Source organism: Xyrauchen texanus, chromosome 30 (genome assembly GCF_025860055.1).
Source record: "Xyrauchen texanus isolate HMW12.3.18 chromosome 30, RBS_HiC_50CHRs, whole genome shotgun sequence".
Taxonomy (NCBI): Eukaryota; Metazoa; Chordata; class Actinopteri; order Cypriniformes; family Catostomidae; genus Xyrauchen; species Xyrauchen texanus.
This window is the reverse complement of record NC_068305.1, coordinates 31225471-31297559: the sequence shown is the minus strand read 5'-3', so window position 1 is coordinate 31297559 and position 72089 is coordinate 31225471. Positions and strand designations below refer to the sequence as shown.

The window sequence follows — 72089 nt, the reverse complement described above, 5'->3', positions numbered from 1 at the left end:
TCAACACTGCACATGTTAAAATAATGTGTGTGATGAAATCACTTATTAAGAACATAATTCCATTAAATCCTTGTGACAGGTCTCTAGCTTTCTCTCTCATGGAGGAGGGGACTGGATAAATATCCAATGAAACTTTCATTGACAACACTTTTCAGTTTAACATCATATAGATTTTCTTTTCAGCTTCACTACACATACTGGCTACTACACACAGTCAGCTTCGTTTGTCTCTCTCGCCCCGTCTTCCGCTGTCACCTTAAATACTCCCACTGCTGGGGCGCGAGACTGGTGTGGTGCACAGGTGGACTTCGCTCACCACTTATGTCTCTGGCCTTGCTCTGCACATGTCCTGCTCGCCACATACCCTTATTGACAAACTCAGGCCGGGGTGTCATCCAGCCAGTGACTTACTGGCTTCTGGGAATAAGAACAGGACAAAGGGAAGGAGAGGGGGAGGGATGAGAGGGAGAAAGAGAGAGGGGAGAGAGAGGAGAGAGAGAGACGGGCTCGCTGGACCCCAAACACGCTGCCAAACGATCTTTAGCCAGCTGCACTGCATTTTTCCGTGACGTCAGGCGATGTTACTGGACCCCCTCAGCAGTTTACTGGATTGTGGATGCCATTGCTTTGGCATCCCCATTTGAGGTATTTTCCACAGAACGGTTTCCCTGACAGTAAACCTGTGTCTTTCCTTGGGCTGAGTTCTACTCTGCCACCAGTCGCTGCGCTTTGTAAAGCTCCTCCCTTCCAGGTAGGACCTACCGCAGGAACTCAATTCCATATGTGGCAGTTCCCGGTTGGTAAGTCCATTTGATTTATTCTCCACATGTTTACCTTCCCTTTGGGCAGGATGTGTTCTCCACGGCGTCTTTTCTCTGTGGGGGGAAAGAACACCTTCCCCAGCATGAATGTATCATGGTCCCAGCTAAGTGAATTTCCCATTTTTTTTAAAACAAAGAGAAAAGGTCAAAACAGCTGGTGCAGCCTATTCTCATTGTAATAATGGCTGTGAAATGATCTGTGTCTTCTGACTGAGAGACATAAGATCCTCCCATGCCCCATCATATTGCAGAATCAGTCTGTTAAAGAATTATAAAAATCCCCTGTAATGAAATACATTCCTTATCTCAAGGGCAAAAGATCGTTTTGATGGGGCCCAACATCCTTATCAGAAGGAGATTACATGGAAACTGTTTCCTATTGGAGTCTTCCCTCAGACAATCCCCTAATTAAAAATCACAAGAAAGGGCGAACTCAATATGGCTTACACATTGAATTAAAGCCCAAAATGGACTAAACAGTGCATAAAACTCTATGAATAAGTGCTATGTCTGCCAAATTAATGGTGAGGTACTGAATGACTCTGTTCATCCATGTAATATATGTTCCCCTTCTGTCGCTCTCTCCACGTTGTGTCAGAGAAGCGACACTAGGGGTCTCTCTTGAGCGCCGATATTCACCTCTGGACTATTCAAAAAGGCCAATGAGAGTTGGCAACCAGTATTTGCATGTCCCGCCCCCGGACATACGGGTATTTAAGCGCCGCAAATACGGGAGTTCATTCAGAAAATGTCTTCGGAGCCGATGGTCGTGCATGAACTCTGCTGTGAGTTACACACCAAGTTCCTGGTTAATCCTCTGACGCTCTGCATGCTGTTGGATCTGACAGCGCATAACAGCGGCTTTCTCCTTCGTGCACGGCTGTGCATTCTTGCCCCTGGGCGCTTCGACAGCGCAGACAACTCGAAAGAGTTATTCTAAAATAGTAATTTCGCTCTAAAGAGCAAAACACAGCGGCATTGAACGTCCTTCTCAGGACGCGTCTTTTTAAAGACGATATTTCCGCCCCTGTGTAGTTTCTGGATGTGGTTGATGTCTCCCCACCTCTGACATAAAAACTGCCTTGCATTCCTGGGTTGCGATCACACGCAGGCAGCGTTTTTATGAATGGTCTATGTTTTCAGTGCGAGAACATAGCCATGACAACGTTGCGGTCGTAGGCTTTCTCTTGTAGTGAGAGAAAGCCGCTTCAGCCGCCCCCCGCGCCTCGCCTCCTTCCCACGGGATTGGGGCAGGCGCCGCGGGCGATGAAAACGATCTGGGGACAATGACGGGCTCCGTTTCGCCGGGTGAACCCCCCCGAAAACCTCCCACCTCCCCGGCACGCTTGCCTGCTTCCCTCGAGCTCGGGATTAGTGCGGTCCGCTTAACGGCCTACCGTCCGGTCCCTCGAGCTCCCCAGCATTGGATGATGACATCAACGCTGCATCGGAGAGCGTAACAGCGGCATCGGATGCGGATAACTCGCCTGGGCCGCCACCTTCGGGTCTCTGCCCAGTCTGAGCCTGACGCAAGAAGGTCCGCTATGCTTCCCCGGGCTTAATTGGTTCCGCGGGCATGTGCGCCACTCACAGCCGCGCCCCCCCCCTGGATTCCTTCCCGAAGTGCATGACGAGCTGAGCAAGCCCAGCTTCCTCGCTCCTCCGCTCTCGCTACCCTCGGTGGTAGAACGGTCCCAGACCGCTCCCCCCTGCACGCCATGGCCCCCTCCTGCAAGTCCACCGGGCCAGGGCACTTCAAAATCTGCACTTGGGTAGTCCTGTTCTTGACGTGCTGCAGGAACTGCACTCGAACAGGCGATGGCCACTCCGTGGTCCAGAAACGCAACGATGGACAGGCAGTACGGGAGGCAGACAAAGCACGCTTTCTCAAACTCGTCCCCTTGGTGCCCCTAGCGCGGAGCTTAGAGGTGTGGCTTTTACTGCCCAACCCGTCACGCTGGCTGCACCGGACCATTCGACTCGGTTACACAATTCAGTTTGCCAGGTCTCCGCCCCCCTTCGTGGGCGTACATTTTTCCGCAGTACACGGCCAACATGCCCATTCCCTGCACGAACAAATTGCCTCCCTTCTATTAAAGGACGCGATAGAGCCTGTCCCTCCAACCGAAACGAAGAAGGGTGTCTACAGCCCTTACTTTGTTGTACCCAAGAAAGGCGGCGGCTTACTGACCGATCTTGGACCTGCGAAGTTTTCAATCGGACCTTGTCCAAACTCCCGCTCAAAATGCTCACCCAGAAACAAATTCTATCTGGCATCCGGCATCTAGATTGGTTCGCAGCGGTAGACCTGAAAGACGCGTACTTCCACGTCTCAATTTGCCCTCGACATCGACCCTTCCTACGGTTCGCGTTCGACGGCCAGGCGTATCAGTACAAAGTCCTCCCCTTCGGCCTGTCTCTGTCCCCTCGCGTCTTCACGAAAGTCGCAGAGGCAGCTCTTGCCCCGCTCCGAGTAGCCAGCATACGCATACTCAATTACCTCGACGACTGGCTCATACTGGCTCACTCTTGAGAGTTACTATGCGCACACAGAGACCAGGTGCTCAGGCACCTCAGCCGTTTGGGAAAAGAGCAAGCTGTCCCCGGTCCAGAGCATCTCTTTTCTCGGTCTGGAGTTAGACTCAGTCTCAATGACAGCACGTCTCTCCAACGAGCGTGCTCAGTCAGTGCTGAAATGCCTCGCTTCCTTCAAGCCAGGCGCCGTGGTCCCGCTAAAACGTTTCCAACAGCTCCTGGGGCATATGCATCCTCCGCGGCGGCTGCACCGCTGGGGTTGATGCATATGAGACCACTTCAGCACTGGCTTCGGACTAGAGTCCCGAGACGAGCATGGCGCTGCGGCACGCACAACGTAAAAGTTACTTCTGCCTGCCGCTAAACCTTCAAACCCTGGACAGACCTCTGCTTTCTAAGGGCAGGTGTACCCTTGCAGCAGGTGTCTCGATGCGTTCTGGTCACAACTGACGCTTCCAAATTGGGTTGGGGCGCCGTGTGCAACGGGCGCGCAGCCACAGGCCGGTGGAACCGAGGTCGCTGGCGCTGGCACATCAACTGCCTAGAGCTGCTGGCTGTTTTTCTGGCCCTGCAGAAGTTTCTCCTGTTAACTCGAACAAACACGCCCTAGTCAGGACAGACAGCACCACGGTCGTAGCCTACATAAACCGCCAAGGCGGAGTACGCTCCCCACATGTCACAGCTCAGCCCATCGTCTCCTCCTTTGGAGTCAGCAGCGACTGGAGTCACTGCACGCCACTCACATCCCCGGCAACCTCAATGTGATAGCGGACACCGGTCAAGACAAAGCTTGCCTGGCGGGAGTGGAGGCTCCACCCCAGTCGGTCCAGCTGATTTGGGACCGGTTCGGCAAGGCTCAGGTAGACCTGTTTGCCTCCCAAGAAACCTCCCACTGCCCGCTCTGGTATGCCCGGACAGAGGCTCCCTCGGGCAGATGCGCTGGCACACAGCTGGCCCACGGGCGGCGCAAGCACGCATTTCCCCAGTGAGCCTTCTTGCACATGTGCTATGCAAGGTCAGGGAGGACGAGGAGCAAGTCATTCTGGTAGCCCCCTATTGGCCTACTCGACTTGGTTTTCGGACCTCACGCTCCTCACGACAGCCCTTCCTGGCTGAATTCCCCTGAGGAAGGACCTTCTTTCTCAGGGACGGGCACGCTCTGGCACCCGCACTCAGACCTCTGGAACCTCCACGTCTGGCCCCTGGACGGGATGCGGAAGATCTAGCCGGTCTACTATCTACCGTTGTAGATACAATCAGCCAAGCCAGAGCCCCCTCTACCAGGCATCTTTACACCCTAAAGTGTAAACTTTCGCGGACTGGTGTTCTTCCCGAGCCGAAGACCCACAGAAGTGCGCAGTTAGGTCAGTGCTCGTGTTTCTTCAGGAGAGGCTGGAGAGGAGGCTGTCCCCCTCCACCCTCAAGGTGTATGTCGCCGCTAACGCGGCCCACCATGACACGGTAGACGGAAAGTATCTTGGTAAGCACGACTTAATCGTCAGGTTCCTAAAAGGTGCCCGGAGGATAGCTCCCTCCCGGCCTAACCTGTTCCCCTCCTGGGATCTCTCGGTCGTCCTTACAGGACTCCAGAGACCCCCCCCTTCGAGCCGCTTGACTCAGTTGGACTCAGGGCCCTCTCTCTCAAGCCCGTCCTGCTGATCGCGCCGCTTCCATCAAGAGGGTCGGGACCTGCATGCTCTCTGTTAGCGACGCTTGCCTGGAGTTCGGTCCGCAGACACTTTCGTGATCCTAAGACCGCTGATCGGGCTATGTGCCCAAGGTTCCTACCACACCCTTCAGGGATCAGGTAGTGAACCTGCAAGCGCTGCCCCGGAGGAGGTAGATCCAGCCCTTTCACTGCTGTGTCCAGTACATGCCTTACGTATCTACCTGGACCGCACACAGAGCACTAGACGCTCTGAGCAGCTCTTCGCCTGCTTTGGGGACAGCAGAAAGGGAATGCTGTCTCCAAGCAGAGACTCGCCCACTGGGTTGTCGACGCCATTTCCTGGCTTATCACACCCAGGCCGTGCCCCCCTTTGCGGGTCCGAGCCCACTCCACCAGGAGTGTTAGGCCCTCATGGGCACTGGCTAGGGGCACTGCCCTAGCAGACATTTGTAGAGCAGCTGGCTGGGCAACACCTAACACTTTCACGAGATTCTACAATCTCCGAAGTTGGGTCAGTATCGTCCCGTGTTCTCTCAGGTACCGAGCCCGTGAGAACTCGGTGGCATGCTCACGATCTGACCGGGTGAATCGCTTGCACCTAGCCCTTCCCCTAACCAGGGGAAACAGTGCCTTCATTCCCAGGAGATCTCAGGTTTGGGACACTGGTTGATTCCTCCCTAGCCCTCATGGGTCGCAGTTCAGCGGAGGAACTCACCGACCCAAGCCACTGCGGGTACCGCAAGCTACCCTGCACTGGTGTAGGTGCTCCACAGGTAAGGCCTCCTTCGGACTCCCCTGTGTGTAACGCCACGGTTCTGTCCCTCTGGCGAGCGGACTCCGTGCTTCCCTTAGGCAGTCACGGCTGCCTCGGTTGCCGTGCTGTATGTTCCCCCTCTATAGGCTGGATCCACCACTCGCACCGACTTTTCCACATAGGCCCTAAGTCAGGCCTCTGATGGTTTTGCCACTTAAACTTGCCTCCCCTCTCAGGTAGGCGTGGCCTCCGCAGGGTCTTCTCCGCCCTGAATAAGGGCTAAGACCCCTTCCCTCAATCGCGTAAGGGCCCCGGCCTAAGTTGCTCTATGCGAGAAACATAGAGAGAAAAGAGGCCCGGCCAGGCTTGGCCCGCTCCCAGGTTGGCAGCCAGCACCTTGTTCCCCTTCCGGGTAACGATAAGGAATCCTGATGGCTTAAATGGGGCATTGGGGAAGGGTACGTGCAGCCTGATACAGTTGGTCGCCCTGCACGTAAGAATACCTGCTCGCTCCTGTATCAGCAGTTCACGTGACACGGCTCAGCGCGTGGCGCTTTTATAAGTGGACCCCTAGTGTCGCTTCTCTGACACAACGTGGAGAGAGCGACAGAAGGGGAACGTCTAGGTTACGTATGTAACTTCCGCTCCCGATGGAGGAACGAGACATTGTGTCTCCCCTGCCACGTCGCTGAGCCGAGCCACTGTTGTGGCCGGACCGTTTCCGGCTCCTCAGAAAAATCCTGAATGAACTCCCGTATTTGCGCCGCTTAAATACCCGTATGTCCAGGGGCGGGACATGCAAATACTGGTTGCCAACTCTCATTGGCCTTTTTTCATAGTCCAGAGGTGAATATCGGCACTCAAGAGAGACCCCTAGTGTCGCTTCTCTGACACAACGTCTCGTTCCCTCCATCGGGGAACGGAGGTTACATACGTAACCTAGACGGTATCTGTGTATTAAAGAAAATTTATTAATTATTCTACATGCTTTAGAAATTATGACCCATCATTTCACACTCTTTACAAAGAATGTGTAAATGGAATGTATGGAGAACTTAGTCAGGCCAGCACATTTTAAACACCCCAATCATAACTATGAGATATTCTGGCGACAAGGTAAAGCTGTGTATTTAAACTTATTGGACAGTTCGATCCAGTGGGAATAGAGGAAGAGGCTCAGATATCCTTAATGGTAGCCAGCATGAATTGCAGCATGTTGACTCATCCTTATCAATATGCATGACATCATTTTTGGCCTTGTAAATGTGCTGATTTAGGTGGGCTAAATCTATCTAAATCAAAGTATTGCTTTATTGCTGGGGGCTCCCTCAGTTGTCTTTAATGGACTGTTTTGTTATTCCAATATTATTTATGGACTTTTGCTTTATTCGTGTTAGTCCAACTGCAGTTCATTATAACATACAACTTCTGGAAAAGAAAATAGTGGATTTTTAGTAGGAACAGCTATGCAAGGGATTTTGTGTTAAAATGCAAATGTGCACATGCACGATACAATATACACTACACAGTACAAAGTACCATAAAGACAAAGTACACTATAAAATAAAGTACAAAATACAATACCCAACAGTACATAGGGCAGACAAATTGAAAATATAGATTATAGCTTTGAAAATACAGAACATTTGATTATTTGATCAAGTATTTGATGAGTATTTGGTAAGCATTTTTTTTTATTTTGTAAATTAAACAATTACCATGAAAGGTTGGCTCTTTGCAGTGTCATATAACAGTGCAAAAAGCTCCATGTAATGGATTTAATGAGCATTTGAGGCTCAAGCGCATTTTTGTGCCTCTTTTAATGGTCAGGCTCCCTTCCACCAGCTAATGACATTCACCTGCAACAGTCAGCTAGTTGTGCTGCTACTTTAATGTACAACAAAGTGCTTGTGCCCTTCTTAAACACAAAAAATGTAATTCATTGCAGCAGTCACCAGCTCAGTTTTCAACATTCAATGCTATGCCATGCTCATTAAACTTTGAAAATTACTGGATATTAAACTTAATCTCCAAGGTAGAGAGTGTTATGATGAATAAAATAATTGGCATGAGGCATTTGAAAATGCAAAACCTGTCCAATACCATAATTTACAGCCACTTTCAGTTAACCAGGAGAAAACAAATTCTCCTAGACATAAATCTAACATTCACTTTGCAGGATAAATTGAGGAGACAAGTAACATGATCTATCATATAACTGAACGGTTAACTCACACACTGATGCCATCGGGAGCCCTGTGCAAATGTGTGTGTTTATCAGTGGTATGTATATAGGTGGTGCTGCAGTTGAAAAGTGAATTATGGAAACAAACAAATAATTTTTGCTGTGTTTTAAATCTGCTGCAAGGCCTGATTTTTGTAAAAGAAATATCATTATATCTTAATTCCCTACATTCATCTGGTTGCTAATAAAATTTGTTTTCCATAGCATCAATTTTGAACATCTAAAGAAGCTAGAATGATTAACTGTTAGGTGGTGCTGAATTGTGAAGAAGGCACTTTCCATGAATAATGTACAAACTAATTTTAATGAGCAAAAACGTGATATTTAGCTGTGTCCCACTTTGTGCATCATCCTTTTACCTGTTACTGCAAACTCTTAAAACACAACCACTGTGTTGTATGGATTTATTTTTTTATGCTGCCTTATGTGCTTTTTGGACCTTCTGAGTTTTGCATTGGAGGGACATACAGAGCTGAGATCTTCTTCTAAAAAGCATTGTTTATGTTCTGCAGAAGAAAAAAGTCATACACATCTGGGATGGCATGAGGGTGGGTAAATTACGAGATAATTTCATTTTAGGGTGAATCATCCCTTTCACTGATCATTCATCCATCCTATCACGGTCATGTCACTCTGTCAATCTGGGTTTTTGTCTGACAGGACCGTGGCATTATCGTCACATGTCTATATTGTTTCATGTCTGTGTTTGTGTGAGCGCACTGTTTTGGTTGTGTTCCCTGCCATGCGCTCTTCGGTCTGTTTTGTTTCATGTCGGGAGCACAGTGTCTGGATCCTGACTTCCTGTGTGGTTTGGTTTCGGTCTGTGTTGGGATCAGGACACTTGTGCTCCATGTCTGTCTGTTATTGACGTGGGTGCTTCTCGCTTATGTCATCTTGGCAGCATGCACTTGTATCAATAGTTTGTCTGTCTCTTGCGTCTCGCAAGCTGTTTTCATGTTGTGCTGAGGTTCGGTCTTTTTTGGTCGAAGGTGTCAGGTGTGTGTGTGTGGCCGAACTCTCACACAGCTGTCTTGTTTTGTTTTTTTCGCCTGTTGTGTGCATCGTGTGGTGTTTGCCTCACAATGTACAGTTTCGTGTGAGAATGCATGGCATCATTTTGTTTGGTGTTGCTACTTTTTTTCCCATCTTGTTTGTCGGTTGGCATGGGCATATATTGCCTCATTGTTTGGCGATGTGTGCTCGGTCGGTTTCCTCCTATCCTGGTCCCCATAGCCCAGTCTGGTCGGTCCTGTTCCCTTTTTCCCCTGCCTGGATTATTTACTTTGTGTTTTTTGGGGTAGTTTATGTTTGTTTCCCCCCTTGTGTGAATTTTAGTTTGTTTTGGCTCTTTTTGTTGCATTTAATAAATCCCTTTTTTTAACTCTGCGATTGGGTCCTGTCTCTCTGCATTCTGTGACACATCCATCTACTATTACATTTATATGATATTTGTTAAAGAGGCCTTGTACTTTTTCTTAAGACTTTGCCAGCATTATTCTTGGGTTACTGCAGATAGAAAAACGATGCCCTATTTAGACCCCCAAGTGAAGAAGCCTCATTACAGAGATCAAAGGTAATTCATTCCTCATTCCATATGTGGACTAAATTCCGCAATTTCAATAGGAGGACTCTATACTGCTATACACGAAACCCTTTGGCATTCAGAGTATTCCAATGTTTTGTCAGTGTTTATGTATCTCAGACAATGGCAGCTATAAACAAATCAAATAGTATTTACTTTTGTTCTACTTATAATTAGATTTGGTCTACATGTTTGTTTGTTTGTTGTTATTATTATTATTATTATTATTATTATTATTATATAAGTGAGCATGGATTTGTCCTAACCTTATTCTCATAACAGAAGAAGACAATTAGTGTCACTACATAGTCACTAATTGGTGCAGTTGCAGTAGTTTTTGTTGGGAGTCTGAAACAATGTAACACTCCTGTGCTGAAGGTATCTGGTTTAATACCTTTAAACTAATAATGAGACATACAAATGTTACTGTTCTGTCCAAAAATAAAATAAAAAAATCCATTATATGGTAAGTTTGAACAGTTTGAATTGATAAAATCTATTAGGACTGATTATTCGATATATTTTAAGATGTACATTTTTCAGATGAGTTTGTTTGACCTGAATTTTTTTGGGTCGAAACATTGTCAATATATTGGAATGTTCGGCAATGTGCCAGCATGGATGACATGGATAACAATAGTTAAACTAATTTGATGTGAACTATTTTTGAGTGGGCATGTATAATCTTCTGGGATTTTTTAGTTGCTAAACTGTCATCATTATTTACTTCTATGTTTTTCTTAATGATCACATGAAATGGCTTGGCGAACAGTTTTCTTTGCTGTGATGTATTTCCTAATAAAACAGGCCTTTGGGACAGGACATACAGGCCTTTTGTTTGCTTCACATTCATGAACCATTTCATTTTTTCACAAGAGTAACACATTCCAATTTTCACACAACTTTATCGCCACCAGATTTTCCCCTTGAGTTCAGAAGCCAATCTGTCACACTGATGTGTGAAGATCATCTGCTGTGGAGACTTCCAGATCATTAAAGGCTGGAACACATGCCCTTAAGGCTTTGTGTGACCTTCATCTAAAATGATTGTTTCAGCAGTATTACAAAAGATAGCCAGTCAGATGAGTCACCATCGAACATGAGAGCTCACTTATGGGGATGGTCCAAGTGCATCAACCTTTAACAGGTGGTGCTCGCTAACGTTAGTTATGGGGAAATAAAATATGAAACCCTTGCCAATGAATTACATTCAGCCTCACATGAGGAAGAGTGGCGAGGCAGGGAGGAGCTGTGGGTGAAGTCTCTTGGCTGGAGGTAATATATTCCCAGAAAAGCAATATCAGCAAGGTGGCAAACATACAGCAACAAGTGATATGATTAATGAGCTTTGAAGGACTGCTGCAGATATTTAACGAGGGGTAATATTTTTGATGAGGGTGCTTTGGCATGAATTTACTTAATAGTAAAAAATAAAAAGTGATTGTATTTTCAAATTCACACCAGCATGCAATTACATTTCTGTTGATTCATGTGACTGGTGACTTCAAACCCAAATACCAAAAATAGTAGAAAAAAAAATAAATAAATAAATTTGAAAACAGGCGGTTGCTGTTCTGGGTGCTGATTGGTCAATACGGCATTCCATCCTTGCAAAAATACATGTTATAGTAACAGCTATGATGCGAAACACCTGTTTATTTACAGAAGCTACTATTTATATAACTGTGCATCACCCATAAAATAATGGGAGAGAGAGAGAGAGATGGAGGGTGTGCCATCACCTGTTGCCTTACCCAAGCAGAGATGCTGTCAGCTTTCTGAAGATCGGCTTTCTCAGTGGAAAAGTAGCGTCCGAGAGGGGTTAGTAGCGTTTCGCGGTAGCCGGCGCGCAAGAGTCATTCACTATAGAAACCGCAATCTTCTCCGCAATTTTGAACAGTACTTTCCATCCAAGGTGGAAACTCCAGTAAGAGGTAAGCTCCTTGAATTCTGAAATTAATCAGTCTGTTTTGTTTCTCAGCTGTGATGAGCCTTAATGCTGTAGTTGTTAGTTTAAAGCCGATTAAAGCTATTTCCTAGCTTTAGTAGTGTAGTAGTAATACAAGGGATCACGGAGCACTGTTGTATGTAAACATTGTCTGATGCTGATTCACTTCACATCACCTAACTGCCTCATTTTACACACAAAAATTATCCTTTGCCACCACGTACTGGCTAACATATGTAGTGTAAAATAAAAATTAAAAAGAGACACATACAGTAGCTCTTAACACATATGCACTATTCTTACACAAACAGTGAAACATCCGAGTGCTGACGGTGTGAGACCATCAGTGCTCATGGAACATCTCTTGTCCAAACAGATTGGAGGACCGGAACTAACTGTTGTAACTGAACTAACAAGTGTAACTGACTCACCTAAAGCACTATCAGTATCACATTTAGTCACTTTATTCTGCTGCTTTTTCACTGCTTTTTTTATAGGTAGAGACATAAATTACATGCAACAAACTGATAAAGACAACAGGCTCATGTCATGGCTGATGTTGTGTGTTTGTTTTTATATTCAAATGTCAAGAAGACATCACTGAATATCCTGAAGAAATGGCAGACATTAATCTTCCGATACCTGTGAAAACCAAACACTGCTTTTCTCCAGACCCTGAAGAAATAAGACTGAACTTCATCCTCAGTCTACTTTTACTTAACTAGTATAAGTTGTGGACGTGTATGTAAATGTAACTTAAAGGTAGTAAATGTCAGCATGATTTTACAATTTTTTATTTTCATAGTTTTTTTCAGGAAGTATAATATGGAATAATGGGAGGAATCTCAACAGAGCTGTGTAGCAGATCATGGAAACAGGCATCTGGCCTGAGTACAGGAGATGCTAGGTAAGATTCTAAATGGAACTAGCCCAAGTGTATTTTGCTGCCTGGGTAGTATGGTATGGAATGGTATAGTATAGCAAAGCATAGCACAGTACAGTACTGTGTAGTATAGTATGGCATATAGAATAGGATAGTATAACAGAGCAAAGTACAGTAAAGGTATGGTGTGGTATGGTGTGGTACGGTATGGTATGGTATAGTGTAGCATTGTATAGTACAGTACAGTAGAGTGAAATGCAAGATCTTTTTTCATCCCACAAGTTCTTTTTACCTTTAAATAGCCCTACTTTGTTATACAGTGGGTGAGATTTCAATGCAATGATATTCCTGCAGATAACAAAGAGCAGCAGTGACACATAGGACGCCCATACTGTCTTTCACTATTAGAGCCAGTTACAGCCTCTCCTCCTCAATGAAGTCTTACTCAGGGAAATTAACATCACATTTTAACAGCAGGTGGTGCTTCCTGTTTTCCTGAGTGGGAGCCAAAGCGATTCATGACTCAAGGTTGCGCGGACTATGCTGGGCACGAGGCATATTCTGCAGCAGGACCATATGAGGGCCATTCATAATACTGACAACAATAGCAAAGCACACTGTCACCTCAGAGAGAAGCCCTGATTCTTTCAGCAATCTTTCAAAATTTGATTCATTTATCAGAGCACACGACTTGAACCACAGGACCAGGAATTGTCTTCACATTCTTTGATGTCAGTTGCAGCATGATACTGATCTTATCTGAATGCAAGTGGTCTAGTGTATATCAGATATGTGTTTTCACAGGATATGAGGGAAACCTTTAACTAAGGACATGAATTTGATTCTTTTAGCCACTAAAATTGTAGATGTAAACATGATGGCAGACAACGGTGTGACTTGTTTAACACTGAGTAACATATGAAAGCTTTGTTGAGTGTGAAAAAAAATGGCAGCTGTTGGGGGGTTGGGGTACTTGTAAATTGGTCGGGCTGGGAGATTAACTAAGACTAGAAATCAGTTTATGCTGGTGTGGCAAGCAGGGCATCTCTGAGCGATAAGGATGGGCGGCTCCTGATTCCCCTTCATAAGAAAGGCAGAAGTCTGTCACAGGTGGGTTAAGAAGCTTTTTTCAGCAGGGTAAGCATTTTATCCAAAAGCACCTTACAGTGCATCCAAGGTGTTCATTTTATCAAAATGTGTGTTCCCTGGGAATCAAACCCTTGACCTTAGCATTACTAGTGCCATGCTCTACCAATTGTTAAAGGCCCTCTGGGCTTTAAGCATTGAGCCAATCAGCATTTTATAATGCATGGGATTACTTATTCTCATGAAATGGATGTAATGACAGTAACCAGAAACATGAAGGCTCCTCTTTCTAATGGCAAGGAAGAGGTAGTTTAAATTTAGCTGGCTCATATATTTTCTTTTGGATGCTAAACTGAGTTCTGTGTCAACTTATATACATTAGTGGCTGCTCTGGTCAATGGTCAGAGCATTGCAGAGAAAATATATGTGAATGAAAAAAAAGCTGTGAGCCAAAAACAGAGGAACAGTAATGAGCTTATTTTATCAGCTCTGTTTTGCTGGTCATAACCCTTGTAAGAAACACAGATGTCAAATTGAAGTGTGTCTCAGGAAGAATCACAATTTCATGTCAAAATAGTAGTAATAGAAGATGAGTTCAAAAGGATGAATTAAGCTAAATATGTCACAGAGTAAACAAAAACAATAGCCTAAAAGTGGTGACCAATCTACCTGCTGAATGAAAATGTTAAAATAAAGCCCATGGTCCAAGATAAATGATCTAAGTCACAGTAGGGTGATGTATTGTTCAGATCTCAGTTTAGGTTTGACAGAATGGGCCTAAATCTATGACGTTATCTCATGAGGCATGTTATTCACAATCTGTTACCTGTTTCAACCACACTTAACTGACATAATGTGGCATTATCACACTATTTATTACGTTTATCAGAAAAAAGTGAGCTACAAATAAAATATAGCTCTTATTTTTGACATCTTGGATCTGACTTCACTGGGAATCCAGATTGTAATTCATCAAACATGCAAGATGATGCGACACAAATTGTGTCTTCAATATGGTAATTTTTAACACCATTTCTTATGTCAGCTGTTTCTGGCCATGTGGCAAAGAGAAGTACTTTGGAAATCTTTTGTTGCCATATTTTTAGTGCTGGCCTGTGAATTAAATTAAAATCCAATGTCAGTTTTTTATTTGTGTATTTTTTTGTGGCAATTTCAGAATGGTTTCTCTGCAGCTGTGCATTGAGAGTGTGTGTGTGTGTGTGTGTGTGTGTGTGTGTGTGTGTGTGTGTGTGTGTGTGTGTGTGTGTGTGTGTGTGTGTGTGTGTACCTACTACTCTTTCTGGTGGGTCCACCTGGCAACAGCGGCTGGCAGGAAGTGCACATTAAGCTTTGACTGCAGGCCCACATCTACTGAGACTGCAAACATTCCTCACAACACCCTGTCCCACTTTTTACCAGTTTCTTCTCCAACTCTGGCTCTCTCTCTTATCATCTTTGCAGCCTTTCCATTCTCCTTATTCTGTATTAGCAGAGATTAAATTCATGTTATTCAGTGTTGAAATGGAATGGAAGTGTAGAGAAGAACTCACATATCCCATAAACGTAAATGCAGCTGTTATTCATACACTAACTGGTCTTGACCTGGACATTTAATGACCATGATTTTGTATTTAAATGCTCTACAAACAAGAACATATGGGTATCCACATACTTTTGGCCATATGTGTAAGGTGTTACTGTAAGCACTAATTTCTGAGTGCAAAGATTTGATAACTGCTGTGTTTAGATACTATCTTAAGTGTTAGAAAAGGAAATTGAGCTGATAGTGAATTAATGACTCTCAATTTAGGTTAAATAGTTTTACTAAGAAAAGGAGAGAGCTCATTTGGTATTGGTCTGGGGAATAAACTAGGACAAGTCATATTAATCAGTCATGGTTCTCTCATTATGGGGCAGCATGCTGTTTTCTGCCATGTCACCTTTAAATAGGGATTGAGCGGGGAGGATGGTGTGGTCTGCACATTCATATTTCTAAAAGTGTTCCATCAATGAGTGTACCATCACGTATTAATCTGCTCAATATGCAGCATTTATAATATATCAATTTCATATTCTTGTAAAAATGAACATTTTCAGCAAATCTGTTATTTTACAGAGGGACAGTCCTTGATATTCATAAGGTATTAAAAAAGCTACAAGAGAGTGCCTGAAGTATGTGGATGCCAAAAAGTATGTGGACATCCTCTTCTGAAAAACAGGTTTATCTAGAGCCAGTGAAGACAAATCTAAATGCTGAGAGAAGTTAGTTCTTCCAACTTTTTTTCATCAGTTTGGGGAAGTTCCTTTTCTGTTCCTATATGACATTGCCCATTGGCACAAAGGAAGGTCCATAATTAAGCAATGATTCACTAAGTCTAGTGAGGAAGAACTTGAATGGCCTGCACATAGCCTCATGTTCCAATAGAAAATCTTCCCAGATGGAAGAAAGCTTTTAGGGTGGACCAATTATTAGAGTAATATACTGGGTTCAATACAAGTTAAGCTCAATCAAAAGTATTTTTGGCATGATGTTGGTTACCATCAAAAATATTTTGACTTGTCTCTCCCTTTCTTTAAAAAAAAAAAAGCAAAAATCTGGGTTGCAGTAAGGCAATTACAATGGAAGTAAATGGGGCCAATCAGTAAGCGTTAATATACTCACTGTTTCAAAAGTATAGCCACATAAAATAAACATTGAACATGATTTTATTAGGAAAAAATCACTTACTAAACTTTTCTGTTTAAAGTTAGATCCGATTTTACAACTTCATTACCATGACGACGTGACGCTATGAAAACGACGATATAAATGACAGCTTAAAAAATACATGTTTAAACAGAGGAATTAATGTAAGTGCTTTAAAAAAATTAAAAGCATAGATTTCTGCCTTTAATCTCTCTAAAAATGGGCCACACTCACTTCCATTGTATGCGCCTCACTGTAAACTCTATTTTTGCTTAATTTCAAGAAAAAGAGGGGCTACAAATGCTGTAAATTGAGTTTAACTGGTCTTGACCTGGACATTTAATGACCATGATTTTGTATTTAAATGCTCTACAAACAAGAACATATGGGTATCCACATACTTTTGGCCATATGTGTACGGTGTTACTGTAAGCACTAATTTCTGAGTGCAAAGATTTGATAACTGCTGTGTTTAGATACTATCTTAAGTGTTAGAAAAGGAAATTGAGCTGATAGTGAATTAATGACTCTCAATTTAGGTTAAATATTTTTACTAAGAAAAGGAGAGAGCTCATTTGGTATTGGTCTGGGGAATAAACTAGGACAAGTCATATTAATCAGTCATGGTTCTTTATGGGGCAGCATGCTGTTTTCTGCCATGTCACCTTTAAATAGGGATTGAGCGGAGAGGATGGTGTGGTCTGCACCATTCATATTTCTAAAAGTGTTCCATCAATGAGTGTACCATCACGTAGTAATCTGCTCAATATGCAGCATTTATAATATATAAATTTCATATTCTTGTAAAAATGAACATTTTCAGCAAATCTGTTATTTTACAGAGGGACAGTCCTTGCTATTCATAAGGTATTAATAAATCTACAAGAGAGTCATTTTTGTGTGTGTTGATGTAAGCCTACATTCACTGGTTGTAAACCACCCCCCCCCATATTCACATAAGTAATGAAGAAGGCTGTAACTGAACAGGATTATAGGTCATCACTGCAGTTTCACATGATCAGCGGTGCAGAAAATTATTTTATGAGGGGCTTCTGAAGTAATGCACAAACACAAAGTATGTTACCTTAATAGCAATGTGTAGAGAACAAGTCTTATGGCCTTGTGTTAGTTTATTTAATCTATATTGGTAGCCTTGTAGCTCTATGGATTCCTTGACCTCATAAGTCATCAATGATATTTAAACAATGGGATAGATTCTGCTCTGAATTCACTGTGAATTTATTCTCCAATTTATTCTCCTATTTTCAAGCTCAGAGATTTTGGTTAAATACATTTTTTGACTCATGCATCCTTTTCACGAAGAAAGAAAAAACTTCATCACATTGTGCTATTTATTTAAAAGGTAAAAATACATATAAATGAATCATGGGTTGCTCCAGGTTAGTGTTCAATTGTATATAGTGCAGAAGCTCAGGCTTATGAGAGAGATAATTTTTTTTTGAAATTATAGCACTTTGAGATTATTATGAAGCTTTTTAAGTGTTGTCTTTCTCTTTGAATAACTATAAAATAAAGACTCCCCATTAGTAGATGTGGTCCCTCATTAGACCACATCTACTATCATCAAGGATACAAGAGCTCACCAATATTGTGTAACTTTGTTATATTTACAATACAGAATCTGTCAAATTGTCAGCATTGAGAGGTGGGTGAGAAGGGGGGATCTGGTGAAACAACCTTAAATTAGCGACACAGTCCTCCAGGGGTGCAATGTCACTTGATCAGCAAACTCTCAAGGACTTTAAGCATGATGGTTTGGAGGAGCCACTTAACTATCTCCTCTGAGCAACAAGTTGCATCTAGAAATTAATGTTATTTCTAACATGTCTGGATTGAAAATGCATTTGAAAATGCATTTGGGCTTGTTTCTGTACCACAGCCCCTAAGCTTTATGGGAACACTTCATTCATTAGTGGGTATTTGAAGTGGTGAGTCCACATTCGGTACTGTTCACACCAAACACATACTTGAGCTTAAAAACTAGATGCTATAAAATTAGGGCAGACCAAATACAGTTGTAAAGGAGTACAGTTGTAACACAGTGATTATTTACCTTCAAATGCAAGGTTGATCTGTCATCATCAGTTTGTACGTTCACAAATCTCTCAGTGTGGAAATATTTGGAAAACTCAGTCCACATTGACGAGAACTGAACTCTTTTATTGTGAATAAATCGGTATTCCCGAATGGCCATGAAAGGAAACTTTACTTGTTGTAGCCTAATTATTGATTTTTTATTTCTACTTAAAATTAACATATTTTGGGACATGTTAGGATGTAAGGTCACTGAGAAAATCAGCAAAACATGCAAGGTGATCAGACAGGTGCACTGTGTTACGCCTGTACATTTACATTTATGGATTTGGCAGATGCTTTTATCCAAAGCAACTTACAGAGCCCTTATTACAGGGACAATCCCCTGGAGCAACCTGGAGTTAAGTGCCTTGCTCAAGGACACAATGGTGGTGGGGATCGAACCAGCGACCTTCTGATTAACAGTTTACCAGTTATGTGGTTAGACCACTACACCACCACCACTCCAGACACAGGTACAGCCTGTACCTGTGTCATAAGAAACCTGGTTTCCAATGATCCTTCTAGAGTTTTGTTAGCTATTCAGTCAGAAAGCTTAGCTTAGTAAGCAAGTAAAATGAGTGTTCATTAGTTGGTAGAAATTGGTAGGAAGCCAGACAGACAGATATACTGTATATTATACATCAATGTCCGTCATGCCCATGCTTACATAGAAAAACTATTGAAAAACAGTGCACGGACGGATTCAAAAACGCATTCGGTGTGAATGGCCCCTAAGGGTTCAGAAGCGCACAGTCGCGCGTGTTCTTATAACGAGCCCCCACCCACCCAACATTTCCCCGTCGTGCCTCCTTCCATCCACACAGCAGCACATGGTTACAATGAAGCCCATAAATCAGGCGCCTCCGATCGAATAGTCAGAATTAAGCACACATGCACATTAGACCGCGGCCGGCTGCTGTTGCAGCAGAAGAAGACGCGAGGGAAACCGATCAGTGCTTTAAAAGGGGGGAGGGATGGACGGCACGAGATGAAACCGAAAAGGCTGTATAGTGATCAATATCTGACTGTCTTGTTGCAAATCGCTGCAGTGCTTCACACAGGTGGAAGACTCGACTCTTCTCATACGGACTGACTGAACGGGAGCCACATGCACATGTGCTTCGTGGGAAGAAACGGGGCATCATCTGCTGCAAGCTGGATCTGGAGGAGGATGCTGCGGCAAGTGATACACAGAGGGCTGAAAGGTTCTTTCTACTGGCTGGGTTTGTTCGTGAGCAGGCATCCGGTTTTCTTCCTCACCGTCCCCGCGGTCCTCACCATCATTTTTGGATCCACGGTGGTGAACAGGTTTAAGCCCGAAACGGACCTGGAGATCCTGGTCGCGCCGACGCACAGCCTCGCGAAGATCGAGCGGAGTCTCGCCAATAGCCTCTTCCCCATCGACCAGTCCAAACACAAGCTGTACTCGGACCTGCACACCCCCGGCAGATATGGCAGACTCGTTCTGCTGGCTAAATCCGGGGGAAACATCCTGGAACTGGCCGAGCAGGTGCTGCAGGTGCACAAGAAGGTCCTGGACATGCGTGTCAATTATAAAGGCTTCAATTACACTTTCGCGCATCTCTGTGTCCTGAGCCACCGGGACAAGAGATGCCTTCTGGATGATATCATCACAATATTTGAAGACATTCGGTTAGCTATTCTCTCTAACAGCACTTTTTCCAAGGTGCCTGTCAGCTACCCGAATACAACATTAAAGGTAAGGGGCATTTATTCACATTTATTACCTTTATTTATACAGTGGCTGCTGCTGTTGGAGTACAGTGGCTGTGTTTCGAATCTAGTGCTGCCTAACAAGACAGCATTTTGGATCGAGCTTTTGAGACAAATTGGGTGCTGGAACTTTAGAGTGAACATTACATCTACAATAGGATCTAAATATATTGCGACACTTCCCCGTCAATAGTTGTGAGCCGTCCATACCGGGTAAGCCCTCATAATTATGAGTAGACTCCAACGCTGCTGTATTCTTAGCCGGTATGTGCAGGTTTTGAATCAGCTGCATATCAATCACTGCACTCTAAGGATACTGGTGATGCAATGTAAACCTTTTCAATAGAAGACACCTACAGAATTTGTGAGACTGCCACAATCACTTATAAATGACTTAGATGTTTTTTTTTAATTCTTTTATTTATTAAAGGACACACTGTACCTTGTGTGTGGTTCATTGCATAATTGTCGAACTTCAAGTGTCTGCCACACAAAAAGAAATTCTCTGCATAGCCCGTATATTGTTGTACGAGACCTATAACACAGTCTTTATCAAAATGCTGCAATTCTCAGACAGAAAAGACTAAATATAACACAGTTCTAAACCAAGCCTACGTCTGCCAATAAGTAGGAAGATGTGTGTGAATGAGGCACTTTGTGTGGCCTCTGAAAAATGGAGTCAGAGCTCATTCATATTGTGCCAGTCCCTTTTCAGAACATCTTGAGGCTGTATTGTTGCATTCAAGGCTGCAGCGTTCCCTCACAGAGCTAATACAGCTCATTTTTGGATGCCCCTGCAAAACTGAACATATTGGGATACACTTCCATTTCTGGAATGGTGGGGCACCCAGTCTATATTCTCTGGATTTTTTTTTTATAATTCTGTCATTGTTTTGTTGCAAAACCAATGTCATTTGACTGTGGAGATTGTCCTAACACATTTATCAAGCTTCATGATATCAGCTTGTTTTTGCTTTTTTTGTGTTTTGCTTGTCTGGCATTTAGCTTAATGACACTAAATATTGAAGTGTCAATATTTCAATACTTTTAGTCCTTGCTTACCTGGCATGCTTAAATTTAGTCTAGCTGGCTAAGAAGCCTTTTTTGTTGTTGTTATGGATGACCATTTTAATGCATTGTTGATGTGTGTTAAATACATTCAAATACTAGAACACATCTGAAATAAACAAAGCCGCTCATTCTCCAAGTCACACATTATAATAATTTGGTATTAATATTAAAATGTGGTCAGGAATCCACAACAGGATCATTGTACTCGTCTCGTCATTTTACAAATGTATAGGTTAGAAATATACAGTAGGCCTGTGTTGAAGTCTGTATATTTGAGTAGCCTATTAAATGAACAAAGACTTGATGTAATAAGATTGTTGCTTTTATAGCTAAAATAAGACAGAATGTTGAGCTATTTGTTTTAAATTGTTGAGTGGTGCATGGCTTTTGTAGGTAGACATCTATTTCAACTGATAGACATATTTTTGACAGAAGCTTGTATCACGCTAGTTTTAATCAGCTTTAACCAGCTTTTTTCAGGTGTTCCAAATGTATAAATTATTAATTGATTTTCCATAATTGCAAATTACACTTGTCAGATTACATTCACATTGAATACAATTTCACTCATAACAATTTGCGCTTATCAATAGAGCAAATTAGTAACTGGTTTGTTTTGCCACTAGGATGGTCGTGTGTCTTTTATTGGCCATCAGCTGGGTGGCGTGGCCTTGTCGGCAAATAGCCGCGATCAACATGTCAAGTTTGCCCGCGCCATCCAAATCACCTACTACCTCCGCAACCTTGGCCCAGTGGTTCAGGACATCATTGCTGAGAAGTGGGAGAGTGAATTCTGTAAGCTGGTGCACCAGCTGGCCACAGACAGCCAGGAGCTGCTCATCCACTCTCTTACATCCTTCAGCTTATGGCAGGACTTCCACAAAACTGGCGTGCTGGCCAAGAGCGAGGTGCTGGTCAGCTTGGTGCTGGTGCTCCTGGCAGCCATCATCTCTAGCTCCATGCGGGACTGCTTGCGAGGAAAGCCCTTCCTGGGCCTATTGGGTGTCCTTACCATCTGCATCGCCAACGTGACAGCAGCTGGGATTTTTTTCATCTCAGACGGGAAGTTTAACTCGACGTTGCTGGGGATCCCCTTTTTCGCCATGGGTAAGTGCTGCTTTGTTCGTAGAGAGACTGCGGGTGATTGCATGCAGGATTACGATAATTGCTGTGTGACTCCTCAAAGGGGTGGGGGTGTAATTGTTTTTCGCGGCAGTCATCAGGGTCAGTGCAATGGGCTTTGTAATTACAAAAGGTGAATCTGGGACACTATGAAAAGAAATGGAAGATAATTAGAGGCAAACATTTTTGGAATACAATGGAAAAATCTCTGAATGTTTGCCTGGAGATTCCATGATGATGTTGAGAAATGTCAGATTAATATGACTATAAATTGCTGCTGCATTAATATGATCTACAGATGCGGCATACATTTTAAGAAATATTCCGGTGTCAATACAAGTTATGCTCAGTTGACAGCATATGTGGCATAATGTTGTTTACTACAACATTTTATTTAAACCAGCCCTTCCTTTGCTTTAAGGGAAGCAAAAAAGTTACAGGGAGGCACTTGGATGTGGGCTACTTTTTGGAGGGCTTAGTTGACAGGAATCTCTTGACAAGACACGTAGTCTTGATCTGCATGTATGTCAATCCAAGGAGTGACTTAAAATAGCAAACATCTTCCATTGCACCAATATTTATAGTGTAAAGCTGACATACAATATGATTTTTTTTGTTTTTGATATTAACTTTTTAAGTTAATAAGTAATAAGTCTTTTTATCAGAATTAGTTCTCTTTCTTTCTACTGTTCATGCATTTTGGGCGAATAATGAGGAACAGTCATTAATTTCCGACAGTGCTGTGTTCTTTCTAGCTTGTTATTTTTGTGGACCCCTGTGTATACAGAATCTTGCAAGCTAAAACAAGCTCTGAAATTTAACGAACTCCGATTTAACATATCTCACAGGTGTGGAAAACACCCATAGATTTTACACCTGTCTAGGTTACATTAGATGCCCTTAGGTGACGACTGTCACAACCTTCAACTGAGTGGAACTAATTAGCTTCAAATTTAAAGCGCATTAATTTGTGTGCTCCTGTGGAGGTAGATTCATGATTTTCTCAAAACAAGGATATACTGTGTGCAAAAACACAATCAAAACCTGCAGAGAATAACTGCACAAAGTAGTCTTATTCTCAGTCTGTCATTGCAATGTTCCTATGATGGCAATAATATGAGAAGTTCTGTAGTATAAAGTTTCAAGTTTCTCAGAGAAGTGAGACAGTAGTGAAAGGATGGATAAGAGATTTTCTTTTACAAGTAATTGATCGGACTGGGTCAAGTGCTCACAGAAGAGATGCATCTTTGGATGTTTATTGAAACATCTAAGCATACAAAATAAACAGACTTATAAATAGATAATATAGTTTTACAACAAGTAATTGAAAATAAATTCAAATGACTTTTTAAATGATTCTTGTTCTTGTATCATTTTAGTTGTTGTATACAGTTACAGAAGGTCATGACCTCTGAGGTAGGTCTGGCCAACATTTAATGTGTTGAAAACTAGATAATTTTCATGCTAGGTATATTTCCTGGTAGATAATTGAACATATCTACTAGTTGTCACAACAGTAAAAATGGGATTTGGGCTGATAATGCTTTTTTTAAAAGGCACCAAATTGTACCGTATTCATGGAAAGTGCCAGCAGTGCAGCAGAACAATCAACCAACAATTATATATAGCTTCCCAATTTAAAAAATAGTAATATGGTTAGTAATGAGAATAAAGTGATGTAACTGATAGATTTAATGGTCATACATGTTATTGTGGGGTGTGTGGATCAAAGGTAATAATGCTTGCCATGGTATAGTCACTTTTTAAGCTTCAGCCAGCCATTTATGGTGTCTCTGATGATGTAGACCCCACAGATGCTCATTCTTATTGCACAGCTAGTCCAGCATGAAAGATGAATTGCTCTTTGACCAGTGGATTTTTAGCCCTTAACAGAATACTAGAGGACATGTGATTTACTGTGCTTTGCATTTGGACTGCACAGGAAGGACAATCTGGAGAAATAGATTTTTCCCGCCAGCGAAGATGAATGGTGACACTCTACACTGCATATCACAATGTGCAGAGGTGCCCCTGGGGACACATGTGGTTTTGTTGGAATGGCAAATTGACATGGGATTCTGCAAAAGTTTTTTGTTTGCTTTTGTTTGTAAAAGTGAACATGGATTAATAGAATCAGAATAAACACTCATAAGTGATTAAGTTATTGAACCAACACTAAATATGTATAAGTTCAGTGGCCCCAAAAACTATCTGGACACCTAAGCCAAACATATAATGGACTGTATGAATTCCATTGCATTAGATAACAAAATATTAAACCAAGTGGCATTTAATTTTCGAGAAAGACAGTACACTTTTCAAGCAAAGAATTTCACGGAAAGAAGTTTGTTAGGATTTAAATTATGTTTGAATTATTTTCACTGTTCAAAATGAAGACAAAAAGTATTTGAACATTTTCAGGTTGTCAAACTTAGTGGAACATAGTTAATTTAATGAACTGCACTCGTGGTTTCTCTGCTAGGGCACCTGTGTGAACTTGAGAGGAACTGATTCACAAATAGACTGTGTGAATATCAAGTACTGTAGAGTTCTGCAGAAAACAATGACTGATCCTGGCCCTGACAACAGACTTGCCAGAAGATGGATGCTCTACAGAAAATAATGTGGGTCACTTGTCTGAGACAAAGAATGGAGAGCATGCTATAAATTCAATTAAAGTTCTAAGGTTATTTTTTTATACACCTACAGCACATGGCCTATTTATACAAAGATTTGATTCCTGCAGCAAATATTAGCAGCATAATGAATGCGAATGCTTTGTACTTCTGGGACAAATAACTGGATATGAAATCAATGTCAGATTGCCCACTCACATCTTGATCCCAGAGTACATCAAGCTATTTTGCTCACTCTTTACTTATAATGACCCCTGATCATTGAAATTATGGCAATTATAAGGCTAGTGCCTTTCTTTTTTTTTTTCTTTTGTGTAACACAAAAGTAGAAACTTGTTTTTTCTTGGCTTTATCATGGCAGTTTTATAGTGAAGTAAACAATAGAGGTGCTAAAACATGAATTACTTTTATTTCCTTTCACACAAATCATGAATAAAATGGCTGATTATCAGTTTATGAACATTTACTTGCCCTTTCCCTTACACAATGCTATGTTATGACATCTAAACACTTTTACTATACTGCATGACTGTAAGACAAAACGGGCCCCATTTTAAGAGAGAAGTTATCCAAAATTCATTCATGCAAAGTTAATGGGCATGGCCATGAAGTTTTGGTATTTTTGTTGATGCATGCGCTAAATCTATGCGCAAGTTTGTTTGGCAAAATTGTGCACACAAAGCATTAATGGGCTGGGTCAAGTGCAATTTAATTCTTAGGTTCTTCTCTGGTAATTACACCATCAGCGTCATACTATATAGTCAATTTTCTATCAAGCATCAATGATATAAACAAGGACAGCACATCCATAAGAAGTTGGTAGTGTAAATGGGCTGTATGCATTGAAATGGAAGAATGGGAATATGGCGTGATATGAGCATGAAGCGATCGTCTGTGTTCCGCAACTGATTTCGGGTCATGAATAACATTTAACATGCGAGTAAGGGCAGCCGGTGGACTTTCTGGTGCCCTCCTAGGGTAAGATGGTGACCCCCTAGAGAGTTGGTGCCCTACTCAGACCGCGTAGTCTGCTTATAGGGAGCACCGGTACTGCTTATGCTGTTTTGTGCATGATTAACTGTGTCCTTGTTAAATATCAGTCATATTTATATGACAAATGTGGTTCTCGACAGAATTGGATATAGGCTCCATTAAATTGTAGAGAATTTAGGGATTATTAATCATACTGATCAAGTGACACACAAATCATAGCAAGTATTAACAGTGATTGTATCGGCCTTTCAGGTTAGGCTGTGGAATTTTGCACGCACTTCACTTCTGCCGGACGGTTTTGCTTTAAAAATTTTATACATTTATTGGAAAACATATTATATATATATATATATATATATATATATTTAAACCTAAACCTAACCAGTAGTGTGTTAAAAAGACATTAGACTTATTTTGCACTGAGAATAGAGGTGCTTCTCAAACATCTTAAATGCATCTATTGTATTATATAACATACTACATTTACAAGTCTGTTTACATGTGGTTAAACTGCATGTTATCTCAACTAATAGAGCTTTGCACTTGCTGAAGGTCAGGGTACAAGTCCTGAACAGCATGCAACTGAAGTTGAAAGTTTCATTGAATCACCACTAAATTACTTGGTGGTTGCAACAACTGCGGTTTTCATCTTGCATTTGCTTTTTAACACACTACTGGTTAGGTTTAGGTTTAAGGTTTAGGTTTGGGAGGTAGGTAGGTTTTGGGATTTAAAACTCAATAGAGCATTAAAAAAATGTCATCTGTTTGGGAGAAAATATAACTCACTTTTAGCACCACACAGTGGACATTCCAAATTGAAACTGATTCAGAATGAATCCTTAATCCCCCTGTTTTGGTATTGGAGGGAGAAAAACCTTGCGAGGAACTAGACTGAGCTCGGGGAGCCCATCCTCCTCTGGTAATGAACAATAATTGTACATATGCCAGATATTATATAGTTACATTATGAGTGTAATTTTACCCATATGTTTATTGAAATTATTTAATTATTTAATCATATGTTCGAATAGCAAGACAATGTCTAAAATGTAAAGATTATGGTTTTTTTCCAAGAAACCACTTGAGCTAGTAAATTTCTTTGAATCACATTATACAAAGTGCATGCACTGATATCTGCTGTGAGCCATAGTAAAAGTCTATGTGTGTGCGCAGTGGCACAGTCACTCCCCAGCACGTCAGTCCTATTGATCGTGCTCATTTAGGGCCACAAACTGTGGAACAGCTTGTGCTTTGGGATGCAGCTTGCAATTCTCTCCATGCAGGCATAATTGTGCCTGATCATGGCTAGCACACTCACAGTGCCTGGGAAGCAAGACCCCATCTCAATCACTATTCCACAAGCAAACACATAGACCACCAGCATTTACAGTAGACCCAACAACTTAAAATATAGTGGATGGGGTGATTGCAGATTGAAAACTAGGCATGTTGAATGTCATTGATTTCCCTCCATGCTAGAAGGCAAATGCAAGTCATGGGGAAGAGATTAGGGGTCTTACCAATGAACTACTTATCACAAATGTCTTCAAGCGTCACATATTACATGCTGTTAAGCTCATGGCTGGACAATTTGCCATTGTCAGGAGGAAGAATCATGAAGAGAAAGGTTTCAAGAGGCACATCCAAAGCCAAGGGTAAATTTTCATTTGCATAGATTGGTCAGGCATGATAAGAGACCACTGAAACGGTGCTTGAATGGAAAGAAATAGAAAGGACATACAGCCATTCTTCACTTCACTTAGTTATTAATATTCCAGTCCTTATAGACGTTTCGTGATTTATGTTTCACATGGTTTTCTGATTGAAAATTATGCAAGGTTGAAAATTAAGGGTACAGACTTTATCATTTAATGGTTTGCTTCAAGTGGAATACTTTCTGCATGTTGGATTGAAGCTGTTTGAACGTTACTATAATTTCTATATGAATAAAAATGCTTCTAGACCACAAAAAGGAAAAGTGCAGTTTTTTAGTGTTTCAGAGGTACAAATGTTAGGAGAAATATATCTTCCAGTGAAGGCCTTGAAGTCAGTCGTATGCTGACAGTGGCATGTTTTACACTTGAATGAAATACTGTCATAGGTTGTAAGGTACACTCTCCCATGTGTTTATGTGACTGAAGCCACAGCATATTGGCTAGAAAGTGAGTGACAGCAAGGGTGATCAAGAACTATTCAACTATTTTCAAGGAAACTGACATGCTGCTTTCCATTTTAGACTGATATATTGTTCAAAAACACTGATATTACATAAACATTTTTATTGAATTAGAATTACTTTATATGCATTAGTGTTATCTTATTGATTATAAAATAGCCTCTTTACTGTACAGCGAAACTTATAATAAACAATCAAATTGTCCTCCAAGTGGGTTTGAGGTCAGGTTGAGTGTTGTTTACAGACTAAAGCATGTGGCCCCCAGTTTATGCAGGACATTTTGTTCAGCCCATTTTAATGGAAAAGAAGGCCAAAAGAAGGATCTGAATGTTTTAACTATTCGAGACAGATTGAAGGCCTAGACTCTTTTATTAGTCTATTTTAATGGACTGTCTTTTTCATTTGTGAATAGTTTGTTCTTCCATTGAATCAACTTTAAAAACACAAGGATAAGAGATGAGCTTAATACATTTAAGACTAGTTCTTTTGATTATGTCCTATTGATCATTTGGTGAAAAGAATTAAATATAATAAAAGTTTTCCTCATTGCATTATGAATGTGAAGTTCGTAACGGAACATGTTAATTGCCACTGTTTTATATGCATTAGAATATTCTAAAATTAACTTGAATTGGAAAATCGCCTGATTAGATAAACAAAAACGTTAACCTAATTGCCATTAAGGTTCTTGAAATTTAAATAAGACAGCTGGCATATATGTAAAATTTCCTTTTAATTAACAGAATGTGTTCATTTTTCACTGTTTGTGTTTACATGCATAAGAATATTCCTATATTAATCTGAATTTGGTCATCTTCTGATTATGTATGATTCATAAATACACATTAACCTGATTGCCATAATTAAGTTTCCTGAAATTTTAAAAAGACAGCTGGCATAAATGTAAATTTCCCTTATAATTAACAGAATATGTTAATTATTCATGGTCTGTGTTTACATGCATAACAGTTTTCCTATATTAATCGGAATTTTGTCATCTTCTGACTGTCATATATATATACATTAAAGGGGTAGTTCACCCATAATGAACATTCTCTCATCATTTACACACCCTCATGCCATTCCAGGGTATGACTTCTTCTGCAGAAACACAAATTATGATTTTTAGAAGAATATTTGAGCTCTGTGTGTCCATACAATGCAAGTGAATGGTGACCAGAACTCAGTAGGTCCAAATGCACATAAAGGCACCATTAAAGTAATCTATATGACTCCAGTGGTTAAATCCATAACTTCAGAAGTGATATGATAGGTAAGGGTAAGAAACAGATCAATATTTAAGTCCTTTTTTACTATAAATCTCAACCTTTGACCAGACCAGTAAGTGGCTGGATGTGAAAGTGAAAGTGACTTTCACACTAGAATGTAAAAAAAAGTACTTAAATTTGTATCTATTTCTCACCCACAACTATCAAATTGCTTCAGAAGTTATTGGTTTATCCACTGTAGTCATATGGATTACTTTAATGTGCATTTTGGACCTTATGTGTTCTGGTCACCATTCGCTTGAATTGTATGGCCCTACAGAGCTGGAATTCTCTTCTAAAAACCTTTGTTTGTGTTTTGCAGAAGAAATAAAGTCATACACATCTGGGATGGCATAAGGGTGAGTAAATTATGGGACAATTGTAATTTTTGTGTGAAGTATCCTTTTAACCTGATTGCCATAATTGCGTTTTCTAACATTTGATTAAGATAGCTCCCTTATAGTTAACTTTCTTTAAATGCATAAGAATATTATTTTTTTCCTCCCCCTTTTCTCCCCAATTTGGATTGCCCAGTTCCCAATGTGGTCTAAGTCCTCGTGGTGGCTTGGTGAGTCGCCTCTTTCCGGGTGGTGGAGCACGAATCTCAATTGCCTCCGCGTCTGAGACCGTCAATCATCAATCGCGTCTGAGACATCTGATCATGTGGCTTGTTGAGCGCATTACCGCGGAGACGTAACGCATGTGGAGGCCCTTGCTATTCTCTGTGGCATCCACGCACAACTCACCACGTGCCCCAACCACACATTATAGTGACCACGAGGAGGTTACCCCATGTGACTCTACCCTCCCTAGCAACCTAGCCAATTTGGTGGCTTAGGACACCTGGCTGGAGTCACTCAGCACGCCCTGGATTCGAACTTGAGACTCCAGGTGTGGTAGCCAGCATAAATACTCACAGATTTACCCAGGCCCCCGCATAAGAATATTCTTATATTAGTTGGAATTCTGTCATTTTCTGATTATGTGTCATATAAAGATGTTAACCGATTGCCATAATTAAGTTTCTTGAAATTTGAAAAGACAGCTGACAAATGGCTCTAATAATCTAACTTATTTGTCAAGATAACAATATAATATAATAAATATAAATAAATATATATTCAGAATATGTATTTGTTTGTTATAATGGAATATTTGTTTATATTTGCGCATGTCCAAAAAGTAATCCTGGATGCTATTTGGTACAGGCAATTGAAGAAAAAAAAAATCAAGCAAAAGAAGAAAAAAATTTTGTGAGTGAAGAGGGAGACACAGACACTAAAAATGAACATAAATCAATGTACAGACTGATGACATCACTGTTACATTTTCATGGCCTACATTTAGCTATTTATTGCACTCTACTCTAGTGAGCGCTGTTGTCAATAGCATAAAGGGGAATCATCAAGTTGATTAAATTACTGTGCAGCATTATTAAAAATGCAGCATAATAAATGGCCAGAGTGAGAATCTTTAATATCTCCAGTAGAGAATAGCAGGAAAAATAATGTGTCTTGTTTATTTGGATTACTCTGTGAAAAAGTGGTAACCTGCAATTCTTTGAGCTATTTGTTGAGCTTTGTTTTGGTGTAACCTAATGTATTCAGTTTGATTCAGTGATGTCAAATAATATTTTTTACTTGAATCAAACCAGTTATTTTAGGATAGCAATTTTTTCAGTGTAATCTCATTACTTATAAACAGGAATATTTGAATAGCTGTGGAGCATGTAAACCTTTTTTTTTCTTCAAAATACAGGCTTAACCAGAATATAGACCTTAATTAGAAGATTATCATGTACCTGTAAAAATGCTATAACGTTGTTGCAAAATAATGTTATCACTCTCAATAAACGGGTTGAAAACTGTTAGGTTTTACAACAAACACCTCTCAACAATTGCTGTAGAGTCACCAGCTGAATTAATGGGGTCCACTCCAATGAAATTACACTCGAGTAACTCAAGCCCTCTACTGAGACGAGATTTACATATGGTGCTTTTGCATTAGCTTTTTCATTAGCACTTGCAGATGCAGCAGATGTGTGGTGCTACATGAAGCAGCAGCCATTCAATACGACGATTCTCACTATGCCAGAAGTGTCACTCCAGTCTCCATCTTCTGACACCCATAATTTGACTGGCTCTGCAAAGCACTCTGTTTTCTATATAGGCATAGTTTTATGCACATTGCACACCTTATCCTTTGCAGTGGGATTAACGGTGTGTTGTGATGTGTGCCGTGTTAAGCTAAGGCATGATCGCTGTAAAAGGAGATGCTAGTTTTGGGCACTTTTGTAACAGCGTTTTTATGCTTATAATATCATGCAACAAAATAAGGGGTTAAAACGCTTTATTCTGAAAGGTTTTCTTTTTCTTTAAAAGCTTATGTATAAATACAAAATTAAAATATTCTGAAGTAAATTGTCATGACATTTGCAAAAAGGAAAACTGTTATTTTATGCATGCAAAGAAACAATCTCGATCATTATTGCCATTACTCAAAAGAATGGTGGTGGTACCACTTTATATCGATGGTATCACATAAAAATACCATGTGATGGTTCTAAAAGATTAGTGTATTAATGTACTATAGTATGTGTCTTTAACCTTTTTCAATTGAAGAACCCCTTGGTTGAGAGAGACGGACCAGAGACCCTCTTTTACATATTGTATAAAACTTGCAGTGAATGACTTTTGCATTTTAAACCTGGGCTTTAAAAACACGATCAAACAATAATGGACAGACCCCCTGCAATATCACCACAGACACCCTACGAAAAACCCTGTACCATGGTACCATATTTCAAAGAATTCTAATGTATTATCATTGAATATGATATTGCTATGCAATATTTTTATGATCTTCTGCTACAACAGGACATGCTTCATGAGAGTTGTACACAGGGTCCGCCCACAGGGTGTTTTCTTGCAGGTGATGGATGTGTTTGCAGCTGCACACTGCTGAAGTTTTAAAGCAGTAATTTTGTTTAATGACTCACTGCACTGCAGAGAGAGGTGATGCAGCACTCAATATTGAAGCTACAGCCTCACAGTAGCTTTTCTCTAGCTGGAACTGTCCACGGGAGGCCTGTGACAAACTGTCCTCTTAAGCTATGTGGAGTGTTGTACCTGTCCAGCAGCACCTAGCGACATGAGGTACTACCCTTTATTCGCCACCTTAGCCCTTGTGAGACTTGCAGTGAACATTGCTGTTCAGCTCCCTGAGAGTTCCTTGAAAAGCTACGTGCACACTACAGAAAAATATGATGGTCAGCCCTGTTTTAGAGTGCTATACTGCATCATTTTCTTAATTTGTATTTTTGTTTTATTTCTCAGTAACCATTCTTAAAACAAGACACATTTACTTTCAGGAATATTTCACACAAAAATTATAATTCTCTCATTATTTACTGTATATACCGTCTTAAAATCGTATTACTTTCTTTCTTTTGCAGAACTCAAATTACGATATATTTAATGACGCATTCTGTTTGTTTTTTTTACATACAATGTAAGTCAGTGGGGTCCAAAACTTTAAAACACCAATGATACGCATAATACGACTTGAGTGGTTTAACCCATGTCTTCTGAAGTGATTTGACCGCTTTAGGTGAGAAACAGACCAAAATTAAATGACAAAATCCTTCAAAAGGATTACTCTTATGCTCCCTTTATTTCTTTTTCACTCTTCTTTTTCAGAGTGTAAAAGTTTTGGACCCCATTGACTTACATGGACATAAGCAGAAGCAATAAAATCATATGAGTTTTAGACGGTGTGAGTACATTTGAGAATTATCCATTTTTGGGTGAACTATACCTTTAAGAAGAGGAATTAAAATTTGGAGAGGTTTATGCTTAAAAAAATTATTTGTCTAGGGGGTAAGAAAAACAACTTTTACTCTAGAGCTGCTCTCATCAGTTTTGTGGTCTGGACCGGACCCAAAAGACCCCAAAAAATTAAAAAGGCAATTAAAGCTACTGTCGTATAATTAAGATTTGATGAATGAATTTTCATCTTGAGTGGAATTGTTTATTGAATAATGTTGTGTCAGATGCAACTTTCTGGTATTATGGAAGGTGGCATTTTTTATATAGTATTTACTTTGTTTTTCTTTCATTTCTTTCATCTCTTTTAATGTTGTTATTTGTGGCTATCACAGGAAGAGAAAAGGGGCTTGACTTTGGTTATTTGTTACAGACCTTGTTTAAGCCGCTTCAGTTAGATGTTGTGTGAACTGGACAATTTAAGATTCATATATTTTAGTAAATACAGTTGTCAAACTCTCATTGTGTTCAAGTAACCAAAGTCGAGATGTCCATACTCGAGATGTTCTCTCGCTGTTATAATGAATTCAGTTAATGTTTATATATGATGGTGCAAAGTGGTTCCTCCAGTGCTGTAAATGTGTACACTGTGTGTTTGTCCTCCTCCTTACTTGGAGTGTCATTGGTCGGCCATGGGTCACCCCCCTCTGTGTGTTCAGGGGCATTCAGGGTCCCTGTGGCCTTTTAGAAATGAGTCTGGTACAGTAAAATGATCTTATATGTTGTTGAAGGGGTTTTATTTTAAATGCTCAGTAATCTCTGTCCTAGCCTGTGATTTATAACAGGAGGAGGCCTCCCTAGTGCCAGCTCACAGCTTTGAGCTTTCAGTTAAATGCACTCAGTTTGCTGCTGCACTCCTTGACATGTCAATCTTGTTTCAAGATGTCAGTTTTCCAGTTTTCTTGCATTAATAAAAACATTCACTCCTCCAGTGGTCCTGATTTAATTTAAACCCTTGAATGGATGGAACCCTTTGACAGAGCTTGTTTGAAACTAAATCTTACAGTAGAAAACATGACATTTTGAGAGAAAGCTTTCTTTAGTATTTGCAAATTTTCACCAGATAGACAAAAAAATTACTTTTGGGTAACAGAAATGGGGAATTAAACAACCTAGTCTCATAGAATGAACGTTACCATAACAACATTTTAGCAAACTCACTTTTACGTACTGAATCCTGCATTTCGTTGCAGATTCCTTGTGAAACTAACACTAGAGGTGCTACAACAAGCTGTGCGTTTTATTCACTTTCACACAAATCACAACTACAACGGCTGATCATTATGACTTTATAACCACTTAATTTTCACACTATTACTTACATACAGCTACTGTATGTTATGATATCCAAACACTTTTACTATAACACATAATTTGAAAAGCTACTCATTTTGACACTTGTATTACAGACTCACCAATAACAACACTTATTCCAAATCCTATGTGTGATTAGCTTCTGCAGTAGCTCGCTTTATAAAGTGTTGCACCTTGGACTCAGGAGTCTCCAGTTCGAAACCAGTCAAGCTGACACATGAGACAGGAGTGTCATAGAAGCAACACAAAATGACATGGTTGCTTCAGAAAGTGTGCTTTTCATTTAGCATTTTGTCATTTAGGTTTAGGCTTTGGTTAAGGGTAAGGATATCTGTTTTGTGTCTACCTCTCATTTGATTTTAGATCACATTTGTTTAGGTTGAAGTTTTATGTTAGGGAGGTACATTTTACTCATTAAAACGAATCGGTTACCTAACGTAACCTCGGTTCTCTCTAGATGAGGGAACGAGTATTGCGTAAGCTAGCTTACGCTACGGGAAAGATTCATCTTTTCTGAGATATTGAAGCCAAAAATGTATCCTTAATTTTGTATCATTTGTCAACGCAGTGCAGCAACTGCAGACCTTGAGTGGGCTAGCTAGCGAGCTCATTGGTTGCTCTGCGGCAACTGCTGCAGACTATAGACGAACTTGGGCGAACTCGCGTCCAATGAAATGGCGGTCTCCATTTGGATATCCCTGGGATAGCTTCCCACGCTTTGAAGCGTAACGCTAGAGGGTGAATGGCCAAATCGCTGATTGCTGCACACAGCGCGCTGAACAGAATGTGTGAGCGCGCTTACTGTGCTTATGCATGACTGCTCGCAGACAGCAGGGACAAGCTGTTCTGTGAGTGACTTCCCGATTGAGGTGAATGGGGAAAGAGTCACATCTGTTAAGTGATGCGCGAGCATAGTCACGGGCATGGGACTTACATACAGAGAAGTGTTTGCTGGCCGTGTGACAGAGCGGGCAGAGAATGGGCACGCGCACGTATTCGTGAGCGCGTTTATTGACTCTAACACTCGAGCGGGCTGTGTCCGCTTTATGTGAGTGGGCTCTGATCGGGACACGGGAAGTGTAATGCTTGTGTGTAGAGGTGAACACTGGATTGTGGGCACATTTTCTACACATAAGGCAAGCGTGCAGTACATGAGTGCAGGCAAGCGGGCAGTATCACCAGCTTGTTGGCTGCTGAATCCACCACTGTAGTAGCCTGAGAGAGGGGGACTGACAGAGGGCGAAGCTTTGACGGTGGTCCGGCCGCGGCGGGACTGAGCCGTCGTTTTTTCAACAAGGCTAGGAGGACTTCGGTTGCTCAGGTTTCAGCGCAACCTTAGACCGAGGCCCGCGGGGGGGTGGCAGTCTGCGGCGGCTGTCTGAGCGCGATCGAGGGCCGCCGCCCTGTCGACGCCGAGAAGTCTGACTTTGTTGAGCTGGGCACCGTGAAGAGGCTCGTGCAGGAGGCTGGTCACGTGGGCGGCCTGCAGAGGAGCTAGCGCGACGCGGCAGGAAGAGGTTCATGGCTTGGGTGGCTTTCTGGACTTCTGAAAAGCGGTCAACAATGCCACTCACCACGGAGCCGAAGAGACCGGTCGGAGAGAGCAGTGCGTTGAGGAACGTGGAGCGCTCTGCTTCTCCCATGTCGGCTAGCGTTAGCTACAGGTGTCTCTCGGTCACAGTCAGCGAGGCGATGCACTTCCCTAGAGCTTGGCCTGCAGCTTTGGTGGCGCGAAGTGCGAGGTCCGTCGCGCTTCTTAGATCTGTAACAGCCTCTGGGTGCCTGCCTTTCTCATCCCACTCCCGAAGAAGGTCCGCTTGGAGGATCTGTAAGACGGCCATGGAGTGCAGAGCAGATGCGGCTTGGCCGGTGGCGGAATAGGCGCGGCCAACATAGGCGGAAGTCGCTCTGCAGGCCTTAGATGGGAGCACTGGCTTAGACCGCCGTCTCGCAGAGGGCGGGCGAAGGTGTGCTGCTACCGAATCCTCGACCAGGGGGATGGAGGAGTAGCCCTTCTTGGTGGCGCCGACCACCGAAGCGAGAGGGGTGGAGACGTGGGAACGGATCCTGGCCGAGAAAGGCGCGTTCCACGAATTTGCAAGCTCAGTGTTTTTTTCATCAGGAAGGGAGCAGCCCGGGCTGCGGGTGTTGCGCGGCGACGGCTCTGAAGAAAGCAGCCGTCGAGTCTGTTGGGAGCCTGCTCAGGGGGCGGTGACCACTCGAGCCCGAGGCGGTCGACGGCCTGTGTGAGGAGGCGTGTTAGTTCCCCTTCGACTCCGGCGCGGGTCCTGCTGGATTCCTGGGCCGAGGAGGAGGCATGGGAGCCTGACCACTCCTCGCTGTCCGAAGCCATGATGGAACAGCCCTTATCCTCCGCCTCATCCTCCGAGATGGCCGCAGGGCGGCAACTGCGCGTCCCGGGGGGGTGGGGAGGGTGAGAGCGATGCTCGAGGGAGAGGCTCCGGCGAGGCAGTCGCTTCTATCACCGGTTCTGGCAGCCTTTGGGAGCGGCACTTTTCCTGCGCGGCGGAACGGAAGGCGGCCGGCGGCTCGGTTCTGAGCACTTCCAAGTCAAGCCCTCAGGGTCGACATCGAAGCTCCTCGCAGAGGTCGCATCCGCCTTCAGCGAGGGCGAGCTCTGCATGCCCCAGTCCCAGGCAGAGAGCGCAGATGATGTGGCGGTCTCCAGCGCTGAGAGGGGCGCGGCATGAAGCGCAAGTGGTGCGAGGCATCTTAAAAAAGACGCTCGTTACTCTTTTGTGAAGTTCGTTAAGAACTAGCTTGCTCTAAAAAAGGATATGTCGCCGGATGGCGTAGCTCGCAGGATGGCTGAAGGTGGCGGAGACGGCCGGCTTCTTCGAGCGCTGTCCAAGCTAGATGCCCTTCGAACGGCGACGCGGCTTCCAGTTCAGCGATGCGAAGAGCTTCGCTGAAGAGATGAAAATCAGGGTTCCAGCCTACGAACTACGCTTATATGCACTCTATCCACGGCCATTTTGGCGGGCTTTGATGCAGTAAGCGCGCAGATGCCTCTCATTGGACGCGAGTTCGCCAAAGTTCGTCTATAGGCTGCAGCAGTTGCCGCAGAGCAACCAATGAGCTCGCTAGCTAGCCCGCTCAAGGTCTGCAGTTGCTGCACTGCGTTGACAAATGATACAAAATTAAGGATAATTTTTTGGCTTCAATATCTCAGAAAAGATGAATCTTTCCCGTAGCGTAAACTAGATTACGCAATACGAGAGAACCTCTCGTAAGAGAACCTCCATCTAATATTCACCTTTAAAATCATCATGAGACCAGGGTGAACTAAACAGGATGGAAAAAGAGCTAAAGTTTTGCCATTGCCCTGTAAGTGATTGAGAGTTAGCTAACATGAGAGTGTAACATAACAAGGTAATTGAATCTTTTAAAAGTTCACCCAAAAATGATAATTTTCTCATAATTTACTCAACCAGCCATCTTAAACTCATATGACTTTAAAAATTATGTGGAACACAAATGAAGACATTTTCATAGTTGATGTTTTTATCCACACAATGCAAGTCAATGGAGTCCAATATTTTCAAGCTCCAAAAAGGAAATAAAGGCAGCATAAAGATAATCCTTATGACTTGTGTGGTTTAATCCATGTCTTTTGGAGTGCAATGATCAGTTTTGTGTGATAAAAACAATTAAACAAATTAATTAGAATTCATAAAATCTGTTGCTAACACCTACTGATGTTGCCCACCAAAAAATGATGCCACTTTTTGGAGGATGATGTCATTAAGGAATAGGCTTTTGGGATGACCCAATGGAGTGTATTTGACAAATTAAAGGTTGCTCTAGCCAGTTGTGCAGTAGTTTTGTCATGTGTCCTATCTCAGCCCTGTTTCATTAGAGACCTTTCGAATTGAGCACATTTTCTTTCGCCCTTGACCAGCACTTTGACGTGTTATGTAGCAGTGATTCATTTCCAGCCCACACTGAAGAAATCACCATGTCATTCTAAGAAAGTAGATGTGAGTAGATATTCATTTCTAATACACCATTTCAGTAGCTCTCCTCTCTCAAAAACAAGGAAAGCCCTCTTCATCCTAGTTTAATGAATGCGATGTTAAAGAAGGTGTGTGTATTTTTTGTTTCATTAAAATAATGAACGTTACATTTATAAAGCGCATTCTGACACTACACTCAAAGTGCTTCACAAAGTGAACAAGGGGTTCTCCTCAAACACCACCAGTGTGCAGCATCCACCTGGATGATGCAACAGTAGCCATTGTGCGCTAGTATACTAACCATACACCAGCTGTAGGTGGAGAGGAGTGAGTAGAGTTATACAGCCAATATAAGAATGGGGATTATTAGGAGGCAATGATTGATAAGAGCCAATAGAGGGAATTTGGCCAGAACAACAGGGTTACACTGCTACTCTTTACAAGAGTGAGATTTTTAATGACCACACAGGGACAGGACCTTGGTTTAACATCTCTTCTGAAGGACAGTACCTTAGTATAGTGTCCCCGTCACTTTACAGGGCAGTTAAGACCCACACAATCCACAGGGTGAGCACCCCCTGCTGGCCTCACTAACACCACTTCCAGCAGCAACCATAGTTTTCCCGAGGAGGTCTCCCATCAATGTACTGATCAGGCTCAACCCTGCTTTGGTTACTATTCTTGAGCTGCATGGTGATATGGTTGCTAGTAATAGTACAGCCCACCACATGGAGCCAATGTTAGACTGGTCAGGAGGATGCTCATGTTTTAATAGCTGACTGATCTCATGAAATTTACATGACCATGACAACAGTTTTGCAATTCAAAATGTACACACTGTATTACATGTTTGGCTGCAGTTTTTCAGTGTAATGTCCAGCTGGGGGTGCCAAAAGCAATTGACATTATGATGTAATCAGATGATTTTTGAGGTGAATTTTAGATTTATGTGGATTTTAATAATTAAAATGTAACTCCCTAACCTAAAACTAATGCCTTACTCGCTCTTAAAGGTACAGTTCCCCCTCTGTCACTCACTCAACATTGTGGCTATGTAGTGACACTTGGGTCACTCTTGGGAGCCCCAAAAACCTCTAATCTTTGAGAAAAAGGCCAATGAGAATTGGCAAGTGGAATTTGCATGCCACTGCCCACTCTGACTCATAATTTCAAAATTCAACCACATGCCACTGCAGTACACCTACTTATTAATGTGATTATTTAATCAGCCAATCATGTGGCAGCAGTCCAGTGCATAAAATCATGCAGACACATGTATGGAGCTTCAGTTAATGTTCACATCAACCATCAGATGGGGAAAAATTTTGATCTCAGTGATTTCGACTGTGGCATGATACTTGGTGCTAGACGGGCTGATTTGAGTATTTCTGTTTTCACACACAACAGTCTCTAGAGTTTACTCAGAATGGTGCCAAAAGCAAAAAACATACAGTGAGTTGCAGTTTTGTGACTGGAAATGCCTTGTTGATGAGAGATGTCAACAGAGAATGACCAGACTGGTTCATGCTGACAGAAAGGCTACGGTATCTCAGATAACCCCTCTGTACAATTGTAATGAGCAGAATAGCATCTCAGAATGCACAATACTCCAAACTTTGAGGCAGGTGGGCTACAGCAGTAGAAGTCCTTGTTGTGTTCCACTTCTGTCAGCCAAGAACAGAAAGCTGAGGCTGTAGTGGGCACAAGCTCACCAACACTAGACAGTTGAAGACTGGAAAAACATAGACCTGGTCTGATGAATATCGATTTCTGCTGAGGCAGATGGTAGGGTCAGAATATGGCAGTAACATCATGAATTCATGGACCCAACCTGCCTTGTCTACAGCCCGGGCTGGTGGCAGTGTTGTAATGGTGTGGGGAAAGTTTTCTCGGCACACTTTGGGCCCGTTTATACCAATCAATCATCGCTTGAGTGCCACAGCCTATTTGAGAATATGGGGTGTCGCTTTCCTTTTCTGCATATTGTAGCGCCGTTTTGCAGCATGTTGCGGCCTGTTCGGCATTATGCAGCGGCCCTATGGCCAATCCGCCCCTGAATCCATGCCATTATGAATTGATGCGGTTTTGAGAGCAATGGGAGGCCCCATTCAGTGTTTGTAGTGTTCCTAAAGTGCTCAGTGAGTGAATGTATATAGAGTCACATTTACATTATGAGACCAGATTGTTTGATAGTGCCACAGAGCCAAAGTGTTAACATTATTCAGGGAAAATCAAACAAAAATGCAAATACATATAGCTTATAGTTATAGCTGTCTCTGCATAATAATCAAGTAGGAGAATGTGTTTTAACATTGAAAATGTTTTATTATTTTAGAATCTTGAAGGTGATAACATAAAAATAATTAAGCAATGCTTAATAAGAAAAAGCTTAGCATTTAAATAAAACTATAAACTTTGTGTGATTTGTTTAAATATTTACTAAATGATTAAGTTGTGGGTATTTAATAATGAAGAATAATATAACAAGCCTTAGAGGATAAAATTGCAGTCTTGGCTGCGTGTGGTAATTCATCCATTCATTGCTTTATGTGATTTGCACAAGCTTTTAATAGATATGTTCTTTGAAACTGAGCCCAAAATGACCTTGAGGCATTAGCTGCCCCTCTCGACAGTCTGATGCTGAATTATTGTAGATGAATTGGCTTCTGTCAGCTGAGTGAATATTGCCTAGAGATAATAAATTCCATGTGATTCCATGTCTATTTAGCCACTGCAGATTAAATAAAATGAAACTTTGTGTTTACCATGCAGAAGAATTCTGTGCAGATTGGGCAAATAATAAATGGACTCACATCATGGATTTAATTAATCTTCTTAATTGGAGAATTTAGAAGAATTGCTCAAGCAGTGGAAGTGTTATTTGTGAGATTGCAGGGTCAGTTGTTAATCACAATTTAAATAGTTTATTAAATCTGTATCTTTTGAAAGTAGTGACCCATGTACCATTTATATGCCTGAAAGTTTTGTTTGTATCAAAAATTGTACTGTATATAGTAGTTTAGGTTTTAATTGCCATTTAGCTGCTGGTTTTTATTCAGGGCAGTTTGATGAAATTGCAGGAACAACCCTTTGAGAGCTACCTGGGACTAAGTGCCTAGCTTAAATGTACTTGATGGTAAAAAAGCAATATTGTGATATTGGTACCTCTCCACTTAGTATTTGGTATTGAGCATGCAATCTTTGAATTAGCAGCTCAGACATTTAGCCACTGGGCTACCACTGGCCCACCACGTACCTCATCTTGCAGATTAATTCACACAGGCTAATGGACTTGTTCTGCCTCTTAATAAAGCTAAAAGCAGGGAAAGACAGTCCATCTAACTCATTACATTGGTGTAATCCTTTATGGTTAATTAGGTTTTTCTCCATCTCTGTCAGGTCAATGGAAATGTATGATTTAGCAGAAAATAGTAAGGGAGTAGCTTTTGTGACATATTCGTGAGACAGCGGGAAAGAGTGTGTAGAGATGAACCATGTTGATGTCATTGATACCAAGTGAAATATTTAGTGGATGGATAAAAGTCAAATGTATTAATATGTTCAAAGGTAAAAGTGTGCACACAGACTAGATCTGATGTATCAGCTTGGGTGCACAGAATACGTTTAGGTGGATGGTAGAAGAGGAAGCTGAATTGGAGCTCAGTTTACAACTTTTAACTAAGGTTTAGTGGTCGACTGAGCAAGTTTTATCAAAATGTACTGAAAAAGTTTGTTGTTTGGAATTGGTAGAATGGGAACAACAGTACCACTGCTGTTAAAGGAACAGTTTATTCACCCTCATGTTGTTTCAAACATGTATGACTTTATTTTTTATATGGATCACAAATGGAGATGTGTTCCTTGTAAATATGTTTAATATTAAACATATTGTGTATGTGTTGTGGCTATACTTCTTAAACAGTAAGAATTTTAACAAAGAATTGGCAATTTTCTTTTTTTATTCTCACTGTTTCAGAAGTATAGCATGATATAGAAGTATAGAACATTATTTTAATGCAATAAAATCACTTAATAGCCTTTTCTGTGAAAAGTTATAGCCAATTTTACATCTTTGTTGCCATGACGATGTAATGTCAACAAAACCTAAAATCCTAAAACGACTGTAAAAATTACAATTTAAACAACATTAATTAATTAATTAAGAATCAATGTAATTGCATTTATACAATTACAAGCTTCACATTTCTGCTTTTAAATGCTCCAAAAATTAGCCCCCACTCCCACTGTAAGTGCCTCACTGTGACCTCATTTTTTGCTTTTGTTAAAGAAAATAATTTTTGTGGTAATCAACATTATGCTGTCGATAAAGCTTAACTTGTGTTGAGCCCAGAACATTCCTTTAAAGACATTTGTTTAGCATTAGGAGTTTAATATGTTGGAATGTATATATGTGTTATTAATATTATTATTATTCCATTTAATCCCAGCTAAATGAAGACATGTATTCAGCTTCTTGGATAGCCCAAAGAAACAAAATGAATACATATTATATATACAGTATACAGTACTGTACAAATGTTTTAGGCACATAAGATGTTTTAAAAAAGCATTTGTCTTAAAAAGTTTATTTATTTCAATAGGAAATATAAATTTTAGACTCCCAACCTATCCCTTTGCTAATTGAATAGAATAGAAGAACAGGGAGCCCTGCAACAGATGGCATGGTCCATACAGAGCCCCCCCACTGAACATCAAGTCAGTCTGAGATTACTTACAGAGACAGAAGCAGTTGAGACAGCCCAAATAGATAGAAGAACTGTGGCAAATTCTCCAAGAAGCTTGGAACATCCTAACTGCCAACAACCAAGAAAAACTGTGTCCAGGTGTACCTAGGAGAATTGGTGCTGTTTTAAAGGCAAAGGCGGTCACAACAAATATTGATTTGGACTTTGTATGATGTTAACTGATCAATGAAAACTATATTTATGGCATTATGTTTGACGATATTCTCACTATGCAAGTTTAAGTGCCTAAAACTTTTGCACAGAACTGTACATATTTTAAGTCAGTTAAAATATGTGCCTGATTCTTATTCACAGCTGGAAACTACTGAGTCAAATTTTAAATGGTTAAGAAACAAGAGATAATTGCAAACAATAAAGTTACATAATTTAATATTGTTTTACTATGTTGCAGTTGTGTAGGAAAAGAAAATGATAAATCAAGAATAATTGCATTTTTCTTTTTTCATTTATTGTAACAATAATTTGAAATCTCTAATATTATAATGGAGTCAGTCAGTCACCTATTCAAATATGAGACTTATATTTCCCACTGGTCACAATTGTTACATATTTACTATGAGCATGATTTATATGACCCAGAGCAATCAGATTAATAAAATGTATCAATGTCAATTTTACTTGCTTCCATGTATGAAGTCTTTACACACAGATTTATATTTCAGAGGAGCACAGTGGAATTAAATGTAAAAATGTTCATATGAAAACAAGACAATTAGCATTTTAATTAATAGTTGACAACTCTGTGTAAAAATTCAACAATAACTGGTTGTAGACTGTTTGTAGAATTGTTACATAAACAATTTTGTTCACAAATGTAACTGGTGTGGTTAAATTGGCCTGGCCAATATATTGGTCCACCACTACTCAGGTTTTATGTACACAAGACAGTTTTGACAGTTTACCCAAATAAGTGCTTCATAACATCTAGTTTTATTCAAGTCAAAATACCTAACTACATAAGAGTTTAAGAGTCAGATCAGGGAGAAATACAGTAGCTCCCTAAGGTAACAATTGCACATTTTGGCTTTTTACCGTGTATTATTCTAGATTGCATTCATTCTAACATTTTTCATGCTGTAATATATATGTGAATTTTTTATGCAACTGTTCAGCATCAAACAGTATATTCCCTCTTTTGTTTTCAGGGCATGGAACAAAGGGTGTGTTTGAGCTCCTGGCAGGCTGGAGAAGAACCAGAGAGAGTTTGCCCTTCAAAGAGCGAGTAGCAGATGCATTTGCCGATGTGATGGTATGCTACACCATGACCAGCTCCCTCTATATCATCACCTTTGGCATGGGTGCCAGCCCCTTCACCAACATCGAATCAGTGAAGGTCTTTTGCCAGAGCATGTGTGTAGCAATCCTGGTGAACTATTTCTATGTGTTTTCATTCTACGGCTCCTGTCTGGTGTTTGCTGGGCAATTGGAGCAAAACCGCTATCACAGCGTCTTCTGCTGCAAGATACCCTCAGTGGAGTATCTCGACCGACAGCCCACTTGGTTTAAGACCATGATGAGCGACGGCCACGACCTCTCTACGCACCACGATAGCGTTCCATACCAGAACCACTTCATTCAGCATTTTCTGCGGGAGCATTACACCGAATGGATTACCAACACCTACGTCAAGCCTTTTGTGGTCATCCTCTACCTGATTTATGCCTCCTTTTCTTTCATGGGATGTTTACAAATTAGGGACGGCTCCAATATAATTAATCTGCTAGCAAGTAATTCACCCAGCGTGTCATTCGCCCTGACCCAACAGAAGTACTTCAGCAACTACAGTCCAGTGATTGGGTTTTACATCTACGAACCAATAGAATATTGGAACTCGACAGTTCAGGAGCACCTCAAGACATTAGGGCAGGGCTTTAATAAGATTTCGTGGATCGACAATTACTTCCACTATTTGAGGGTCGTCAATGTCAGCGCGTCAAACAAAAGTGACTTTATCAACATTCTCAAGACTACTTTTCTTAGGAGCCCAGAGTACCAACAATTTGTCGACGACATAATTTTCTCCAAAAATGGAGATGAGTATGACATTATCGCATCCAAGATGTACTTGGTAGCCAGAACAACTGAGAAGACTAGGGAGGAGGTTGTAGAGCTGCTAGAAAGACTTCGACCCCTCTCCCTCATCAACAGTATCAAGTTCATTGTTTTCAACCCAACCTTTGTTTTCATGGATCGCTACAGTTCCTCTATCATCTCCCCTATTCTGACATCAGGCTTTAGTGTGCTCACCATTCTCATCCTCACCTTTTTCCTGGTCATTAACCCACTGGGCAACTTCTGGTTGATTTTGACCATCACCTCTGTGGAACTGGGCGTCTTGGGTCTCATGACGCTCTGGAATGTAGACATGGACAGCATCTCTATCCTGTGCCTTATTTATACTCTCAACTTTGCCATGGATCACTGTGCCCCTCACCTCTACACTTTCGTTCTGGCCACTGAGCACACGCGGACTCAGTGCATCAAGATCTCACTGGAGGAGCATGGGGCTGCCATTCTGCAGAACACCTCGTGTTTTGTAATTGGGATAGTGCCCCTTCTCTTTGTGCCTTCAAACTTGACCTATACACTGTTCAAGTGCTCCCTTCTCACGGCTGGCTGCACAGTACTACACTGTTTCGTCATCCTACCAGTGTTTTTGACTTTCTTCCCACCTTCTAAAAAGAGGCACAAGAAAAAGAAACGAGCCAAGCGGAAAGAGCGGGAAAGGGAAAGGGAACGGGAGAGGGAGAGAGAGGAAATCGAGTGCATCGAAGTCAGGGAAAACCCTGACCATGTGACCAATGTTTGAAAGGCATGTGTTTGCCCTGTAGGTAGTAAGAAAGCAGGTCCTGTCCACCAGGGGGCGGTGTCACACGTCACTTCACCGGCCCAGAGGTGTCCATGATCAGGCACACTCTCTACCGGGATGACACTCACAGCCCCAGTAATCAACAGCAGTGCGGTCCAGAGTAACAAACCTTCTCACTTGTCTCTTGTGCACCCTTCATCCAGAACAGTGTATAACATCTGCAGCTGCTAGCTTAACATGAATGGTTTTTCTAAGAAGGTTGTCTACATATTGAACTCAAAATGTCCTAAAGTGAAGGCCTATGTTTAAATGTTTCACTCAAACAAGCATGAATCTAAGTAAATTGTTTCCCACACGAATTCTAGATCTAGACAGTGTTTTTGATATGCAAGAGTGGTGCATATCTCTAGCGGTATTCCCAAGGGTATTCATACTATATTTTTGGTAAAAACAGAGCAGAATATCACGACCAGAAATACATTTACTCGCATTTAGCACCAACATGATTCCTTTTGTTCAGTTTTTTCTAAGTGTTGTGCACCTCACGTTCCCTAACTACTGTGCTTATATAATAAGACCAATTCTGCATAAAAATAACTGTGGGAAGAATAGTAGCAAATGGAAGCAGCAATTTTCATTGTCCATCAAATTATGCAACACTCTCCAAAAAATAACAGTTGATCACAGCTGTATCAAATATTTGTCTAGAAATAGATTAACTGAATACAAATTAAATCAACCACACCTTGTACGTGGAAAGTATTCTTCAACAAGAAAGTCATTAATGGATTTATTATGAATTGGAAAGGGAGATTTTCTCCTTTAAATGTTTAGTGAGAGTGCATTTATCAAATCTGACATTTTGCTGATATTTAAACTGTTATTTTTATTTTCTCTTCAGGATAAACAAGCAGTGCTGAGCTGAAAATAGGTGCTTTTTGTGTAGAGATCTCTGATATGGACATAACAAAGAAGTTTTACCTACAATATTAAACTTGATATCCTTTTTAAAAGCTTTTCATTCATGATAAACCGATAAACCTTAGAGCATGTGTTAACAACGCATTGGTATGGTTTCTTAGTTTGTTCATTCCCTTGCTTGTTTCTTACAAAATCAAACCTGGTCATGTAGTTAGGGGGAAAACAAAAAAAAATGACAAAAAGTTTAAAGTGTTTATTTTTGTATGATTGTTTTGTTATTTTGCACAGTTGGCAAATATACAGATTCACTGAAGGCTGTCATCTAAAAATATTTGTAACAAATCACATGGGTAGGTATTGTTTTTTAATGTAGCATGTGTTTACGTCTGTATTTAAGTGTATTTGCGGAGATAAGCAGTGCAGATGATATACACTGTATTCACACTGAAGAAATATCTTGCACAAATCAATATAAAGGTGTTACTGTCAAGGTACAAGCTAGTGAAAAGAGTCTGTCTGTTATAAAATGTTAGAAGTGTTCTCTGGCATAATTGTCCACCTTTACACCTTGCATTAATATAGGTTTTCAATGATTGGATCGCATAGCTAAAGAATATGCAGATACTATCTAAAGATAAATAGCATTTTATCGGCAGGTGTCAAGACATCACATTACGCAATGTTGTGTATTAGCATAATAGCCAATCCACACAGTGTTGATATATGGGTTATTTTACGCCATGAAATGTAGATCTGTTAATGCAGCAACTGGACATATTGCATCACTCAAAACCAGCTCTCTCAAGAAACAGAATTCAATGTTGACAATTTTATGAATGAACTTGCACAGCTAAATGAGTTAAATATAAACAGATTTTAATTTTGGGTGAACTACCCCTCTAAAGGAATGTTCCAGGTTCAATACAATTTAAAGGGATAGTTCACCCAAAAATGAAAATTCTCTCATCATTTACCCACACTCGTGCCATCCCAGATGTGTATGACTTTATTTCTTCTGCAGAATGAATATCTCAGCTCTTTAGGTCCTCAAAATGCAAGTGAATGACGACCAAATCTTTGAAGCACATAAAGGCATCATAGAAGAAATACATAAGACTCCAGTGGTTAAATCCATATTTTCAGAGTGAATGTGTTAGGTGTGGGTGAGAAACAGCCTTAAATATTTAAGTTCTTTTTTATTATCAATTCTCCTCCCTGCCCTCTAGGTGGTGATATGCATGAAGAATGTAAATCACCTAAAACAAAAGAAAAAGAATGTGAAAGTGGAGACTGATAGTAAAAAAATAAAATAAAAAAAGGTTTAAGTATTGAACTGTTTCTCAACCACAGGTATTATATCGCTTCTGAAGATTTTAATTAAACCACTGGAGTCAGATGGATTACTTTTATGCTGCCTTTATGTGCTTTTGGAGCTTCAAAGTTTTGGTCACCGTTTATTTTGTGTCTTTGTGTTCTGCAAAAGAAAAAAGTCACAAATCTGTGATTGCATGAATATATGATGAGAGAATTTACATTTTTGGGTGAACTATCTCTTTAAGTTCAGTGAACAACATTTATGGCATAATGTTGATTACAGGCAAAAAAAAACTCCTTTATTATATATATATATATATATAAAAAAAATATATTTTATTTGCCTCCTAAAAAGTTAATGGGGCCAATGCATAAAAGCTAAAATGCACATTGTTTCAAAAGTATAGTTACAAGGCATACATGTTATCCATGCTAAACATGAATTTGGTGTGATAAAATCACTTATTAACTTTATCTGAATAAAGTTAGATCCAGTATTACAACTTTACCATCATGATAGTTAAGGTTAGTAATCAAATTAGTTTTCACACTAAAATCATCTCAACATTTATAATGTTTACATCTTTTGCCTATACTTTTGAAACGGTGTGTATTTTAGCATATATGGACTGGCCCATTCACTTCTATTGTAAGTGTCTTACTATAACCGCAATTGTTGCTTTATATATATATAAACGAGGGGCAAGTCGTAATTATTTTTTGTGGAAGGTAATCAACATTATGCCACAAATGTTGTTTATTGAGCTTAGCTTGTATTGAACCTTGGACATTTCTTTAGATTTTTACCAATATAGTTCTCCACACTCCCTGCAGGCCTCTTGTTTAATGTTCTGATAATCACATATTGATTTTTTTTTTTATATTAATATTTGATCAAACGCTTGTTTGTCCTAATGAACACGTAAAAATCAGCAGTGTAAAGATGTAATCAAAATTAGATCCTTATCTCGTGCCAGATCAAACATGTAGCACAACTGTTCTTGTGCTTGCCATGTTTTCATTGGTTCAGACAGAGTGTTTTCCCTGTATTTACAATCAGTCTATTCCAATCTGATTCTAGGTCAGTCAATGCAGTGAATTCCTCTACACAGATTGCCTGCCAAATAACACATGGAATTCTAGACCCAAAAATCTATTATTTTTAACATAATGTTGAAGTAATTCTAGCTTTTGTCCTGTTGTGTATATTGTTCACATTCCATAATCATTGGACTGTGCAGAACTTGTTTGCGATTAGTGTGATGCATGTGGTAGCCAGAGCCTTATTGATCCAGTAAAATAACTGGGTTCATTGTAGAGTCATTCCAAAGGCAGAAGGCCTCTCAGCGTGGAAGGTCACACTGAGTTTATTCTAGAGGTTGAGATAGATGGACCAAAAGTTTGCCGCAGACTTGAAGACCAAAATAGCTGGGGGTAATTACAGAGTCCATTACATACCACAAACTAACTGCATAACTGTTCATAAACAGTTGATTAGACTATGTACACTGATGCTGTAATGGTTTATAGACTGTTACAGGTATTGGGTACCTCAAGTGAATGGCCACCTAGTTAGATGCAACATTCCAAACCCAGCAGGTTTCAGAAATATTATCCAGTGAAAATGTTGTAATTAGTGTCTAACACCGATGGCACCCCCGTGTTTTGTAAGAGCCACATGATATTTGTGTTGGAAGAGGCATGAAAATTAGATGCGTATTGAAAATGCTGAAAATCATATACTTCCCAAAATGACTGTGTATGCATGTATTGAATGTATGCATGTATTTTGTTACTGTATACTATGTTGTTTTTATTTATTTTCTGTCTTTTTGAGAGCTGTATTTGCTTTGTTTTAATGCATACTTGGTACCATCTTCGGTAATTTATGTTTTACTTCATTTTATTTATGTTGAGATTTAAGCCAGTAGGAAAAATAATGAATTGTAAAATAAATGTAAAGTATTTATTTTTTTTATTAAAGAAAAGAAATCATTTTTTAAGATGAAGGTCATATTATTAACAAAGCTATAAAAACCAAATAAATTAATAAATTAATTAGGCCAGTAATAACTTGTTATTGAGAATGTTATTTGCATCAGCAAACAAGTTTTTTTCCTCTCACTACAGTGCTGCAGTATGTTAGATGTTTCTCAGCTTTTTTTATATACAGTATTTAGGACTAGTAGTCTATATGAAAACCGTGATAATGTAATTTTGCAGGAGACAACATATCTCCCTACTGTGCAGCTTTCCCACATTTAAAATCAATTTCTTCATAAGTAGCCCACACTTAATATTAATTAGATATTTTAATTGTAATGCAATGTAGTCATAGGTAAAAAATGTTTGTAAGAACTTTGCTAAATTTACTGATAAAGCTCTTAAAACGGCAACTAACATTGTTGACTATTCAGGACACTTTAATTAAGTTAGAATGATGTAACCCAACAGTGTATATTACATCCACTAAACTGCTGGTCATATCTTTAGTGTTAAGGCTTTATAGATGAAAATGTGGATACTGCTTTTTTTTGATATGATGCATGTTTTTTGGATCAGGCCATAAATTACTTAGTCAACATCTATATTTTCTGCTTCATTTATTTTAAAGTGGCCCACAAATCAAAGTCAACACAAAGTCACCACCGTTTTCAGTGAAACCGATTTAAGGCATGCAGCTACTCATTCTGAGGGCCAGAAATCAAATATGCTCTTTTGGGCTCAAATAACAGGTTCAGTTTTCATGAGAAGCTCAATTGAAACTTAAAAACGTTCAGTTACATGAGCAGATGTCCCATGTATAACGAGCTCTTCAGTAAAACCATAATCCAGCAGAATAATAATCAGTAATTATTTTTTTTAATTTATTATTTATTTTTTTAAAGCTGAAAAACAGAAATTTGTGGCTAATTAAGAGTGGCTTATTTTTGGTGATCCGATTTGTTGTTTAGCCAATGATACTTGACAATGCAGACAGTGTTTTAAAGGGATAGTTCACCCCAAAACAAAAATTCTCTCATCATTTACCCACCCTCATGCCATCCCAGATGTGTATGACTTAATTTTTTCTGCAGAACACAAATTATATATATATTTTTTTAAAATTTAGCTCTGTAGGTCCTCACAATGCAAGTGAATGGGTGCCAACATTTTGATGCTCCAAAAAGCAAAAGGCAGCAAAAAAAGTAATCCATAAAACTCCAGTATTTTAATCCATATCTTAAGAAGTGATATGATGGTGTGTGTGAGAAACAGATAAATATTAAAATCCTTTTTTGCTAGAATTCTTCCCTTGCCCAGTAGGGGGCAGAATGCATGAATAATGTGATCTGTTTCTCACCTACACTGATCAATTCTGAAGACATTGATTTAAGGAGCCTTATGGATTACTTTTATTCTGATTTATGTGATTTTGTAGCTTCTAAATTTTGGCACACATTGATTTGAATTGTATGGACCAAAAGAGCTGAGAAATTGTTCTAAAAATCTTCATTTGAGTTCAACAGATGAAAGAAAATGGCATAATGGTGAGTAAATTATGAGAGAATTTAAGTTTTTAAGTAAGTGATGTTTTAAATGTTCAGATTTTTTAAGTTAAGTTTGGTGGCATTCATTTGTTTTCCATTTAAGCTAATGCTAATTGTCTTGGTAAATTTTATGCAAGTTCTTGTCAGTTTTGTTAAAACAGAAAGAATTAGACAAGAAACATATTGCCATGGATAGTATGTCTTATCAACGCTTTTAAAATGCTACAATCAGAGACCCAAAGGACCATAAAATATGAAAGTTATGCATCCAAAAAGTTCCAAAGTTTTAATAATTTTTTTGTTTGTTTTAAATGTAAGTTTTTAAAATTTTTTTTGTCCACTTACACTTATGACACAGTACAAACAAACAGATAATAACACTAATACAGCATGAAACCTAATATTGAATCATTTAAGACATAGTCATCTAGGAAACTTAGTCTACTGGTCAACACAAATTGTCTATTTAGCATCTCTGTGAAAAGACATTTTAAAATGTTGTAGTCTTCGAATAAAACAGAGAACCTTTAGGCCAGATCTATAGACATAATTAGCACATAATAAGAGTAAGCGCTTTTAGTCAAATCCATTGTTGAAAATGGCCCAAATATGTGCAGCACTATAGGAATGTTTAATGGTAGGGATATATTGCTTAAATTGTATTAATAGTGAACAATATATTGCATTTTACAATTCCTTAGGGTCTTTACAAATATAGCAAATTCAAATCAATAGCAAGATAGAAAAATGTTGCAGGGTAGCGTGAAATATTTCAAAATGGCACTGAAAAAAACAAACTGATGTATCTCCTTTGCCACCATGGGAAATTATGGCAAAGATACTAGTATGTATGCAAAGATGCTCTCTTTTGTGTTTTTGATTAACACCTTAGTTTCAAAGCATGACATTTTAGTTCCTATGCTTATGTAGAACACTGTGATGCTCATATTAAGTTTACTTTTTTGGACATGCTTGCAGTAGAAAAGGAGTGAAGCCATCAGAGTAAAATGTAAAAGGGCAAGTTTGATTTTCAACCCAATGATAGGGGTAAACCCATTTACGAATTAAAAAGTTAAAATGAAACTGTGATGCTTTCAATGGCTTAGAGCTAGACAATGACATGGTTTTGTGGCCTAAAACAACCTTGTTACGTAATTCTTAGTCTGTGTTTACTTGTGTGAATCTGAATTTGTGTTCATATACCCCAATGCCTCCTTTCTTATTTCTCACTGCTTGCACTCAGCAGCTCCAGTGCTTAATTCAATGAACTGCCGCAAATAGGTTACATAACCTCTCCGCAGTGATTCTGTATTCTTACCTGATTACTTCTGTACTTTGTTCAGAGTTGATAGCCCTGTAAACAGGCCCTCATACAAGTTTATCAAGCAGAGAGAGAAAGGAACAAATAAAGAATAAAAAGATGAGTGAAAAAAGGGTAACTGAACAGCAAAATGTATGTGACATAATGATTTAAGTCTGTTTGTGCAGTTGTACACTTGTATTGAAGTTTTTTGCTTTCACTGTGAAGTTGATATGTCAGACTTAAAAACATCAAGTTTTTAGATTCCATTCTGATTCAATTATTTTACAAATTTTACAGAGCACACAACACAGCATAAAGACCACAGCGTTAAATGACTATGTCTTCCATTAATATGGTGTTGAGATTTTAACATGCAGCAGATTACCAAAACAATGTTTCATTTCAGTTTAATGACTATCATGTATGGACAGTATAGAATTCAGTGCTTCTCCACAAGGTAGTGAGAAACATGAACCGAATTGATCAGCCAAAAATAGAAATCATTAGTAAACCGATCATTTAAAGGAATGTCTTTAAGTCTGAATTTATAAGAGGTATGCATTTGAATGCTCTGAATATTTTAATTGTAAACTATTTTTTACTGCCTGCTATGTTGAAGCTATAAATATTATGCTGATGTACATTTTTATATGGAAACATGAAAAAAATGATTTTTCATTAAAGCCTTTTCTATGAAACTTCATGGAATTATGACTGGGAACCTTCTGTGTGTGATGTTTTCCCAGGAGTCTCAGATGTCTTTCTCTGGCACAATATTACAATCTTTCTTCTCTGAATAGACAAAATGATGAATGAGAGTCTTGGTGTTTACAATCAGTGTGAATCAAACAAATTTTGTTATGTGTCATTATGTTTCGTTAGTGTCATCCCTAATGTAACGGTTAGCTTACTTTGTCTTTATGGATTCCATTAGCTCGACGTGTTCTCTAAATTAAGATTTATATTAATAGAGAGTGAAACCACCCAATACTTTTTGGTTGATTAAGAGCTATTTTACCCACAACCACTGTCTGAAATTAAAGTCTACAAGAAAACTGCTCAAATGTGTACCTTGAATGCACTTCAAGGGGCCGTTCACACTTGGGGAATTTGTAATGTAATAGCGAATGTATTTCAACTTCCACAAGGAATCTCACAGCGGCAATGTTTGATGTTTAATAAACATGAGGATTGGAATTTTGGTAAAAATATGTATTTATTTATTTATTTGTATGTGGGTGGGGCTACAGGACACAATGCAGCTGAAATAGGAACAACAGAAGATTTACGCTACATTTACTCTTTATTTACTTCAGCCTATTTCTTTTATGCATTGTCTGTTTTAACTCTTTAAGCACAATGTATGCTTGGCAATTTTGTAAATCAAACATTCAGGTGTCACATCTGATTAGTACATAGTTTATATTTCTTTGGGAAAAAGGTGTCTGCCAAATGCAAAAGCATACATTTTGAAATGAATTTCACCATTCCAATATGTTACAATTTGACTTAATGCATGGTGTTCACATTGTCTGTTGATGTTCTACATTTCTACTAACAATATTGCACATGACAAACGCTGATAAGGATAAGATTCAAGAGAGCTTTTATGTGGGTCCCTTCAGAGATGTCTATTCTGTAACTCCCCTTTATGAAGTGAGTTTGATTGAAATGGTGAATTCTAGATTAAGGTTAAACATCTGGAGAGTTGAAAGTGCTGACAGACAGATTGTTCTTCCTTCTCCATCTCTGAGAGACTTGTGCACAGAGATATGTCTTCAAGCCTTTCCATTGTGTTCGTATTAGCTTCATCTAAAGGTGGCATATTTAGCGTTTATATCTGAATTGGGATTTGGAAAGTTAAAAGTAATTTTTTTATGAAGTGTATACTTTTTATTTTTTAATCAAAAACGAACATTAAATCGCCTTGTCTCACATTTTGTGACACTAAAACAATAATTAAGGAATAAGGTATGAGTGGAAGTGTTATATTGTGTATTTAGTCATTTTAAGGCATAACATATAGTGGAGTGCTGCCAGCCCCTCATGACTTTTTTCACAATATAGTCTTATTGCTTCTATAAAATCTTTAATACGTAATAAAAATATTAAGAACATATTTTCAAAGCAATCTCATTTTATTAAGCATTTAGAGTGAATCTCAATCAGCTTGCTAGTTCAGAAGTCAGGGCACTTATTAGGGAGTCAGCCATTTCTAGTCTCAGTCGCAAAAATCGTTCCAATGCACTGAAACGTTCACTCCCTAAAAATTCCCAGACTGTACCAGAAAAAACCAGGGAGCATCGTTGCTCACAATGTTCCCTTTACCGGACATGTCTTCAAAGGACAAAGCCATATTTTCTCTTTAAAAGAGATGATGTTTGTAATGTCTTTCATGCATAATGACAGTGAAAGAGACATTATTTTTTAAATATTAGAGTTATTAGAAAGTTAAACTTAAGATGGTATTAAGTTCGACTGGCAGCGCATTGCATCAGTGGTGAGCCTGATTCAGGGGTTGCTCTTCCCCCTAACATTTCATTTTTACTCCACTAATGATTAGGTTTAGGTTTGGGAGTCCATATTATATGCATTCCTCTTCACTGTATTACATCCTGTACAGCTGAAAGGAACTTGTTTCACAACTAACTTTTGGCAACCTCTCCTGGACATAAATGGAGCTCACATGTGCCTATAAGCCCTACAACACTTACCGCATTGGCCACTGGTGTGTTTTAAATTTAGTTCAGCATATATGGGACTGATTTTTGCTACAGAAAAGTTGACCTACTCTTTCAGATTTCACTGTGAGATCAGGTTGACAAATATATATGCAGTTTAAGTCTGTATGGAGACGGCCGACATGGTTGCGTCTTGGAAGTGGGCAGTCACTGCTGGGCTCTTTCACAGTTTGTTTGCTGTGACACTTCAGGATAAGAAACTTGGTAGCACTTTATTTTACAGTACTGTTCTACATATACGCACTATATAATACCATCAACTACAGTAATTACTAGGTACTAACCCTAAACCAAAACCCATACTTAACCTTAACCCATATTAAGTACATGCAGGGTTGGGGAGTAACGGATTAATGTAATGGGATTATGTATTTAAAATACAAAATATAAGTAACTGTATTCCAGATTTGCCAAAGTTTGGGAGGTTCATGACATTGTGTCTTAAATTTGTAAATTCCTTGAGCAAATCTATATTGCATGGGCGCATGCGTGGACATTTGCATGAGCAGCCGCCAACAAGACTGTGTGTACTGAATTTAGTTTGTTTTTGGAATTATCGATACTGTAGAAAGACCGGTATCATTACCGCACGTACATGACTTAATATTAAATATATATTTAGGATTAATAATACGGTATGTGAGGTGCTGTTTCACTCCCACCCTCATGCTTTCTAAAAAAATTAAAAAAACCTCCCCCTACCTTTATGTTGGGGTTCTAATACTGGCTGCCTCAATTTGTTGTCAACACGAAGTTTCTTATTGTCAAGCAGCCTAAATGCAAAAAAAGTGAAATTTGACTGAAAATATAGACAAGAGTTGGTGTCTGTATTGACCAGAATCAGTAAATAGAGCACATCAATCTCAGTTACTCTTTGCATGTAGCGTACTCGTTTATTTTCCCACCAAATGAAAACTGAGCTAATGGATTCTAAATAAACTTGTTCATGTTTTAACGTAGATGACGTATTGACTTCACAATTGTTTACATGCTTACATAGAACATACATTTTGTGCAACTATTATCATGCCAATACATAAGGTGTTGAATCATGGTTTATTCAGAAAACACATACAGTGAGCTTGCTTTTTACATTCAGCATGTAAAACGTTTCTTTGAGCATGTAACTACTTTAATTTGGTAACACTGAATCCTCTAGGTGACATTCTGTGTAGATTAAAATTGTGAAATCAACATTTCTTTAATTATATTTTATTTAATTGTTATCAAGGTACTGTATGCTCTTTAACATATGCAACAAAATCTTTTAACAATATTTGTGGTAAGATATTTCCAACGAAAATAATGTGAATTTCCTCATAGCCTTAATCACTGTATTATATCAATGGATTAATGTAATGACATTTGGAAGCTGGACAGAGTAAAAGATAAGTTATGTTGTTGTTAGTTATGGTTATAGCCTTTATTGCAATAATGAATTCATAAAATAGTATGTAAAATAATATTACATATTGGAAAAATGCATGTCCCATTTGAAATATGCAAATCTTTGGTAAGTATCCTTCAGGTCTGTATAAGCCTCTCACATCACCAATTAGATTTACTTAATAAGAACACTCAAGGCATACTACATTTTGCATCAAATTGCATATTAAGTGCTTTGTGAAAATGTTTAATAACCCTTAGTTACGACCATAACAATATGTTTTATGTAGAATGAGTAGCAAAATTGGAGCCTTAAAGCGAAGCAGCTAGTACATTCACCTCTTCCTGCAACTGGAGGATGCGGATTTGATAGGAACGTAAACTTTTGGGCAAATTACTGAAAATCTGAATAAACCTGGATCTTAAAATCTGGATTTTAAAGGAATATTTCACCCAAAAATAAAGATGTGGTCATCATTTCCTTCATTTGTCAATGTTGTTGCGATCCAATATTATTTCCTTTCATCAATGAAACACAAAATGAGATCCTATACAGAACAGCTCTTTTCCATATAATAAAGTATCTTAAAAGTTGTCAATAAGACTTGAGCAATATGTTGCAAGTCTGAGGATCAGATCAATTTTAAGTCATTATGCACCGATTATCTTCCCCTTTGCCATTGCTCTAAAATATGTTCAAGGAAAAAAATACACCTTATGCCACACTGCTCCATGTTGGAAATCACTAAAACGTAACGCCGTTTCCTCTCACATCACGTGACCGATCACGCAAAACTCTATTTGAGAGCAACATCAGAGAGGAAGATTATCAGTGAATAATGTCTTTAATCTGTTTCTCAGACAAAGCTGTAGTATGTGTTCAGAAGACTTATATAGCAATTAAATAGATATATAGCTATGTAAATATTAGTGAGGCTAGCAGGGGATGCTCACCTTATGGTCTGTGTAGGTCCAAATGCCATAGTATTGTGATGGAGCATTGTAAAAAGGCACAGTCTTTCGGATGAGCTGTTAAAAAAAGGGGTGTAGCCCCTTGGCCACTTTCCATCATGGCTTCCTAATAATCCCCTATATAAATTTAAGGAATAATCACTATCTATAAAAGTCTATAGACTGCTTTTAGAATACTTTAATCCACTTTTGAAAAGAGCTGCTCAGACATTCTACCTATATAATTTCCTTTAGTGTTTCTGGGTTGATATAGTATTATGTTCACTTTAATTGTATGGTGAGGAAATTTGCTGAATGGGTCTCTTAGTTATATAAAAGGAAACTTCTATCATTCCAGACATCAGAGTTGTTTTAGTATTCGATTAAGTAATTACTGAAACTTATAATTGTTGCCTTGTACAAAAAAAACTGTATCTCAATCCTAGGACTATTTCTGGGAAATTTTCAATCACTGCAGAACTTATAATGAAAAAAACCTTTGAAAGTACAGGGACTGCCTGCTTTTATGTGGATTGATATATCCAAAATGCTATTATGTATGGAACAGAGTGTTTAAATGCTACCTAAATGTTGCAGTTTTTAATTTTTTGAAAATTAGAAAAATCACAAGACTACAGCTTGAAAATTGGGACACACTTTTCAATGTAAAAAATGCAAAAATATCATAAATCATTGCACATGACCCAAAACTACCATGCTAAGTATGTGTTACACTATGTAAACTGAATTCAATATCAAGTCTAAATCAGTGCATCAGTGTTTATACAATTAGATTGAAAATAACAGCAAGGTAGTTTCCACTTATTTTGTGTTTATATCCAACTATATTTTGTTGTTTATCTGTAACCATGCAAATTGCCGCTATTGTGTAGATTTAATTGATTGCATGTTTCAACTCACTCAAATAAATGAGAAACAACATACTGGACACAGGCTAGTTTTTGTTACTTTAGCTATCAAAAAAAATGTAGTACTGTGCTGGGAATATTAATAGTGCTTTACAAACAATACAGATGTGCACAGTTTGGATCACAGATGCAGGATTATAAAACAAACAAATAACCATAAAAAATATAAAAACACATATCATCTTTACCACTTAATTCTTCTATACACACACACACTTGTGAACTTAAAAGATGTTTCATAGAGTTTGTGATGTTAAAAGCATTACGAAACACCAGCAAAATTAGGCAAGGGCATTGATTTCTAAATTGCACAATAATAAGAAAAGTGCCTAGTGTCCAATCACAGGCCAACTGTGAGTTCCTGTCATTTGCTCATTATCTCAATTTGAACTTCATTGGCTGGTCTCTCTTTCATGGTGGCAGTGATGGAGTAGAACCTGGGTAAAACAAGAAGGCATAATTCAATAATCTTCAGTCAATCAATTGTTGTTCATTTTGTTCATTCTAATCAAGTCATGCTGGGTTTTGTGTTTCAATAATAATAATTTCAAAAACAAAAGAGACAGTGTAAATGGACACAGGCTGATAATAAATATGTAATACATGGAGCATACCATTCCATATATTATAACTATTCCATAAGAACCGACATAATGCATATGACATATGCAAGTTGCATTTGATGTGTTCGATCCATAATACGATGATATAGTGCAGAGGAACTTAAAGGCCATAGATATATGGTTACATTTTTCAGAAGTCAAAATACTTCGACAACTACAAATAATTTGTAGGTTGAATTACATGGAAGTGAAAACATTGCCTTGTTGTTTGAGCATTCTAACCAGCCGGTTCAGCCAATGTTGTGAGGGTGGGGTGGAACTATCTGTTGTACCACCAATGGCAGACTGTGGGGAGTGTTCAGCAGGAATTTCATAAAATATTAAATGCATAAATTACAGGAATACTCAGACAGCTTTGTCATGCCAAAGAGGATGCTTAAAAGTGGAGACTGAATATTATACAACCAGGCCAGAAACACACTAAGGAAATCAGAGTGGCTAAAAGAAGCTACTCTGAAAAAGTTTTCAGCCAATGAGCCTGCATCTGTATGGAAAGGCTTGAAAAGCATTAAAAAGTATGATACACCTCCCCATTGCTCTGTAGAGATTCAACAAATGGCTGATGACCTAAATGTGTTTTTCTGCAGGTCTGAAAAGCCCAGTCTCACACCCATCCCCCGCTCTGATCTTCATTTCACACACCAACACCTCCTGGAACCCCCCTCCTGCTACTCAACCTGCATTTGTTGTCTGTGAGGAGGATGTGTGCCGGGTCTTCCTGAAACAAAAGACTAGGAAAGCTTCAGGCCCAGACAGTGGTCACCTGAATGTCTGCGCTGACCAACTGGCCCCCCATCTTCACACAGATCTTTAATAGATCACTGCAGCAGTGTGAAGTTCCCTGCTACTTTAAACACTCTACCATCATATCATATACCCCCCAAAAAAAAAAAAAAAAAAAAAAAAACGACTTGATGACTACAGACCTGTCGCTCTCACATCTGTGTTTATGCAGTCATTTGCAAGACTGGTTTTGGCCTACCTGAAGGACATTACTTGACCCCTGCTAGACCCCCTTCAGTTTGCTTCGAGCAAACAGGTCTGTGGATGATGCGGTCAACATGGGACTACATTATATCCTGCAACACCTCAACAGACCTGGGACTTAATAAGGATCCTATTTGTGAACTTCATTTCAGCCTTCAACACCAGGCATTTCATGCCTGATCTTCTCTCAACCTAATGGACACAGCTATCCATGCCAACCACAATCTGCTGGTGAATCAATAGCTTTCTGACAGATAGTGAGCTAGTGAGACTGGGGAAAATCACATCCGGGACCCTCATTAGCACTGGTGTTTCTCAGGGATGCGTTCTCTCTCCACTGCTTTTCTCCCTGTACATGACTGACTGCATTGCAAAGGACTCCTCTGTCAAGCGCCTGAAGTTTGCAGACAACCCCACAGTCACTGGCTTAATCTGCGACAGTGATGAGTCTGCATACAGATGGGAGGTTGAACAGCTGGCTGTCTGGTGCTGTCACAACAACCTTGAGCTGAACATGCTCAAAACAGTGGAGATGATAGTGGGCTTCAAGAGAAACCCCCCGCACTAGGGGAAACATGCAGGTAGAATAACTCTGGACCCCACACACCCTGCCCTCTGGCCGGTGCTACAGAGCACTCAGCACCAGGACATCCAGGCAAAAGAACAGTTATTAGGCCATTTTCCACATTAACAATTATACTGCCTTCAGGACTCCCATAGTGCAATAATGTATACACATGTCATGTGCTTATGTAAATTCACTCATTTAATTAAATAACTGTAAATATCCCTACCTTGCACATACATTACCACTTGCACCTGTACATATGTCATTCTATGTTATATGCCCTATTTTGTTTGTACCCTTACCTCGTTCTATATTCGGTGTCTCACTGTAATGTTCTGTGTGAAATTTGTTTCTCCTATCACCAAAGAATATTTCTTGTGTACATGAGCACACTTGGCACTAAAGCTCATTCTGATTATTGATTGGCACATTATTTTCTTGATACATTTTTGAGGCATCGATATATTAACAATAGCTGACAATTTTATTATAAACCTAGTTTGTGTGCTTTCCAATTCACATTCAGTTGGCCTTTCATTTAATGTAGTCTGGCTTAATAGCTTTGGGAGACCACAAGGGGGTGATATAACATTTAATGTACCATTTAAGTTTTCGTCACCTATGTAACCCCTACATTTGTGCAGTGAGTGTTTCGCATGGGGTTTCATTGTGGGTAATGTTCTGGCAGATATACAATGAGAGTTTTGGGGAAACCATAAAATAAGTTTGGAGTCATTTCAGATTCTGAGATGATTGAGCAGGCCAACACCTGTATAAATCAATAAAAATGTGTAAAATGGGCAAGGCAGAATTGACAAACTCCAGGAACACAACCAATCTAATATCCCATGAACAGTTCTCATAGCGAACGGCAGAAATGGATGTGCAGAGAAAGACAGTACAGTAAACAGGTACAACCTACAAGTGTGGAAGCTTTGAACCAAAGGAAAAAAATAAAAATCAATTTGCCACAGGGCAAGTAGCTAACAAATTGTGTTCCTAAGTTTATAGTTGGAGATATGCAGGTTATTAGAGGCCCTTTTTTCCTAAACATGTAAGAGGAAATTAAACCAGAGTTTAAGTTACCCTGCCGCACACACTTTACGAATATTGTGTTGAGAAATATGTATGAAAAGACTATTGTGCCTTCACAGCTTGAGAAGGTAGATGGCATCGCTCCTACTGCTGACTCCTAGACCTACTGGTACTGGTAAATACTGAAATACTGGTAAGCATTTGCTATAGATTTAAGGGCTGCATGTAGCAGCTAGTAGCCCTATTTATATAGGAAAAAATGCTGATATAGATCCATTATCAGAAATATTTTCTGATTATCGATGTCTGAAAAAGGAATCAGTCCCAAGCCTAGTGTTTAGGAAACCGGTTTTTAAAACAGTCATTATTTTTGCAATTTTGTTTGGATAAGGTAGATGCACAGAACTTCTGCATTTCAACTTTAATATCACAATGTCTCCAAGAAGTTCAGCATACCACTAATAGTTTCCAAGATTATATGCTAGAAACATTCTGTTAGGTCACTGTATACACTTGTTTCAAAAAGAATGTGGAGATTTGATTGAAAGCAAGTTTATTCCTATTTCAGCCGAATTTGAAGAGGTACACCTACCTTGATGTTTTGTAATGTTTCCTTTTAACCCATGTTTGAAAGCAGAGCGATTTTTCACAGTTCTTCTTACAGTCAATGACTTGATATATGATTGGATTGTACATGGCAGAGGACTTGGCCAGCAAAGTCGGTATAACAGAGACTGAAATAGGCACTGAATCAGGCTCCCCAAAAGCAGACACCACAGAGACCACAGCATAAGGGATCCACGCTATTAAAAACCCTGCACAGATCAACATCGCCACCTGGAGGGTGCAAGCACAACAGCATTAAATATTACATTGCATCTCAACATAAAAAGTATTTCCAAAATATGAATAAATGGTTTCATGAACTTTGCTTGAATAATAAAAATGACTCTTTCAGAGGGTCAAATTTTTCAGAGAAATGTCAGTATTTTTAAAGTTGCAATCTGTTGAGGTTTATATTGACTTACATAGCACTAATTTGGTCATAATTTACTAAAAATCATTGTATTCCTACCCCATTTGACTTTTTCATTGAACACAAAATTAGATGTTAGGCAGTATGTTAGGACTGACTGAGGCCGTCAGTCACCATTCACTATTAATTTCCCATACAATGTATGACTGAGGATGTCAGTTCCTACAGTCTACCTAACATCTCTCTTTGTGTTCCACTAAAGAAATAAAGTCATATAGGTTGGGAAAAACATGTGACAGTAAACGGTGACAGGATTTAAGGGAGAACTATCCCTTTAATTATGGGTGCACAAAGCCCAGATTATAATTTACACTTTTAGTCAAACAAAAATGGCACAATAAATGACTGTGTATGTTAACATACCAACCTTAGTCAACTTCATCTCCAGGTTGTGGCTGTTCTTATTCCGCGTGTCGAAATGAGAGACTTCTTTGGCTGAAGACTTCACCTTGAAGATAATCATGACATAGGAGAAGACGATAATGCCAGTGGGGAGGACAAGGCAGAAGAAAAGTATGGACATAACGAAGCTCTGACCAGCTACTGAGGCCTGGGCAAGCCACCAGTCCAGTGTGCAGGAGGTGCCAAATGGCTCAGGGGCATAGCTACCCCAGCCCACCAGTGGCATAGTGGCCCAAAAAGCAGCATAGAACCAAATGAAAACCACCAAGAGAAGAGCATGGTGCCGTTTGAACCATGTACCTGATGGGAAAGCAAATTCATGTTAGTCAAATTAGCTAGATTGATACAATGGGGTCCACAAATCTGAGACCACATTCAAAGTCCTATTGAAATTGATATGAAGAACATACAAAAGAGGAATTATGACAAAAAAGAAATTAGAAATATTTAAGATTCTGCACTATTTAGGTCACTAAACAAATTAACAGATGATTGATGGATGGATGGACGGACAAACAGACAAGATCTCTTACCATATCTTAAGTGGCAGATTTTCAAGTAGCGGTCTAAGCTGACGATTGTCATAGTAATAAGGCTGCCACATCCAAAGAAAAAGCCGGCCCAGCCATAGAAGCGGCAGCCCTCCCAGCCAAAGAGCCAGCGATGAGCAAAACTAGACACCACAAAGAATGGCTTTCCAGTAACTAAGAAAACAAACAAAAGGGGGGCAGGGGTTAATATCACAAAAGCCATAAGAAGTACCACTGCCAGAATTATAACACATAGCAAAACCAATAGAAAAGAAGAACAAACATAGGTCTTTAGTCTGCTCTCAGTGGATAATTTCATATGAAACAACCAGGAGTGCCTGACATTTGAGCAATATGATCTTAAATAAACTATGTATAAAACTAGCAGAGAGTCAGCAAATCGACAGATTTTCTGGAGTTTCATGAGAATCTGGCAGCTATTTGCACATGAGCACAGCAGCACAGGGTTTGCATGCTCTGTGGGATGAATATATTAACTCTCGTGTTGCTGTGCAAAGCTCTTAATTAAAGGATGTTGATTATGCCATGACATTTCAGATAAAAGTAACTTAAACCAGTTTAAATTAAAATTCTGGATTGCAAAAACAACAACATATCCTTTACCACAGAACATTATTTTGACATATCCCACAGTATGTGGGATGCGCTGTATTACACTTACAATGGAAGACTTTTGGAAAACTGTAACAGTGTTGTGAAAGCAGGTCATTTCTATATTAAAGCCTATTATCCCATTTTAAGGGAATAGTTCACCAAAAACTGAAAATACTTTTGATTATTTACTCACCATCATACCATCCCAGATGTGTATGACTTTCTTTGTGTAACAAAGATTTTAGAAGAATATCTCAGCTCTGTAGGTCCATATAGTTAATGTTAATGGTGACCAAAAATGTTGGAGCTCCAAAAAGCACATAAATTCAGCAGAAATTAATCTTGCGTGACTTCAGTAGTTTAATCCATGTCTTCGGAAGTAATCCAATCAGTTATGTCTGACAACATACCAAAATATAACTCCTTTTCACTATAAGTCTTTGACGAACATGATTTCTAGCTTGGCAAGATAAACAGTGAAAAAGGAGTTACATTTTGGTCTATTCTCACCCAAATCAAATTAAATAGCTTCAGAAGACATGGATTAAACCACTGGTGTCATATGGATTAATTTCATGCAGACTTGATGTGCTTTTTGGAGCTTTACATTTTGATCACTATTCACTTTCATTGCATGGACCTACAGAGCTCAGATATTCTTCTAAAAACATCTGTAACTTCTGAATGAGAGATGTTTACGGCGATGTGCCTCGCGTTTGTACACACATCAGATTCGCCTGCATCCGTGGATGAATCGTGGATAAAATATCTTTAAACATCTGCGAAAGTTCAATTTGGCTATATTTCTGTTGTCTTCAGACAAGTATGAACTTTTCCTGGGACTTAGCATGGATCAAAATCTATTTTTCTTTATACTGTTTTTTTTGGGTGTTTTTCCATTCACCACCATTGTTTCCTCCCAGTGATGGTCACAAATATGGCAGCTGTGGGTAAGTGTGACATCACTGAAACAGGTCAATGAGTGACCTATATATCCGTTCAACAGAAAAACACGTGGGAAGGGTAGCCAGGGGTGGAAATTGTTACAGTAACCCGAAGTCAGCTCAAATCTGACGCACTAAAGCAGTCTGCCACGTACAGTACATGACTCTCAGAAAAACAAAAGCCCCATTATTCTGGAATATTGTAATCCCATGCTGCTAACAGGCGACAAGTTGTAAAGGATATATCATTCTAGGCTGTTTTGGGAGATACAAAATCCATTAGTTTGTCCAACTCTGGAACAACTCCCAAAGTTTACTCAAACACTGAAAACAAAACTTCATTTATACCCAAATTGCTATGGATCCTAATGCTGTATTTCAACAGTCTTACTATCAATGACAATTCTTAAGCATTTAAAATGATAAATCATATCTGATCTAGTTTCCTGTCCCCATAACTTTCCATCACTGTGTCTGTGTTTAAGTCTTGCTAATTAAGACTTGCTTTTATTTCTATGTGAATGCGTTTTACTGTGTGTGTAGGCCCTATTTGATTTTATATTTTGTTAATCACTTTATGCTTAAATCACTAAAAGGTGCTATATAATACAAATAATAATAATTATTATTATTATTATTATTATTATTATTTATTATTATCTTCATGCTGTACCAAGCAATTAAATCCATGCTTATATGTAGTGTTGTTTGTTTCTGTAAAAATACTTTATTTTACCCAGTTTAATATGCGGAGACATCTATAACTACGTTTCAATCCAAGGCTTTTCGGCGTAAAGTTTTAAAGCATCAAAATAAAGCTGAAGGAAACACACATTATCGTGAAAATGTCACAAATGTCGACATAATATTTTTTCGTTTAACTCAAGCGCATAAACTCTATGTCGATACATCAAATGTCGTGGAAAAACTGCCGTGCGAAAAGCTCGATTCATGTTGTATGTGAACGCACCATAAGCCTAAGGGTACATTTACACGACAATGTACTAAAAACAGAAACGTTTTTCCTTTGCATTTTTAAAAAGTTTCGCGTACAGACGACAACGCTGTCAAAACAATCCCCGTTCACACGGATCTGCGAAAACGACAGAACGCTGTATTATGCATGCCAGGCCAGTAGTTGGCAATATCACTTTGTAAAGAGCGGTGAATACATACAATGGTAGGTAAGGACGAAGTTCATGCCTATAGACAATGTAATATGCGAGCACATGACGTCATCGTTTTTACAAATTCACACACTTCAGCTTTAACTAAAATTAACTTAATGAGGAAAGGGCGAAGGCAGTTTAAATGTAATACTGCAAAAAAAAATCCTGTTCTCAGTCCATTTTTAGTTTACAAGTAAGGACAAATGGTTTTACTATCTCTGTAATAAGCCACACGGCAGTAACCTTTTTTTTAACTACAACAGCAAAGAAGGTAATTTGTTCTGTAAATCTTAGAAGGCAAGTTCTTTCAGAGTATTGTAGAAGACGATGACAATTTAACAGACCATAAAACGATCCAATTATAATTGAGGGCAGTAAGCAGCAGGTAATAAGAAATGCTGATTTTATTACAACACACAGACCCTGCTTTAAAAAATTAATTGGACAAATCACCATCTGAACAGCACTTTGAAGGGAGAACAATCATGATATTTCAGAGCCCTGGACAGAAGCTCCAATTTAAAGTTAATAACATTTTAATTATCAATTTGTTTCTAACAGAAACCTATCGATTCACTTCAGAAGACATTCATTGATCGACTGGAGTCGTGTGGATAACCGTTATGCATCCTAAATATGACTTTTGGACTGTAAAAGTGCTGGCACCCATTTACTTGATTTATAAGGACCTGACATAGCTCTATTGTCTTTTAAAAATCTTCATTGGTGTTATGCTGAAGAAAGAGTCCTACATATCTGGGATGGCATCAGGGTAAATTAACAATGAGAGAATTGTAATTTTGGGGTGAACTATTCCTTTAAAAAGGGAGTTCCGAATGACATCTTATGTTTGAGCCCAACATCTTTTAGCCCTCCAAAGCTCCTCGAAGGGAATAGGATATAGGTATGATCACTTCTGAATACTGCTCCTCTACGGCTGTTAAACTACACAGGTATCCACTAGGTGGGGCAAGAGTACAAGAATGAATAAAAAAAAACTGGTAGAAAAAGGAGGAAATCTCATTCTTTTTATTACCGTTTACCCCATTTCAGAATAATAATTAAGTTTTCAAAACTGTGAAATAAAATCGGAAATTAAGTAGTGACCAAAACAAATTTAAACAAATTAAAACTCTTATATTTTAGCTTCTTTAAAAGAACTTCACCTCATGAGGGTTTTGAAGGTTTGGATTCTGGGAAGCTTTTTAAACCGTATCGAGTATCCATGTATGCTAGGCACTTGATGGACAAAAAAAATAAATCACAGCAGAACTAATTCAACCATTTAAGCCTTTTGATCACAACAAGGTTTTTTAAGATCATGAGAAAGAAATTCTGTCAAGTGTGTCTACATAAACCTTTTACCTCTCCTTTAAAGCACTTTTCTTTCTAATTAGATACATCAACATGTACACAGGAGACTGTGTTCATAACAGAGTACTGAACAGTGGTCAGTTGAACAAAAGGAGGACAAGAGGAACCTGAGTAAAGGTTTCATGAGTAAAAACACAATGTCAACCATGAAAGAAATTTTATATTTAATTCATCTTTGTAACCTTGTCGCAAATCTAAAAGCAGGTAATGTATAATGAATTCAAGTGTATTTTAATAACAGCAAATGAATCAGACAGAGGTATGACAAGTCCATAGTCATGAGGCAGTGCTGCGTAACTTTGGTTGATTTACAGCAACACTGTCCATTCAAAACCTAATGCTCAAGGGGCCACTACAGCACAGACTGAAAGCTGTAGATCTTCCAAAAAAAAAAAAAAACAACAAGTTGCTTTCAAAGAAATACCCCACACACACACACTTCATATTTATCTGGATTTCTCATTTGTGAGTGTTTCATATGGCAGGACAGCACTGACCACTTCCAATCTTATCTGATTGCTTGAACTCAAGGTAACTGACTCCAGATCCACATCATCCAGCATTGTGAATTTTAGAACTTTTAATTGTTTGTGCTATTTAAGCAGAATGTGTCTAGGTAACCTAGTTGAATTTTATAATTTATATGATGAGTTTTATGATCAATTTCTCCCGAAATCCAGGTTTATTCAAAAGTTTTACATACTTTTTCCCTGTCACTGTACCTAATCTCACCCATATTCTGGGTATAACATTTTAGAAATATGAAATAATTTTAATAGAACTTGAACGAGCACAAATGAAAATGCTGCAATTGTCTTATCTCATGAAGTATTTCAAACTCATGAGCTCACCTGATATGCCAAAGTCGAATATAGCTAGATTCAGTGTCATGAATTCTGGTGGCTTCAACTTGCTCTTCCGTTTAGCGGTCATGTATAGGACATAGCCATTTCCAGTGGCTGACAAGATACCTGTTAAAGGAGAGCAAAAAGATAAGTCAAACTGTAATAATGCACATTTTCTAAAAACATAAATATTTACAGTATATGCTTTAAACATTTTTGGCATTGTATTTTACCTACGTATTGTGCCTTAAGGAAAGACAGTTACTGTTAGATTTTACTGTCAGTGTTGGGTATATTACTTCTGCAAGGTTATCTGGTACTGATTATAAATGACAATACTAAAAGTGCAATCAGTAATACAATATTTTAAATTACAATCATTACAATCTAATCGGATTACATTTGGATTATTTGGGGATTACTTATTGCATGTTTTGATAAATTACATTTCTAGTGTTTTTATAAACACTAGAAATTTTGTCTTCCTTCTGCTCTAACTTCTGTACTACTCCAGCTACGAATAGAATTTAGCAGTGCGATCCAGTGGATACATGCTCATGTTCCTCATTTTGGATGTCACTTTGAATAAAAGCTGAATAAAATCTGCTAAATTACAAAATGTAAATGTATAAAGTACCAATTTACACTCTACCAGTACTTGATTTGTTTTTACAAGTACAAATTGTGTAATTCAGATTACATGTAGTCTATTATTAGAAGGTCCATTTCATCTGAAGATGGTCTTCATACTATTGAGACTTCACATTAAAGGGATAAATGACCCACAAATTAGAATTCTGTCATAATTTCTCATCATATTGTTTCAAAGCCCTGTTACTTTCTTTTGACCATGGAACACAAAGGAGATGTTTGACAGAATAGCCCTGTTTCCACCTGGTATTAAGATGCATTTTTGGTGATCCGATCAAGTGTTCAGCGCCAAATACAGGAAATGGGATCCAATTTGTTTTGCGATAGGATCACTGAAACTACATACAGAGGTTATCAAAACGCATGCGACCATGTTGCATTTGAGGTGTGAAATGCAATCTGCCCTCCCGTACAGCAGGCGAAGCACCACCCCTCACCTGTCACCCGCTGCGCTAAAACAAGTTTAAACTTTGCCGGTTACAAGCGGCTTTAAAAGAAAATAACCATCCGACCAGAAAATTTGAAAAAGCGGATACATACATAAGCACGAGAACTAAATGGATCTTCAGTGTGTCTGATATCAACATGCAGTAACATAGTTGACAAAAACACATCTGAAGCTCAGGTTAATACAAAAATAATGTAGAATTTAGATAACATTTCGGCTGCATTTTGGAGAAACTGTGCAGAGTTTTTTGGACTTTTTGTCTTTTATGAATTTTTGCAGTTTATTATCATGTAGCACAGTGGCAAAGTCATTTATGTCATCATTAAATCAAAAACTCGCCTCTCGAAATCCTAATACAAATGGTCACAGAAGACACATTTGAGATGCATGGAAATACCCGCTGGAAACAGGAATGCGTTTCAGCTTATCACAAGTGATCAGATCACCGTAAACACGTCTTACTTCCATATGAAAACAGGGCCAATGTTTTGTCTAAGTTACCATTCAATTTGTATTGAAAAAAAGATTAAATGAAAGTGAATGGGGACTGAGGCTATCAGTCTCAAACGTTCTGCCTATCATCTCCTTTCGTGTTCCATGGAATAAAGTGAGTTTGACACAAACAAACACATTGTTTCCATTGATGTTATACTTTTCTCCAATTTTGGTGGCCTAGTTTATACACTGAAGTAAACTCAGCAAAAAAAAGAAACATCCCTTTTTCAGGACACTGTATTTGAAAGATCATTTTGTAAAAATCCAAATAATTTTACAGATCTTTATTGTAAAGGGCTTAAACAAAGTTTTCCATGCTTGTTCAATGAACCATAAACAATTAATGAACATGCAACTGTGGTACAGTTGTTAAGACACTAACAGGTTACAGGTGGTACACAATTATGGTCACAGTTATTAAACCAAAGGACAATAAAGAGACCTTTCTACGGACTACGAAAGATGCACAAGGTCCCTGCTCATCTGCGTGAACGTGCCTTAGGCATGCTGAATGGAGGCATGAGGAATGCAGATGTGGCCATGGCAATAAATTGCAATGTCCATACTGTGAGACGCCAAAGACAACGCTACAGGGAGACAGGAAGGTCAGCTGATCGTCCTCGCAGTGGCAGACCACGTTTAACCATACCTGCACAGGATCGGTACATCCGAATTTCACACATGTGTGACAGGAACATGATGCAAAAACAACTGCCTAAGTTACACCAGGAATGCACAAACCCATCAGAACTCAAACGGTCCACAATAGGCTGAGAGAGGCTGGCTGAGGGCTTGTAGACCTGTTGTAAAGAAGGTCCTTAACAGACATCACCGGCAACAACGTCGCCTATGGGCACAACCCACCTTCGCTGGACCAGACAGGACTGGCAAAAAGAGATCTTAACTGACGAGTTGCGGTTTTGTCTCACCAGGGATGATGGTTGGACTCACGTTTATGGTCGAAGGAATGAGTGTTACACCGAGGCCTGTACTCTGGAGCAGTCCATGAGGAGGAGATGCACTGCAGTCCTTAATGCAGTTGGTGGCCACACCAGATACTGACTGTTACTTTTGATTTTGACCCCTCGGGACACATTATTCAATTTCTGTTGGTCACATATCTGTGAAAGTTTGTCTTAGTTATTGAATCTTATACGGATCATATAACTATTTACACGTCAAGTTAAATTTTCCCTGAAAATATAAGCAGTTGAAAGTGAGGGAACGTTTACTCAGAGAACACTTACGTGTTATCCATAATCTCAAAGGACACATTTTCTGATCGAGAGAGACATA

General features: G+C 39.4%; 2 protein-coding genes across 2 annotated transcripts in view; one reads left to right on the top strand and one right to left on the bottom strand.

Annotated features, from left to right (window-relative positions):
* Positions 1-19420: 19420 nt before the first annotated feature.
* LOC127624439 (patched domain-containing protein 1-like) lies at positions 19421-45996 on the top strand. Its single transcript, XM_052099260.1, has 3 exons — positions 19421-19852; positions 21738-22218; positions 44333-45996. The coding sequence occupies exons 1-3, from the start codon at positions 19421-19423 to the stop codon at positions 45994-45996; spliced, it is 2577 nt and encodes an 858-aa protein (XP_051955220.1).
* An 11176-nt stretch (positions 45997-57172) lies between these two features.
* The window catches only part of LOC127624346 (opsin-5-like), a 27368-nt gene continuing 12451 nt past the window's right edge, over positions 57173-72089 (bottom strand). Inside the window, exons 3-7 of the mRNA XM_052099135.1 lie at positions 69206-69325; positions 64256-64426; positions 63688-64022; positions 62877-63121; positions 57173-59508 (exon numbers count right to left, since the gene is read on the bottom strand). Coding sequence (XP_051955095.1) covers positions 59436-59508; positions 62877-63121; positions 63688-64022; positions 64256-64426; positions 69206-69325 — 944 coding nt within the window. The 3' untranslated portion in view covers positions 57173-59435. The remainder of the gene's footprint in view (positions 59509-62876; positions 63122-63687; positions 64023-64255; positions 64427-69205; positions 69326-72089) is intronic.

Bases quoted from the DNA above. Each gene is read 5' to 3' on its own strand.
- LOC127624439 (XM_052099260.1), top strand. From the start codon at position 19,421: ATGTGCTTCGTGGGAAGAAACGGGGCATCATCTGCTGCAAGCTGGATC. The intron at 19,853-21,737 runs GTCAATTATAAA...TTTTGCCACTAG, and splicing joins AGAAGGTCCTGGACATGCGT to GATGGTCGTGTGTCTTTTAT. The intron at 22,219-44,332 runs GTAAGTGCTGCT...TTTTGTTTTCAG, and splicing joins GATCCCCTTTTTCGCCATGG to GGCATGGAACAAAGGGTGTG.